Source organism: Leuresthes tenuis, unplaced genomic scaffold (assembly GCF_036924035.1).
Source record: "Leuresthes tenuis unplaced genomic scaffold, fLeuTen1.0.hap1 SCAF_12, whole genome shotgun sequence".
NCBI lineage: Eukaryota > Metazoa > Chordata > Actinopteri > Atheriniformes > Atherinopsidae > Leuresthes > Leuresthes tenuis.
In genome coordinates this window covers 20,687,945-20,759,519 of record NW_027325366.1, presented here as the reverse complement: position 1 = coordinate 20,759,519, position 71,575 = coordinate 20,687,945, and the positions used below count along the sequence as shown (strand labels likewise).

Below are 71,575 nucleotides of genomic sequence, written 5' to 3'. Positions count from 1 at the left end.
ATGTGTAAAATGATGTTGCACAACAATTTTCTCTGTTTGACTTTGAATGATGCTGTAAAATCAGATTCATTTTATGATCTGAAATATGATACTTATTGAACTAAATTTGTAAATTAGACTTTAATTACACAGAGAAAACAAAAGTATTTGTCTTTGTTCCAGTAGACATAAGAAAGGCTAACTTATCTAAAACTAATACTATCACTGATACTGCAGCTGATGGTGACTGTACATCAGTCATGTTTTTGTACCTCTGTCTTTTTGCTGCAAACAAGAACAAGTAACTATTTGTCCTTACAGGTGTTTAAGCTCACCCCTCCTGAAAAGAAAGTGGGCCCATCCCATCTCCTCCACCACTGTGACCCCGATCCTCTCTGGAGTTGCACTGCCTCATCGCACTCTGTGTTGCCATAGTTACTTCCTCCTGGCTTGTAAGGTCACCAGCTCTGGTGAGTTCTTCCCTTGGAGAACCGGCATAACTAATGTCCTGCAGGTTCAGGTTTGATGTAAATAGTCTCAGCTGACAGCCCACTGTACAAATACTCAATTACATCTCCTTAAAGGAAATGATTTGTTATAACAGTGAGCACTCAACTTGTGTAACATCAGCGTTGCCAGGGAAACGGCAGCTGATTGCACAGGCTGGAATTAGGTATTGATCAGAGGAGGGGGACCGGCGCCAGTGAGGGACTGGAAGGGATCCGCCACTACGATTTACAGGGGATGGGGGTGGGGCTAAACGTCCACACTTCGCCCCAGCTCAAAGAGCTGAAAACCCCTCAGGAACCAATTTACTCCCCGCTACAGTGCAATATCTGCAGCAGTCAATAATGGAAATCTGATGCCCCCTCTGCCATCAATGTGACCGCTCCTCTCCCTCTTGTTAGAGCACCTTGAAAGTTCTAGGCCAATCCATAGATGCAATAGATTTCCAATGGTGTAGGGATATTTTGACTTTGGTATTTTCTGTGTAATTAAATCTCTAAGTAAGCTTGCAGTCTTGCAAAGACCTCTCCTTTTATACTCCTCTTAGAATTTATCTGAATTTGACTTAATCTCATTAAATTCATCCTCCCCTCAAAGTTTTTCTGTGCACTCCTTTCATCAGCTTTCAACAAGCAGCCAATATGTATCTTTTGTTTTCTGTTGACATGTATGAGATCAAAAATGACTTACAAAACAGCACCTTCACTTATACCTACAACTTATAAACATGCATATTTCATGATTAACAGAGACAGTTAATATTTCATGCGTGGGTATCAGCTGGGAATTCATCTTTGAAAACTTGGATAAAATCATTTTCATATGAAAAAACTATTTATCATATGTAATGTTCATGTGGATTTTGTATGGCTATGATACAAGAAGAGATAAAGTGTAAAACTTTAAGCTGAGCATCTATTTCTCAATAGCTGTAAACCTCCTTAGCAGGAGGAGGTATTTGTGAGAGCAGAAATCAGTCACACACAGTACTTGACTGTGGCTTAACACAATCTTTCATCTGGCAAATCTATCTCCAGGACCAGATGTTGAAGCGTGAATGTTAAAGCCCGATACTGCTGCGGATGGTTTGTGCAAACGGTATCTGAATTTTTTTCATATGTGGACAGATGTAAAGTAAACAAAGGGTAAAACACCTCAGTCCTAATGGAACCAATCACAATCTTGACAAAGAAACACTCCATCTCCTGGCTGTGCTGTGTAGTGCAATCTGTAAGTGAAGCAACACACTGTGACATCTGAGTATGCTTAACCCTGCTTGACAGATTGTGGCCAAATTTCAATGGGGGACTTCCGTACAACAAAAAAAGATAGAGCTGTCTCCTGTACATTATCCAGACCTGGGAGATGTCATACACTTGTCTCATAACAGGAATAGATTATGGAATACAGTTGCTTTAATTTGATAGATGCATATTAAAGTAAAGCCTCAAAGGCAACAGAGGGAGACATTTTAATAGAATCCAGCTATCATAGAGAGTGAATTCCAAAACCAGGATGTCATGGAAAAAATTGCTTTTCAGATCCTCCCGAAGCTCTGGTGTGGAATCTGAAAGGCTGTTGGTCTGTTAACTGCATCTGCAGTCGCAGCGTGGTTATGGGTAGTCAGCCATGACATCCAGGGGAAGGGGGCACACTTTCTGATGTCACCAAATACACATATGGCAGCAAAATGATGGCAGAACCATCAGCGAAGCAATGACAGCTTCATAAACTTTGATTTAATCTAACAGAGAATTGATTAAATCTGACAGAGAAACCGAGCCGTTATATGACATAATCATCAAGTTCGTGATGATATATCTTGAATGTGATGTGAGACGGCACTGATTAGAATTCATACCTGTGCGTCCAGTCCGTGAGAATCCAATCTTTACTGCAGCTTACAATTTAAAGTCTTATGTGTATGCATGTGTTTGTGAGCATCTTCACCTGAATGCCAAGGCATCGATTAATTTTCTTCTGTTTGTATTGCAATATTACACATTTGTTGGCGCTGCCAGTAAAATATGTTGTACATCTTTTTTCTCTCATCCCTTATAGTGAATTCAATGTCATCTCTTTGTTGTCTCAAAATGCAATCAATGAAGGTCTTCCCACCCCATCCATTGAAAGTCAAACCGAACCTATCTGGGGCCACTCTGAGCTATTCTGTCAAATCTAAGAATCAAGCCCATATTTCTTGGAGTCATGTTGTGCAAGTCCTCTCTCCAGTTTGTGTGTGCCCTCGCACCTAATATACAAAGTATCTATTGAAATATGCATGAGGCCTATGATGCCTGCACTAAAAATACACTCAAATGGGGAATACATTGACAGCTCTGTTATTGAGCTCTCCTTGAGCTTCCACTGTCACAGCAGCCACAGATCGCTCTCAAGGCTCATGTATTATCAAAAGCACGCAACACCTCTGTCTCTCCCTCTCTCTGAAACACACACACACAATCTATCTCCTCCTTTCACTCTCAAAACTACACCATTTTATTTGCTATCAGTCTCTTTTTCTCATAAAAATCTGTTTGTTTGTTTTGTTTTTTTCTCTCCATTTTTTCAATACCCTTCTAAATAGAAGATATAAGCTGCCTAAACAGATTTAGCACCTTTATGAAGACTTACCATTTGGGTATTGGCACATTAATCGTGGCTGGCTAGTTCACCTCCCTATTGGGGCTTACAATAAACAGAAACATTTTCAAGAACAATGGTAAGGGGAGGGGGCACACTGTTGCTTCAATAGTTTAATCATCAATCAGTGCTCTCCTGTCTCCTCTGCTGTCATTTGAAGTCTCAGGCTTTCACTTTGACTCTCATCCTTACACTTCTCTCTCAGGAAAGTGCTGTCTTTACATCTTTGCAATCTCAAATGTGTGAGGACACATTCCACATCACTGATAAATTGACTTAATTACCTGTCTATCTCTGGTTGTCCCTGTCTGCCTGAGCACTGCTATGTTCCCTGTGTTCCTTTCTCGTATTTTCATTAGGACTTCACTTCTTTTTTATAAGGACTTTATCCAACTCAAAAGCCCAAATTTTACTGGGACTACTTCAAATGCTTTATAATAATTCCTGTGGGGGAAAAATGATCTTCACAATGATATTTTGGGAGGACTCACTATTTTTCTTTTTAGATAAGATAAGAGAAACATGTCCCTTTTGTCCTCTCAGTGATTTCAGTCTATGACAGACTAAAATAAGTCACAGATGGGTTTGTGACTTGTTGTTTTGAAGTCTGGAGTTTGGTATTTTGCTGTAGTCATCTTGTTGGCATTTTAGTGTTTTTGGAGCTAGCTAATATTAGCGCTAATGAGGTATTCAGATTAGCAAAGAGCATCTTTGATTTAGATCAACTGTGTTGTGTTTAAAGGAACCCAAAACCAGATTCCATTTACAGAACCTACTTTTGGAGTAAATTGTCCACATTCTACTTGCATGAAAGTGGAAATTAAACATTTCGGCTTCCAACTTCTTACACAAGGTCTCAAGAGTCATTTTTCATCATAGGTTAAAGGTGTCTTGTTATATAATTATTGATTATTAAAAACTTAAATAGTTATATCATATTTATGATACTGATATGAAATATCTTGAGTCATCTTCTTTCTTTTCACACTATATTTATTGTAGATGTTAAACTTTTTCTATCATTTGTTCTACATTTATTCTGGTTTCGCTTCGTATTCTTTTTGTACACCTTATGAAACAAAAACACCACCCTCCCACACTTGAATCCTACTCTGAAAGTTATTCACATAACAAAAAAGAGACAAAACACACAATAATCACAGAATAATTGTAGAGAGAAAATTATCATATATATTGTATATTCTTTCATTTTTTTATATTGTGTATTTTCTAAACTTTTTGTAACGCTATCTTTTTGTCAGATGTTTTTGCCCAACATGTCCATTAGTGAAAACCTGATGTCAAGACAACTCTGGTGAAAAGTTAACACTGTAAAATGGAAGAAAATTGTGGCGTCTTTTAAGCCAAAAACCCAAACCAAGTCATTTTGGTAAGTGAGAGCAAAATGGAAGCTAATAAAATAAAACTAAACTAAACAGAACTTTTCTGTTGATGAAATATTTATATTTCAGTTTGACTCTGAGAAGAAAACAGTCCTTTTCTGGCATTAGATTAACTAATATCTTTAAATACTGTTAAATATTACTTGAAAGAGACTTGAATTGCTCTTGTCTCAGGTGAAACTAAGATTAAAACAATAAAAACAATTGCATTTCACGGGTTTGCACTTTGGTTGCACCCACAGTCCACAGGTTTCGAGTGGTCAAAAGTCCCACCACCAGCACCCCATTTTGAGTTGACTCAAATACACTCTATTGCTTATTTATAAGCTAAACTCCACTTCATATTACACGTGTTCTCTCTGAGGTTCTGATAGTGTTATGGCTGCCTCACTTTCTGAATATCTCAGACACCCCTAACTGACTGAAATGAGGGTTGAATGACTTTCATGCATTCATACAATGTTTTGGGACATATGCACAAAGAACTTCTGTAGTTATGAGTGAATGTCAACATTATCAACCAATAAAAACGCTCTTTTGGATGTTGGCTTGGGTGGTGTCAAGGTCTAAAGTATGGACTTTTAATATTTCTTTACATTTTACACTACACATATGCGCCAAAGCCACTTGGTTAAGTTTAGAATATAAAAGACCTGGTTACAGTTTGGGAAAAATACACTGCTTGCTCTTAAATATCAGCCTTGTCTCAATAAGATAAGACTTGCAGATTCTGTGCATGCGTTTAAAAAACAAGTAGTGTAAATGTATCGAACGTACACATTGCTTCATTTTTGGTGCATGCATACTTTGGTTTCCAGAAAAGTTCAATGGCAATGTAGTAAGCTCTTCTGCATGTGCTTTACATTTTGATTTCAACAACTACGTACAGCTTATTGCTCTTGCTGGGCCAAACAAATTTTTTAAATATTTACACACACATTTGTGGCACGAGATTGACCATCTGAAAAAAACATTATCTCAGCTTTGACATGCTTATGTAGAAAAGAAAATTCTGAATGCATCTCACCCGACACCTGATTGAAATGTTGTTAAATGATGATGTAAAGTGTAAAACTATTTATCAAAAGACATCTATCATCATTCTAAACATCAAAATCATGTTGCCTACTATATTTCTTATTTGCGCTATATTTGTTCATGCAGCATAAATAAATAAAAGAATGAAAGGTTGCACATAGGCTATCCTTTCCGCTTGTAAAACTGCAGTTTTTGGAAATGATCTTACTGGTGTTTAACCTTCTTTTATTACACTGTCATGACATGTCTTGGGTTTTAATGGTGCATGCAGCACAATATAGCGGTCCCAAAAAGAACAAGGGAGGACTATACACTCACTTGATAACGGATACAGGAATAGCTAGTGTAACCCAAAGCCCACAAGCTTATCAACCCAAAGGCAAGATGTGTGTAAAAGTAAAGAGCAGTTTAACTAACCACCTTCAAAGTACTTTCAACAATTATTCCTGTAATGCAGTCAAGGCCTCCTTTTTACTGCTGTAGATGATCTAGAGGGCAGAGTTTTATGCCACATTAGCTGCTGTTCTACCATAAAGAACATTGAGGGGATAGACATTAGCCACCAACATGCATGAGCAGACACTTTATTTCACATAATATCACATAAAAGCAGGACTGATATTCCACAAACCCCTTGTGGTACTGGGCCCTGTTAAAGCGCCATTCAACATTATCACAGTTCTGCAAACTGCACTGCTGCCCTGTCCAGTTTGATAAAAGTTGCGGTGCTTTAGAGTTTGGACTAAGGGGCCAAATTGGTAGGCATCAGTACCACCTACACCTCTGTAATTGGGCAGAATTTAAAAAGGTGCTATGAAATACATCCCTGTAACTTTAATAAGATCCAGAGTCCAAGGCTCCAGGTTGCTGCTCCCAAGGTGCTGGTCTGAGTTAGCTTACATTTATCACATAAACATCTAACACCACTCCTGCTAAAGCAGACAAATGCCTTCCTCCTCTGGAATCCCTTCCATAGCCATCAGAATCAGGGCAACAAATACAGTTTTAACAGTTATCTATGGACTCTCTCGCATGCAATGAACACCCACATTTATTTCTCTGCTTTCTCCCGATGAGGGTAAGTGGATCAATTAGTGAAGACTACAAGTTCAGCATCTTTACACATAGTATCAATTGTTAAGTTGAGCAACAGCAGGTCCCAGGATTATCTGAGATCTGTACCTCCCCTTACTCCCATCCCATCCTCTCTCCCTCCTTCGGATTCAAAGCTAGCCTCATTACAAATGATCCTCTGATACACACAACCTTGGCACACACCTTAGCGCTAATGGCCCAGAGATTGATTTTTAATTAGTAACACTTTTGGATGGTGGCCAACTCAAATGGACTTTTATGAAAAACTAATCACCTTTTAGCTTTAAGTGCTGAAAGGTGGAAGTGAATGGTTTAACGCTTTAACAGAGTTCAGATATACACTATAAATGAAAACTACTCATTTTTCATAAGCTTACATTTATTTGAATGATTAAGATGGGAGTATTTCTTAAAGAAAAAAAACTGCATTTATCATCGCAGAGATGACCTTGGAGTTCTTGAAGTTCTGTGCTGAGAGGAGGGCTGTGCAAGAGATGAAAAGTGGGTCAGGTCAGATATCGTCTTAGGGTTGCTGAGCATATTGGGCCAACTAAATGTCACTCCACATTATACAAGCAGGTTAGATGAGCACAAAAGTGTGTACCCTGTGAGTTCAGCTGGCTTTAGTTCATTATTATAGTACCCAGCTTTTATAAACTGGGTCAGAATTTATGGAAGTAAAAAGAGACACCAATAGCATCTGCAACATTTTAGGCCCAGATGTGTACACTGGCAGTGCTGGGGGAGGCCAATGAATAGCGCTGCGGAGGAAAACTCATCCCTCAAAATTCTGACAGAATGTGCAAGATGTTTTTAATTATCCATTCATTTATGTAGTCTTGTCTATTTTGCCACATTATAAGAAATTGGAACATTATAAGACTAAATGATCATATTATTTACTGCATCATATTTCATATATTCAAAGAAGTTATTTTTTAAGAAGATTTTTCAAATACATCATTCTTGTTTCTTCTCTACATCTATTTATGTGTTTACCATAGTGGATGTTTGTGCTTTTGCGCTGCTCAAGGTTCCTCTATATTATTCTCCATTAAAGTTTCTCTGATGACTTTCCCTTCCTCCCATATGAGGATAAGGGGGATTTGGGGGCAGATGAATAAGAGTAATTAGACTTTGTGCACAGCATCTTAGACAATTTATCATCATATTTCCAATTTCAGGGATATACTGCGGAAAATGTTTTTTCTATTGAATGTTTGGTTTCAAAGTGTGATCTCTGCAAATGTAAAGCAAGCAAGCAAACAAAAAAAAAGACATTCGGGCATGAATGTTTTAACCTTCAGCAAGGGACACACATTTCACTCTGGAACACAGTGTAGAGGAAAGCCATGAAACTTATTCGAAAAAAAAAACGTACAACAAATTACATGGTGGGTTTAGGTTTAGTTTTCAGAGGTTTGTTTCTCTTAAAAGTGCATTATCAATTGTACAATGTATAACCTATGGGTGACACACCAGAGCTGTAAGCCCCAAATCAAAAACTGTAACCAAACTTTGAGCCATTCAGTTCCTTGAAGTGCTCTCGAGTTGGCAGGATGGATGAATTGGTGGGAAATCTGGAAGCTCGGAGACTCAGAACTCCACAAGAGGAGCCGACATAACCTGAACTGACATGAACAGAAAGGCTCAGAGTGCAACACACAAAAAAGGAGGTTTGACTGGTGGAGAAAAAGAAAAAGACAATGAGAATAACACTAAGCCGTGATGTGACACAGGTCTGCTGCACTGAAACTACAAATTGTCAATATAAATTTTACAAAAGGTGGTTTAGATACTTTTTCTACTGCAATCTTGTCGTATTGTTGTATAAGAAATATGGCATATATATACACCATATTAGAGATAATATAGACAATTACTTTATTATGAAAGTTTGTTCCAGGAAAAGGGAAGGAAAATCTTCCTTTAAAAATTCATTCAATATAGTGTTGTCACAGGCTGCTCACACTAATCCTACTGTCCTCATATTTATCCACATTCATCACAGTTAGTACGAGTATTGCTTTACAAGTCCTGGGTACAAGGAATTAAGGAACGGCATTATATAACTCCTTTATCTCAGTAAGAATGGTTTGGTGCCATACTAGATAATTAAGGAAGCATTGGAGCTCCTTTCCTCAGCATTAAGAGAATTCAAGCTTCTCTTGGCTGCTTCTTAGATACTTCTGGGTCATTTCACAGGATGGTTCCAAAGCAAAATAAACTATTCAACTGGGCCCTCTGGAAAATAATGGATTAATGTTCATGGAGGAACCAAGCTAACAGCTACTAAGAGCAGGGACAAAAGAAGAGCAACACTTTGCCATCTAAAGTAAGTGAAATGGAATAAATGTAACAGAGTTCAGCAAATGCTGCAATATAGGTTTTTATCATCATTATTGCATCCTACTGTTGTTTACTTTGTCACTATTTTCTCAATCAAATTACATCCATATTGCTCCAGTCACTAAGTGCACACTGCAGCTGCTTTGCATATCCTGCCACTGCTCTGCTGTAAATCATAGTATTGTTGGTCTAATCCCAAAACGACTGTGAGGGACCAGGGTGTCACTTTATTGGCACAACCTGGAAAAGTGCAAATGTAGACCATCATGCAAATCTTTGCCCAGGTACTGCCCAGGGAGAAAATATGCAATGTGTCTGACACAACTTCAGACGGACTCTGTTGATTAGTGCTACTCAGTGAGCATTAATATAACTCATTAGTACATTGCACAACCCACGTTAAAAATGACTGCATATACTGTATGTTCATGATAAAAACACTGATTATTTGGTTATAAAGTGGCTTGTTGTGTCCCTTGCTATGGCGGAAAAGAGATATCATCAGTGGCATACGTAAATAGGGTCCATTCACTTGTAAAGCAAATCTAAAGTGACCTTTGGAAAAGATGCATCTATAGAGAAATGTGTATCATTGACTGGTTTGAAGCAAATAAACTATGTTGTGTATGCGCAACCAGACGTTGGTGGTATAAGCAAAGTTTTTCCTAGAGGGGAAGAATAAAAAATGAGAACAAGTACTGTGACAGACATCCACAAAAGGAAAATGTAGTGAGTCCTTTTTCAGGTATTACTTTCATCTCTGTAAATATCTGGGATATTATAACATCAGAGAAGATGCCTGTCAATTACATGAGTTTGCTGTGTGTCAGAAAACAGATGGTGAGTCACGTCGGCTTAATCTTTTCCAGGTCAGACATGATTTATAAACTTGTCTCCATTCCCCCTAAAGCGCGTCAAGAAAGGCAGAAAGGCAGAAAACTGCTTCAAATGAGTGTATAAATTTGTTTGTGCAATAGTAGAAATTTCTTTCATTTTTACTGTTTCCAATCAACTTTTCTTATTCACTCCTTTTTCTTATCGTGCATTAAAAATGACAATGGACTCCTGGCTTTTGTTGTCCAATATTTTACCCTGTTTTTATTCCGTTGCTTACCCAGGAAGAACCTCTCTGATGTACGACATCCTTTGCTGAGAAGAGGGTTAGCTTTAGAGCTTGCATGTCTGTGTGTAATTGTCGTAATAGCCGTGCACATACGTAAACCATCATGTGGTCCATGCATTGGATACTCACCAACAGATCTTCTTCTTTTTTTCCAGTGAAAACAGTAAATCTCTCTAAACCAGTCACAGTATATGAATAAGGGGACTTTAAGAGTTCACTGTGTAAAGTTTAGTACAATATACACAGTATTTGTGCAGTATGTGCTTTGTTTGCACTACATTTGTCTATATATGTTTACCTTGCGGGGGGGTGGGGGGGGGGGGGTTCTTTGGTGGGTCAGGGCAATCACACATTTGCTGTGGCTCACACACGCACACTAACGCATCTGACCTAACAATCCACTCAACAGTAATTTATTGGTGTAATCCATCATTATCATGTTTTACTATGGCCACCATTGGAGATATAATTCACAAACAGACCCACACTGTAGAGATGACAGCGAGGGAGAGGGATGTCCTTTACCTTCGTCCTCTATCAACAGCCTTCAGGAGTCTCAGAGGCCCTGTATGCAAGAGACCCAACCCTAGAAAAAGCATGGAAGCTGGGGAGCAGGGGAGCAGGATCCTACCCTGTTAGCTAACTACATTGTGGGCCAGCAGGACTCCCATTAAGTGCCAAAGAGAAAAGAGACAGATAGAACACACCACAGCAGCAGCATAGCTGTGTCGGTGCCATGTCACATGACCACCTTTGTATTCGGTGGCCATAACTCACTGCTGGTACACAGGAATTGATCCCAGACTGGACACTCCCAGGAGGAACCCTGGCACTCAGCGGAGTTTGATCCCTCAGATTAATGCAATAGGGATTCCAGGCTTTTGTCTCGAGCCAAACACTTAACATCCTCTGAATTTGTATCCAGCAAAGGTTGAGTCCCATGTTTATTTGGGTAATGAATTGCTGTAATTAATGCACCTATTGATTCCTCTTCAGTGTCTCCTACAAAGGCCAGTCCAATTTCTAATTTAAAGGGAGTAGGAGTGTAGAAGATGAGAAAAGGGGAGGAGAACCTAGTATAGGCAAAACAATTGCACTATGTGCTTGCAGAATGAGAGTGTAATTGTTCAATGAATCACATTTGAATACATTCAATTAAATCCTTTAAGCTGTGGGTTTGGTCTTTGTGTCCACTGTTGTATCATCTCGGTTTCCCTCTCATGTTGTAATAAAAATGTAAATCCTTGGAGGGCATCTGAGAGCAGATGAGGACATTTGCCAAATGGCGTCTCAGAGCTCTGGTGTCACACTAATAACTACAATGCAATTTTCTCACACAAACAGTCATGAGTGCATTAGCATATAATCCCCTGGAATTATGACCATACTAATCTCCGTCATTGTGTCCTCTCTGAGGATTTCAAGGGGTGCTTGAACAAAAACTGTTACCACATGTAAAAGAATGTTCAGAGCCCTTCAAGGACAGGAAGTTGCCTTGTGTCAAAGATTAGATGTTCATTTCAGTCTGAATTACACGTGTAGCTGTACTGTATGCGTCTTTTCTTTGATCTTTTGATCTTTTGCATGGCTTCTTTAAATGCTGCTCATGTCCTTCCCCTTGCCGTGAGGCTGTGTGGCTGTGCCCTGTGTAAACACCTGGTCACCACTGCTGTGAAACGTCTGACCACAGAACAATGAACAGCCAGCTGGTCCATCTATTATTGTTTGTTGAGGTTCACCACAAGAGCTGCACTTCCCCCCAGTGAGTAATTACACGAAAATGAGCCTTTGACCTTTGATATACATTGGAAAAAACTTTAAAGGTAATATTGTCGATGTGTGTGTATTGATCACAACTGTAATTACGGCTAAATAACTTGACAATCGAGAGGTGGGTGGTTTTGCCATTTGAAAGATGTGGTCAGCAAAGTAATGAATTACAACACAGGAAGCAGATAACTTTAATCATGAAACGGTCCACTGGATTAATTCTGGCTTACCATTAAGTGCAATATTTAAATGTGTTTGATATTCAAAGGGACCATTGCAACAACATAACAGACTTGCTTATTCAACTCATTAATAATGCACTTAACTAAATCATAGCCAGCAGTTCAGTCTATTGCTTGGTTTTCACCATCCTAACAACAATGATGATGAATAATGATTCATTCTAACGTCTTAGATTTTCTAAGGGGCTATGGCATGCCTTATTAAAGACAAAATAGGTAGAAGACTAATTAAGCTGACCAAATAGGAATGACGGCATGCCCAACTGCCAGAGCCAAGTAAGGGCTTGAAAAATGGCTGCTCTGCAGTTTCAATTAATCAGTTGTATTTTGCTTAATTTTGTTTGACGTTGGCAGAGGAAACGTCCTCTGGGAGTATCTGTCCTTTGACCACTAATGCTTTAGTAATTCTTCCATCAGATCCTATGATTGAAGCAATCCAAGAGTGTGTGTTTGAGTGTGCACATTTATTTGTACGCAAGTCTTACATATTTTCGGCTGCATACAGTGACGACTATGAGAGTTGATTGCAAAGCCCACACAACTGAGAGTGGAACCTGATTAACCTTACTGTGACTCCAGAAGCATGTGGCCACGGATGCTTCCTCTCCTCTCCATCCCACAGCCCAGTATAGAGATGTTGAACCGAACCTCTGCAACAGTGATGAATTAACAATAGAAAAATACAATGCCCCAGTAATTACAAAACACTATGGACAAGGCAACATTTTTCAGCTCTGCCACACAGGTTTGTCGGTATTGGTGGCTTTCACCTGGAATGGGCTCTTTGCTCTGCCTAACTTTGTTTTCTCTGACGCAGATTAGATCTGCCACCCCATTACAGATTCATTTTCCTAATTTTTCATGTCTGCGCTGCGCCCCATCTGCACAGGGCTGATAATTGTAGGGACCAGCCCTGGTGATTAACATCAGCAGAATTAATTACGCCCGCCATTAAGGCTCCAGGTTGCACACAATGATCAAGAGAAATTAACTTTCTCCCAAGCCCCTAAATCATCTCACCTTCAAGTGGAGTGATGGCAAAGAGACAGGCCCAGAGTCCTGGACCCTGCTCAGTACCTTCTTAACCAAACACAAGGTGCACATCCTGCCTCCCACCGAGGAGATTATAGCTGCAGCTGATGGGTATCAATTACACCACCTTATGTGGTGGGATGAGCGAGAGGTGTCCAGGGTCTTGTGACTAATGGACCTGGGTTGGAGCCACCCTGCACTTGGAGACCAGCAAGCTGACTGTTTCTCTGGCCCTGGGGTACTCAGCAGATGCTGAGAGCCTCAGTTCAAACAAGTATGTCTCTGCACAAGACTTTTGACTAAACACTTAGTAGGGTGGCCATGTGGTCGTGAGTGCAGCCAGAACTTGACGATTTAAAGTAGTTTGTTAGTCAGTTTTTCCTGTGAAGAGTATAAAAGGCTAAAGTAGAAGACTGTATAATAAAAATAGTGTGGTATTTGTGTTATAGTATAATCATTATGAGCGTCTCAGAAAGGGAGTGGCCTGTTTGTAAGCTATGCTAATGGCGCAGACCCCATGCCCCCGCAGCAGGGAGAACAGTGGTAATGTCAGGAGGAGATAAGCAAATTGTGTTTGTATCATATTGACTTGTCAAGGTTAAGCAGTGCGAGCAGGGGGAGGAGTAAGAGGCAAAAACTCTCCATCCTTCTCATCCAGTCTTTCGTTGACAGCTGAGAAAGATGCATGAGAGGTAGGAGAAGAGGTTGAACGGGAAGTTAACAGAACAGGAAAAGACAGAGAGGTGGTTCTGTTTTCATCGAACCCTGGTTCTCCAGGCAGAGTCCTGTTGAGATAGCAATCACACTGAGCAGACAACAGACACGTTTGTTTAGGGAGGGTTTGGCTCTCCGCTCTCGTTTACGCTGATTTGATTTAGCTCCACAGGATCTAATTAAGCTCAGACCTAAAGCTCTTTGGAGTTTCAGCAGTCATATTGTGAATTTCAAGTGTTGAAAAATGGCCATGAGCAATCAAAGCTGCAAATGTGTGTTTTTAAGAATGAATATCAAAGTAATAGAATGATAGCTATCAATAGATGTGTGGCAATAAAAACTGACAACTGTCATGCATAAGGATCATATATATTTTTAAGACAATAAACTCAATGCTGGGTTATAAAAATAATGGTCAAAACACTAACAATAACAACTCTGCCAAGTAAACTTGCACAAAAAAGTGAAAAATGCTAAGAATAAAAGAACACTGCCTACACAGCCTGAGGTTCATCCCATGGTGATTGTCACAGTGCTTCCTTTTCCCTCTAATTAGCCGTGGCAGCTTTGCTTGAATTTGGTGTATAATCCCCAGGATGAAGTGCGGTCAGCATCTTTCTTTTTCCTAAAAGCACGAGAGGTGCAGTATCATCAACTCCATCTTCTCTCCAACACCGCCTCTGGATGATTTAATAAGGTTAAAAGACTAGTCAGCAATTACCCCCTGCTCAGTGGAGGAAAACTCTGAAACACAATTGCATTACAGCTGTAGATAAATGCCAGACACAACATTCATGAAAGAAAGTGGCTATCGCCTTTTTTACAATCCTGGTATTAAAGGGCTTTCTAGTTAGAAATGCTGTGATGTCTTGGACTTTTGTTAACAAGTTATCTGACTTTTAATCAGGTGTGTTTGTGTCCATCTCAGAACCCTTGTAATGCTCAAAGTGAGACAGTCCAGAGAGTGTCGTAGAGTGACATTTATTGCCTTTGCTGTGGGGAAACAGGTAAGCAGAGCACACCATCTACAAAGTAGTCCCCTTTGACACCAGCACTCTACAAATCAGAGCAGAAGGGCAGGCCAGAATGGGGGCACTGACACAGAGGTCCTTTAGAGTTCTAGTACGGCCCAGGAATGTGGCAGAGCGAAGGCAGCTGGAGCAAAGCAACCAGACATCTGGGATTTGTCTGGCACCATGTTCGATTTTATTAACCTCAACATAAGACAACTCAAAGAGAAAGAAGTGTCTGGTCACTGCCTGTCCTACTAAACCTACCCCACACTCACTTTCAAGTGATAAAAGTTCCTAACTGGGTTATTCTCTCCACCACAAGAAGCTTGAGAACTGCATGTGGGGGGTATCAGCTCCGGTGAAATTAGTCCTCCTTGTTGCACTTATTAGATAATACTTCCTGTATTAGTGGGGCAGCAATGATAGGAGGCAGATTTACAGCTCTCCGCGGTGGGCAGCTCACTTTAACATGGGCCGTGCTCATTAAACAGAGGATGTCATCACTCCACGCCACCGCTGCATGTTACATGTCACACACATCCTCCAAAGGCCAGCCTTTGTCCACCTCCGTCCACAACATCCTCTAAATCTGTCAGTGCCGCCTGGACAAGGGACATTTCAGCACTGCACCCTGCTGCAGCTTTATACAAGCATGTGAAGGGAGATACTCAGGTGTTTGCGTGTACAAGAGGTGCACAGCACAAAACACCAACCATCGTATGTGTGGACGGATGTGTGGGACAGCGGTCGTTCTATCCACATGGGGTGAGGTGTAGGCTAGTTACAGACCCAACTCTGTACACAGGCCAGATAAGCAGAACAGGACAAGATAAGGAAGCATGGCTTACTACAGCAAAGTGCGGCAGATATTCTGATGCCACGACCATGTGAAACAGCCTCTCCAAACATTTATTCATTTACTCACCCATAAGAGTAATATTTTAATAAACTGCTCGCTGTTTCATTTCAGTTATTGCCAGAGAGAGCGGCTGGAATTTTTCTGAATAAACATTCTTTGTTCCAGATATTTTTATTCCACTAATCATGCAACAAAGACACAAGCCATTTTTGAGCGGCCATCAATGTGCCACAAACATACATTTTTAACCTTTATATTAATATTTGAAATAATTCATTTTGTGAAATAAAGCGTTTTGTACATAATAAGAGGGAATGATCCATTATATCTTGTGTATTCATCCCAGAAGTATTTGCTTAAGGCAAGAAAAAAGAGCTGATAGCAATGGGCTTTTAGATTAGCTTCAACCCCATGCTTAAGGCTCCCTCCAAAGTTGTGTCTAAGCATTGCATGTGATTTATGTTTCACAGCACCATGTGTCTTAAGATGAATTAGCATAAACCGGGGAAGATTTTCAACAATTAAAGTGAGCAAGTATCCTTGAATTGTATCAACACCTCTTTAAACTTGCTTTTAATGAAGCAAAACTTTAAATTAGGTCAGTGATATGTAAAGATCACTTCAGCAAGTAGTCTTTATAATGTTATTTGCTTAAAATGAATATGAAACTATTTTAGTTGGGGCATATTTTGATATTTTTTGGCATCTATGAGCCTTGACTATTACAATGGGCATTATAAGGTATGATGAAAACTGGTTCCTGTGAAGTCTAAAATGCGTTGAAACACATTAACAGTAATCATATTCCAACTGGATAAAAAAAAAACAGGGAGGATTTGCCTGGGCTGACTTGCAAAATGACCCATGCCAGCACTGGCTATTATACTACATTAGTCATTTACTCCTGGGAACATGCAGACCTTATGGTTATTCTTCTTTAAATGGAGGATCATCTAATTCAAAACACTGAAGAGATGTGTGCATCTGCTTCTGTTATTTTCTGAGTGTGTATGTGAGTGAATAGGAATTATTTTGTGTTCCTGAATCCATACATTCGTTTTATGGATTTGTGTGCATGCCTGTGTGCGTTCAAGTCTGTAAACCATGTCTCACCGGGTGCAAAGGCCATCATTTAGCAGCCTCACAGTAATGCAGATGTATCTACGGTATCCAAGTGGTGTTGTTTGACATCATGTTTGCTGAAATTTGAACTGTTCCTTCTCATCCAATAGTCTGCATGTCTCATCAACAGTACAATCATTCTCAGCGATAGTAAAGCACAGGGGAGAGAAGAAGAGTCGGCACTCCAAGATGGATGTGTGTTATTGTTTGGGTGATGACAGTGTGTTTCAATCAGGTCCTCTGTGCTCAAATCCCAGGTAGAGCTCTTAAAGTGCTGAGTCAGTTACTGCCTCATCGATCCATCACAGTGGGTTAGTAGTGGGCAGGTGTACTCCGCAGGTCCCAAGAGACCAAGGAAACACCTGCCCTGCACTGCTCGGGACTTCATCATCCCGCCGTTCCTTTGTCTCTTTCTGCCTGGAGCTCAACGTCGGGCCACAGAAAAACTGTGAAAGCAGCACTTTTGTGGTCATTTGTTGCCCGTGCACAAGAATTAAGGGAAGGGAAAGATGGTTACCCTGCCTCCCTAACCTGCCCCCTCCTTTATATCTCACCCAGGAAGAAGGGACATGCTCTGAATGGACCGCACACAATTGCCTTAGAACTGCACAGATCACTGTAAGCTTACAGCATTTACACGGTGAACTGATACAGGATAACACAGAACAACACACTGTACACCACCCTAATTTTCATTTCATTATACAGTTCCTAAGTTATCAAAATGAATACTTGTTTCTATTAGCTGTTGAGGGCAATGAATTTAGAAGTATATTGAAAGAAAACATAGTGTTTATTATTACATCTGAGAGAAGTCTGCTAGAAAGGGTGAGAGTCTATGTTTCTCCTGCTGCAGGCAGTCAATTAGTGCCAGAGGGAAACTCAGCACTCCTCTGTTGCTCTCTGCTGAAGAGCTGTAAATAAAGGCTTTTATTACACCGCACTATCTGTGTCTCTTCTCTGGACATCAATAGACCAATGTACTGGACTGTTTCCTAGGATAATAACATCTTATATTTCCTTTTTTTTTCTTTCTCTCCGAAAGAAAAAAAATTAAAAACATTCTTGGATTCGTCTGTATTTTGTGTGCACGGTTTTCACAGAGATGCCAGTTCACCTGGAGATAGATTGAAAAGCAAACAATGTGGCACACTTTATTGCTCCCTCAGAGCATTTGGAGAAAGCCTGCAATTTAAAAAAGTCTTTGTCCAGGCCTCTCTGATGGTATCAATGCGAAGTACTTTGGTCATCGTGTATCAAGCTCAAGGAATCAGTCACAAAACAAGAAAATCCATTGACGGATTGAACAACTAATTAGTTCTGATAACCACAGCAAAAGCATTAATTGAAACAATGAGGACATATTCAATACAAAAACAGTGGAGCAATCCATGATTTTATAACACAAATTAGCTTACATCAGCCTCTTTTGTTTCAGTTTTTTTGTTTTCAAATCTACACAGTGTAAATAACATGAAATTTACACGATAAAAAATGTAAAATCTAGCTCAATTTACCAGACAGTTATATATTGTTTAAAAATAAAACCTATTAAATATACTAAATTGAATATGATACATACAATGATTTTAGAAAAAAAAAAGAAAGAAAGAAAGAAAGAAAAATGCTTGTTTGATTTACTTGATGTTTTAGTCCTGGAACTGTCATGTAAAATTTCTCCCACTTATCACTGCAAAAATCTGCATTACAAAATGTCCAGCCAGTCTTCGAGTCCTCCAAAAAATTATATCGATATAAATCATGATATACTGAGAAGCAGCAAACGTTTCAGTAATTGAGCTTGTCAGTTCGTGTTATTCTTTTATGAAATAACTTATGTGACACGATTATTGTTTTACATTGCTGACAAATACAAGTGTTTTCGTTCAATCTTAAATCCTCTGTTTATAACAATGCAGCGTACTTTACAATGTATTCACCTGATATATGAATGCATTCAAGAGTAAGAATTTCAGTCTAACTCTCACGATCGGGGGAAAGCATAGTTATTGGTTCAAAATTTTAATTCAAACGCAGTTCATGACTGATGGATTTAAGTGAGTGTAATCTTTTGAAAGCAAACATACACATTTCAAAGACAGAAAGAACCTAAATGTAAGGCCACAGTGACCAGCTTTGGCTTCTGTAAATTGAATGCTGATTCTATTTATATTTGGTGTGATTTACACTCAGTTTCCTGCATGCAAGTGAACAGGAAACAGATGCTAGGAATTGTTCTGTCCCTAAATTCCTCGGAGGGAGATTCTCATCAACACCAACATGTGAGACTGGCTTTGTACTTGCATGCGAAAAGGTAGTAGACAGTGACTAAATTGACTCCCTGGTTTCCCTGCTCTGAATCTCCATTTCCTCAGAGTTTCCACTTGCGTACGTCCGTCTGCCCAAACCCAGGTTATGGCCGGCAGGCTTCCCCAGAGGAGTCATGGAGCCAAGTCTACGTTTTCTCAGGACAAGGTCAGCCTTGATGCCCCAGGCCCAATGGACAGTGGGAGGTAGCATTTGTGAAGAACATTAAGTTCACAACAACATTTTAGTGATAAATCACAAGACAAGATGCACATGCACCGTATGATTTTCAGATATCGGGAGCAAAAACACATTTTTAATATCTTACTGTTATCCTTGGCAAATATTCCAAAAGTTATGAGGTAATGTCTTGAATTAATCAATCATTTTGCAACAGTCAAAGGTGATTTTTCCATTCAACAGCTAACTGGCCAATAATGAAAATGCATCCCCATCATGACATTAATTATGAAAACTAACGCAACAACCATAATCAAGATTTTGGATTATTGTAGATAATCAAGTATCCAGACATGTGACACAAGGGGAAACAATAATTTCATATATAAAAGATTTTGACATTTACAAAGTGATGTGTTTTGCAAATAATTGTCCAACCTTTTCATGGACCATGGCGCCATCTAGAGGATGATTAATGCAAAAAGCAAACCCTGGCAGAACAGGCCTTCGCTTGAAAGGTCATAGTCTTGGTGTAGCTGGTTCCTTTGTGAAGATTCAAAGTCTTGTGTCTGAAAATGATGGGTTCATAGTTCTTTTGTGAAAGTAATCTCATGTTGTTGTTTTTTTGTGTGTGTGATTCTGTCACATACACATCGTGTTGTAGAGCATTATAATGTGGTGCCACCTGCTGTTGGATCACTTTCCCTATAAACAAACACCAAACGCAATCAGAGCAGCCCTGCTGTCAGTGTACTCAGCGTAAAGTGATACAAAGGCCAACTACACACTGTAATGATAAATACAATACGCGACCATGTGTTTATATCAACATATTGTGTGTTTTCTCCTGCGCCATCTTATAAGAATGAAGGGGAAAGATTATATTCATGTCATACTTTCCCTTGCAAAAATGATTTGCATCCGCTGGCCCCTCCCTCACAAGATTTACCACACATGACATTTTTGCTGACACGGTTCTCTTCGGTCTCTTCTAAGATATATGGCACACTATAATTTGGAGGTGTAAAATGGATATAAAACCTGTGTTAATTATTTAATCGTGGTTCTACAGTAAGTGCTGCCTTTTAGCCCAGACGAAGATGTCATCCCCCTCTATTTCAGAGGGTCGTTATATCACTCATTTGTCACAGAAAAAAGTTACAATCAAGACCGAGATTGTACAGTTTTATGGTAAATCAGGGCAGACCAAGACTTTTTACGAGCATCATTAACTAATAATTTTATTCATTTTTACTTCAGCTGATATAAATGAACTGCTAATTGCACTTAAATCTTACTTTTCTTGCACTGGACAAAGTTAAAGGCCTGGCATGTCCAGTTCTGATGAATATCCTAAACTGCAGTGATATAACAACTAAACTATCTTAAAAATGTATATATATAATACTAAATGGGTTCTTTAAATGCTTGGTTTAAAAAAAAAAAAGCAGGTTCAACTAGCACACAGAATCAAAAAGTCCATGGATGGCAGCAGTGTGTGGGACCAGTGATATATCTTAGTGTCAGGAGGCAGTTAGGTACAACGACTGAGGGGTGTGATCAACAACCAAACAAACACGTTGTCCTGAGGTGAGGGCGAGGAGGTGTACACAGAGCATCCATCAAACTACATCTGTAAGAGGCTGATACTGCTCTGTTTGCTCTCACTGCACTCGCTTCTCTCAGCTCATCTACTCCTTGCAAGTCTTTCAGCTGTGAGATTCTGCCACGATAATTGCTGAGCATTACTTTATTGTGGTCACAAGTGTCTCTGGGATACAGTTACACTTAATGCATGACTACAGTTTCCTTAACCAGAAAGTTAAATGTTAACCAAGATAAATGTTTACAAGTTACAAGTTAAAGTTGTAAACTTCACAACTATATATTTTCCATTTATAACGGAAGTTACTGTTTCCGTTATAAATGCACTTATAACGGAAGTTTTTCTCCCCTTTTAACCATTCAACTTGTTCAAATTTTAAGGGGAATAATAACCAGTAATGAACATATTAGGATTTTTGTCCTGTTAAGATTGAACCATTATACATATAGATTCTCCCCTCAAATTAATTTGGCAGTGGTGGAAGAGGGCATTTAAAATAAATCATTTGAATCATTGAATGAAAGTACACCTGTGAAATGTGTGATACATAAAAATACTCCTCTGGAGGCAAAATTGCTCGTTTCAGTGTTATATCCATTATGTGTTATCACATTGCTGGATTATTATTACTAGGATATTGATTTGTTTGCCACATTTTAATCTGGCATCTGATCAGGTTGCAAATTCTATCCATATCATTTATTGCTGAGTGGTTTTACCTGCTCAAATGTCTCACATTTTACAAGCACCCCATAATGCATATAATGCATGCAACTAAAAACCATGGCAGTTCAGCTCTCAGATCAGACTTGTGGAGTGAAAGTTAGATTTTCCTCTCGATTGTAGCATGACCTAAAATGCATGTACACATTCCTCCAAAATGTTGCCTTGCACAATAACTTTGTCGCATAAACAAATTCTCCACTAAGTGAACAATTTAATCATCAAATATTGGTGAATTAGCTTAATTTTTTCTTTTATTTAGCTTTAATACTATTAAAATGCATAACTGAAATATGAATCATGTCAGCAACAAGACTTTAGTGTGGGTATCAGAGGGCTATTAGTTTCGAAACCATGCCAGCAAAAGCTCTGGTATGCATGACTGTATATTGTATTCCAATGTTTTTTGGATTTCCCTGCCAGTTCCAATAAAGACAAAGAAAAAAAAAGTGTAAAACAAGCAGGAAATTCAGTTTACATTCCAGACCATCTGCTCTAATTCAACAGCGGCTGGCGCAGGCTTTCAGATAAGTATCACATTGGCCTTGCTGCACACACATGCACTACAAATATGCAGAAAATATGTGACCTTTTCATTTTTACAATGTCATTACCATCCCGAAATGGTCAAGCAGGGTCCACTTTTAAAAGTGGAGAATCATCTTCAGACGTTTACGTAAAAGAGAAGCCTCAATATTGCATGATGTTACAGATAGCGTTGCAGTGTTGTAATTCACAACAATACCAAAAAGACGTGCCACTTTCTTTAAGCAAATACAGTAATTGCAGTAGAGTAAAAGGAACAAATCACTGGGCTGTTCTTGGATTTGAACTATGGACTGATCATAAATAATCATCATTAACAGTGTCAGAAAATATTACCCCTTTTATTGGGGCAGTATTTTCCTCACATACTACAATAAAGTTAATGACAGAGATTGTCTAAACCATAAAACTGTCATATATTTGAAGATGCTGGTCAGCTTCAACGAGGCAAAGTAGCATCTGGCTCACAGATCGTGCTCGCCTAATCATGGAGCTATACAAATACAAAAATATGAAAATGATTGGATGATAGATGAGAAATGATGTTTTCTGTCATGATCTGAGGATGTGTGATTTGAGAAATTCCTGCTGAACAGCACAACAGCATGCAATGGCAAATTGTGAAGTTAACAACAGAAGTGTCACTTAAAGAGCATTATAATATGTATTGCATATAATATAGAAAAAGCATAATGACCAAAATGCTTTGTTTTGGAGCTTATCCCAGTTGCTGTCGAGCTTGAGGCAGGGTACACGCTGGACAGCTTTTTAGCTCATCACCAGGTCATGCACACTCAAATTCACTCCCATGGTCAATTTAGAATAACCAGTTATCCTAGCAATAACAATAGCAATGGTGTGAGGAAGCTGGAATATCTGGAGAAAAAAAACTATGCTGGCACAGAGAAAACATACGAACCCCACACAGAAAGGTCACACAGAAAGGCTGAGATTCAAAGAGGACCCTTCTTGCTGTGAGGTGAGAGTGCTGACCACCCCACCACTGTGTAGGCCGTCATACAGAACGTGCAACAGAAACACTGACTAAAGTAACAAGAACACTGGCTGAGATTATGCTTAGGGTCACAAGAGAACTTCAGTAAGGGTATTGGCATACAGAAGGCTCCTCACACCTTTGAAGATTTACTACAGTTTAATTAAATTGTATAGGGTCCATATAACAAAAACTGACAACCAAAAGACACCCTAAATTACCTTTCCTCAAGAAACCCAAGACAATGATTAATTTATACCGTGTTTATGTGCTGCACTTTCTTAAAAGAATACAACTCACTACAAATAGTAGGTTACAACGATTCACAGCAAACTAAACATTTTATTCCCACACAAATGAAGGCTGCGCTGAACATAATGGTATCACAACGGTTTAACTGGACCATCCAGAACCAAGTGATCAAAAAAGCGCGATGATGTATATGTGTCACATGTCCTACTACAGTGTATTGCAGTTGCTTATTAAGACATGCATATGTCGATGACAGCGATGCTGAATCCACAGGAAACATCACCAGGCTTCTGTAGAAGTCGTTGGGTTTGTCATGTCTTCTTGGTAACTCTGAGTGTGACAACAAATCTTGATTTTTTTTATTTATTTTCAGTCATTGCAGTCTGAGTTCCAGCAGAGTGAAAATGATTAAAGAAGTATTACTCTTTAACCAGTAGATGGCGTAAATTTCGTTTTATATCGCGAGTCGTGAGGCAACAGTCATAGAATATCTACAAACCAACGTAACATTATGCTTTAGTTACAAACAAACAAACAAAAAAAGAACAGTCTTAATGTGCATAACGTAATGTATTACATAATGTATGCATGGAGTAAGGCGGCTTTCATAGGCTTGGTGTTTTGATGATGGAAATCAGCAGCATCAAGCAGAGTTTGTCACGTGACACCCTGACATCTCCTCCCATGGACGACTGCAAAATGGAGGTGAGATGCTGACAATTGTCGCAAATTAAAAACGCGAATGCATAAAAGCCACGGGTATTTTTTAACATATATTTTAAAGTGGTGAGAACGTGCATTTCATGGTCGTGTAATTGATTGCTTCTGAATTGCTCAGGACTCAGTGATGTTCTCATAAGCTAATGCTGCAGCTAAGCTAATAGCTGTCAAAATATATTGTCAGCTATACAGGTGGTCCGAACCGAGATACGCTGCCAGGCAGCGTGTTGTATCTTGGTCCTTATAGTAACGATAACGGTAGCTTTAGCTTAATTGAAACCACTGACCAAAACATGTGCGTTAAAATGTATGTCTTGGCCAGATGCTAAAGCTACGGCTGTCCTGAAATAAGCTATCGCTAGCTGTCAAAGGCTAACTCCCCTGAATTCAGAGCAGCCATTTTGACATGAAATAGTAAGAACGTGTATACGACTGACATTATTCACACAAATTAAGGTTCTGTTCATAAAAAGAGCAGAAGCGTAATAAATGGCAGTTATTGGCCCATGTGTGTGCCTACAACTTAATGTCAAGATAGCTCCTGAGTAACACGAATTGTGGGCCGTCGCTGTTTTCAAGGAATTGATTTGTTTAATTAAGCCGATATTTTTAGTTTGTGCGACGTATGTATCCGACTGCCTGGTTGTACATGATATGACAGTGTCTCAGTTGCATCAGAGGCAGAGTAACAAGCTGTTATCAGGATTCAGGACTGCCACTGGTAGGGGCGTTGCGTGACACCCGTAGGAAATGTTACTGTTGTCTTTGTGGATTTTCTTTTGTTCATTCAGAAATAGTTTTAACAGTATGAAATTGAGGTGACATTTGACATTAAGGTGCATCAACAAGTCCTAGCAATATAATGTTGTTTATTACTTTGATGTGTCAGAATGTCAGTTTTAAGTCTTGTTTTGAACGCCAAGTCAGCATTTTTTGATACATTCGACATGCACACCTTGTATTCCATGTATTTTAACATTGTAATTTGAGAAGAAATTGAACGTTTTTACTGCCTTAAAAGGTATCAACACTGGGCTACACAAGGTGTCATCATTTAATTGGTTGTACTACAGATATTTGAGTGTTGAAACTTTTTTTTTGCTTTTCTGCAGGAGAACATCGTGATGGGCTTTAAGTTTCTACAGCTGTAATATTGTCTCTGATTTTCTTTCTTTCTTCACAGAACCGTGACGCAAAAGAACCCGAACAGCTCCGAAAGCTGTTCATCGGAGGTCTGAGTTTTGAAACAACAGAGGAGAGTTTGCGGGCCCATTTTGAGCAATGGGGAACTCTTACAGATTGTGTGGTTTGTACTTTAATCATAATCTGTTGAAGGATGGCTCAAAGCAATAAATACCAAGCTAACTAAACAACTACTCAAACTGTCCTTGCTGTTATTGTGTCGCTACTAGGTGATGAGGGATCCCAACAGCAAGCGGTCAAGAGGGTTCGGCTTTGTAACGTACGCTTCTGTAATCGAAGTTGATGATGCAATGAAAGCACGGCCTCATAAAGTAGATGGCCGTGTTGTTGAACCAAAGAGGGCCGTGTCCAGAGAGGTGAAAATATGAATCTCTAACTAATCAGCAGACATTACTGCAGCATTGTTGGTGGGGGTTAGTGCTCACTGGTCCACTCTGTTTTAGGACTCCAACAAACCGGGCGCCCATCTTACAGTAAAGAAAATATTCGTAGGTGGTATCAAAGAGGATACCGAGGAGTACCACATTCGGGAGTACTTTGAGAAATACGGGAAGATTGAATGCATTGACATCATGGAGGAACGCTCGACAGGGAAGAAGAGGGGATTCTGCTTCGTCTCCTTTGATGACCACGACACGGTCGACAAAATTGTCGGTATGCAGTTGTTTCAAATCCTCAATTCGTTAATGTTAAACATAAAAGTAGTGCGTGATTTTGTATTTGTTTTTTTTTCCCCACATCTTCCTTGCAGCCCAGAAATACCACATAATTAACTTCCACAACTGTGAAGTCAGGAAAGCTCTGTCTAAACAGGAAATGAACGCTATGTCCAGTAACCGGGGTAAGCATTCCAAATAAAAGGCCAGGTTGTACCTGCTGTTATTGTGTGTAGCGTAGGCCGCTGTGAGTTCCGTGATGTAAAGCTTGTTTTCGTCATTTTCTGGGTTTCAGGCAGGAGCGGAGGATCGGGAAGTTTCATGGGGAGAGGTGGTAACTTTGGAGGTGGTGGCAACTTTGGTCGAGGTAGGTTGTATTACCACGTTAGAGTGACATCTCAATCCTTTACCATGCAAAAAACGCATGTCATATTAGTTTGTCATCTCTTATATGCCTTTCCATATAAATCAAGACTTTTGACTCAGATCCGGTGAAGCAAAAAATCAGTCCCAGCAAAACGTTTGGAGGGCAAAGTTGGCATTCAAACTGAATGTTGCAACATAACTGCGTCATAATAAAAAAAAAACTAAAAAGACGGGGCTGGCATGAAATGAAAGTAGACTTAAAGTCCGTTAAACTTTGTAATTATTAAAAAGCTCATTCATGGCACCACTTTATTTCCGTCAGAGTAGCTCTTATCCCATGCAGAGATTAGATTTATGTGTGTTCATCCAACACGGACAGGCTTGGGTGCAGCACCCTGAAAGGATCTGCGTTCTGTTATCAACTGTAAAAGTTTGCCTATAAGTAATAGGATTCTCCATAGAGTTTATTAATAAGCAACAGTTTATGAGCGGCAATCAGCTATCCTGATGTGGAAATTACGTTTGCAGAGAACTGGCGACAAATAGGATTTTATGACATGGCATTGCTTACATTTAATTTTGAAACTACACCATCGCCTCTTACTACTTTACCACGAGGCTCCAACCTTTTACTAAACTCTGTTTTTCGTAGGTGGCTACGGTGGAAGTCGTGGAGGTTACGGCAATGATTTTGACAATGGTAAGCTGCTCTGAAAAGCAACTTTCAGCAGTGCTCAGATTAAAAAGTGTCTCCCGGCACTGTGGCCATACTTTCAAACAGTTTGATGGTGTGAACAGCGTTACTAAGAACATTTTGATTTTCTTTCTTAGGCCCTGGAGGAAATTATGGCGGCGGACCAGGTTATGGAGGTGGCCGAGGGGGATATGGAGGTGGTGGTCCAGGATATGGCAACCAGGGTGGAGGATTTAGTAGCAACTGCGATGGAGGTTATGGAGGGAATAGTGGAGGTAAAGATTTTATGAACTGCAAAGGTTTGTTTTGTGAATAGAAACAAAGCTTTGCCCTAAAGTTGGCTTACATTTGTAGGATACGGAGGTGGTGGTAATTACAACGACTTTGGGAATTATGGCGGACAGCAGTCAAACTATGGGCCCATGAAGGGAAATAACTTTGGTGGCAGAAACTCAGGTGGACCCTATGGTGGTGAGTTTTACCCTCCAAATCTTTGTGCTGCAGTCAGATTTCCAAATGATGCGTCAAGTAAGAGCAGCGCCAGCGCCTGTGAATTAACAGAAGAACTTTGTGGCGGTCACTTTTTAACTGTAGGTGGCTATGGCTCCAGTGGCGGTGGCGGAGGCTATGGCTCACGGCGGTATTAATTATTTCATGTTCTGGTAAGTTGCATTCAGTCTCACACCACCCTCGTAGCACAGTACAGAGTGAGCCCATGAAAGTGCAGATTAACTATTTGTTCTATCCTGTATCCATTCAACAGGCTTCAGTTCTTAGCAGGAGAGGCGAGGAGATGAGCAAAAGGAATTGTCAGGAAAGCTGCAGGTTACTTTGAGGCAGTCATCTGAAAGCATTAGAGGGACACACATGTCAGACATTACTGCAGCTAAATCGGAGAAGTTAATGGAAGAAGGACTGTATGAACAAGACATGAGTGCAGATGATGCCCTTCCCTAATTGTGATAGATGTTCCCTCCTGAGAAAGTTTTCCTTTTTCTGCGTCTGAAGTGTGTATCGTGCCTGTGGTATCAGGGATAAAGAGTAATGTGTGTGTGTTTTCTTTTCTTTTTATCTTAAGTCAGAATTGAACCATTTCCTTTTTTTTATATTATGGATTAGTTTTCTGCAGGCCACTTAATCTTTGTCAGATAGTATAGTTAAATCAGGCCCTTGGGTAAGCTAGACTTCCACGTTTCTTCTTTCTGAAGTTATTATGTTTCAAGTGTATTTTGATTTTTGTATGTAAAGCACAGTGTGTAAATCCTTCGTAGTACCAGTGTCAACGGATATAAACAGCCTGGATTAGAAATAAGGGAATCCCCCACACCCCCTGTTCCCTTTCAAATCAAATTCTAGATTGTTGAAATATTTTGATTTAGTAGAAAAAGACCGAATAAAGTTGTGTAGTAAAGTAACTTGAGGTTCAGTGCATCATTGGGTAAGAAAAGGTTGAAATGAGTTCCTGATTTACTGTATATGTTGCCTGCTCATTGTGACGTTGGTGTAGCACATCAGCCTGTTCAGAGCTATCCCACCTGTGGCAGTATTATTAATATATCTGTGGGTGAATGTAGTGTGTATGTATATGTGCCGTATTGTGTGCTTTTACTTCTACCACGGTCAATGAAAAGGGAGTTTTGGGTAGTCCTAGGGAAGGGCCCATACACAGCTTAATGCCAGTGTTGAGGAAGTAGGATTTAAATGCCACAAGCACCTGCAGTTGGGCCTCAGCATCGCTAGTGTGGAAGATTGCAGATGACTGTCAGACAGGACGCCTTCAGCCCCAGCACAGTGGACCAGTCAGCAGTTTGAGAGAGAAGGGAGAAGGCAGCATCGAGCACAACGCCCATGGAGGAAGCTTGAAGTGTCGTGCCTGGTAGTGAGCATCTATCTCTTTTCCAAGGCTAGCTAAAGTCTCCAGCAGCTGCTGCTAGCGAAGAAAGACTAGGTCCTGGACACACTGGAGATCCTGTTGAGTGAGATACAGCAGTTTTACCAGCAAATTCTAGATGTCAGACATTAACAAGAAAAGGGAGCGAATATTTCACAAAAGCTGACTTGAGAAGATGGAGCAGGTAAGAGTAACCACTTTGCTTGATTTACAGATGTGGAAATGGGCATTCTCTTCTTGCTGAAAATCTGTAAGACCTGATAACATGGAAGGTTCTGGATGGGTAAGACTGTTTTTTTTTAAAAATATTTTTCCCAAGCTGCATATTGTGATTTTAACAGTCAACACTGAGATTACATAAGGTGCGAGACATGAGAGTTCTGACATTCAGATGGGAGGCTGACATCCAGCTTTCGAACAAAATTATTGAAACAAATCTGTTTTTCGTTCCGCTTCTTGGTACACCTACAAAAGCTCGTTGTCATGGTAACTTATTGCCAATAAGTTCGTCTAGAAACTCTAGGCAGAGCAAAAGTGTCATGAAATCCCAAATAAAATGAAGCTTTTCTGTTCGGTTTGTCAGATATTAGTAATGCTAATCACAGCTGGTGCAAATGTCCCGTCCAAACTCCCAAAATCAGAAGACATTCGAAACAAATGCATTGATGTTCTGATAACATCTACAGAAAAAATGCATTTTTTTTTTTTTTTGTTAAAAGTAATTGAAACACAATCGTCTACATAGCAGTATTAAAATGTAGAAATATGGAAATCCTCAACATTCTCTCATCACTTAGCCCTTTTAACTCCAGCTTTTGCTACAAAAGCTGTCTTCTAATGTACTTTTTTTGGCTACCGATGGGCTTCTAATAAGCTTTTTAAGTCGCGCTGGACTTTTTTCGTGCTAAACTAACAGAGCTTTGCTCAAATAAAAAGTGCGTCCTCCCGAAAACATTGTTAGTGAGTCGAAAAGATTCGTCTAACGTCAGAAAAACTACATCTACGGAGCAAAGAGGAAATTGCAAAAGGATGAAAGTGATCTTTTTCTTTTTTTTAGTCATTTGTGTGTTCAGTCGACATTCTGAAAGGGGGAAAAGAAATGCAGCTGTTCTAACTTTTAGAGAACATCTCTGTAAAAAGTCATTTGCAGTTTGTCATATTTTTCACTTAGGATTTATCTATGTACTTGTTTTATTTTTTTACTTTTTTAATTACCTTAGGTTGAGACCCTATTTTAAGGTTTTAGGGAGGTCGAGATTCGAGGTCGTTTTCATGAAATTGTGCCTTCAGTTCTCAGTTGCAAGGCCATTTGTGGACTGAAATGCTTTCGTGACAAAACACACCTCAGTTTGACAAACAGCTTCGATTTTCATGCCAAATATGTAAATGTGAAGTTTGACTTGTGGTTTTTAAATAAAAAATGTTTTCCGTACAGTGGGTGTTTTTTTTTTTTTTGTTGTTGTTTTTTTTTCTCCTGAACAGAGCTCCAAAACCCCCGCAGTGCTATCAAAGATGTGGAATTGCACAGTAAAACTGTTATCTGTTTTATTGTTTGATTTGCTTTTATAACAGCAGCCCTTGATTTTGTTACCCCTTTCACCTGATTATTGCGTGCAGATAATGGGGTTGGGTGATCAAAGGTAGCGTCTGTGTGTGTGTGTGAAAGTGTGTGCAGAGGCCATATTGATGACGTGGGCTTTAGCTTTGACTATGCTCACCCAACGCTCCTTTGTGAAGTTGTCATGCATGGTTTACAGTGAGCATACTTTACTCCAGCTTCACAATCGTACGCTTTGTTGTGCAACATAATAAATGTGGTGGGTGTGATTTCTTCTGCCAGCAGTTTCACAGAATTAAAAGATTTGGGTTACTGTGAAAACAAGCTTACTCCAATAAAAGACAAGCAGATTATGAAAGTGGTTGAAATTGGTGAGTATTGTGTTAACGTCAACGTTTCCATTTATTAGTTGTTTTGTAAGCTCTGGCAAAGCCTTCAAGTCTAGGACTGACTTGAGCACGTGGAAAGTTATGTAACAGCACCATAGACTATAGATCCATCTGGCATCAATCAGTTTATGGGCTGTGGCCAAAGTACACAACTCAACCTGGTGTTTTTAGATTAATAAAAAAAAAAAAAAGAAAAGGCCATATACTTAGTTATATGAATAGTTTATTGAAAAGCATAGAAGTCAGGATAAAAATAAAAATAGGCAGCAAATCAGGGTAAAGTTATAAAAGAAGTAATGATTGAAACAGTCATTAACATACAGAAATATGATATATACAATAGGCTTTTTATATATATTTATATATACACGTACAGTAACATTTTTATCAATCACAAAAGCAGGTGATGCTTATATTTACAGACTATTGGTTAAAGAATCTGTGAGGATATTGGAGTACAAAAGTAAAATATCAAAAATATTAACATTCAAGAGAAGTAAGCAAAAACTATACAATAGTTCTGCTAAGCTGCTGAAGCCAAAAGCTGAGTGACTACAAAGTTATTGCATAGGATCCTATGATGATGTAGTACCACGTTACAACGGAGATAAGTGGCTGTCTTCGCTCTTAAAAGTCTTTTTAATGCGAGGAACGAGAAAGATGCTGCCATCGGTCGACTGCTGAAGGGAATATTGTGACGGGGAATAAGAATTCCCCTTCTCGTCCTTCAACATGCCAAAGACCTCCAGGTACAAGCTGTTGAGCTGCCGTTTCATTTCTTTCAGGTCTGTCGTGTTCTTGCTCTTCTCGCTCACCAAACGCTCCTTCTCCTCCTTCAGCGAGTCCAGGTCAGTCTCCAGACCGACTATGTTCTCCATCTTGCGTTTGCGGCAGTTCTGCGCAGCAACCTTGTTCTTGCCGCGGCGGCGTATGTCGCGGACCAGGGCCAGCTGGGCCTCGTTCAGTTGGTGCTTCGACATCATCTCGTTGAAGTCGTCCACGGGCAGATTGATAATCATGTCAACGGTAAAAGGGATTTTGAGGGTCTTTGCCCTCTGCTCGTCTCTGGAGAGACGCATGTCGGAGCGTTTTTTCGATTTGTCTTTGGTGAAAGGAGCGCCGTCGTGACCAGCCTCTTCAGCGGGGTCCACCTTGTGCTGTTTGGGTTTTTTTTCCAGATGCTGGGACTGATCAGTTGGCGCAGACACTGGTATTACAGGCACAAAATCATCAGGTTGGAAATCTAATGAAAACATCTCAGAGTAGTCAGATTCTGCACTCCCGGGGTTGTGGTCCATCTCTTCCATGTCTGAATCGCTGTAACCACAGGACCCGCTTCCATACACAGATTTGCTAGGTGAACTAGCATTTGGGCTCGCGTTAGTTGAGATTCCTGAATCTGAGTCTGGAAGTTCTACTGTCAGATTCTGTTTGCTTCTGTCAAGTGCATCTCCGGGCGAGAGGCTGTGGAGTTCCGTGGGCATATAAGTGGCCTTGTTTGGGGTGTCGGACATACTTTCACTTCCTTCCACGCTGTGCTGACCGCTGCTCTCTTCAAGCACAGTGCTGGGATAAAACATGTCGCAGAAACTTTCTGGACTGAAGTTTGCGTTTAACTGAGGCGCGTCCACTGTCATCTGGCTCAGATCATCAGATGGAGACATACTGGAAACGGAGCCATCAAATGTATTCATGAACTCTGCAGGGCCAACGTTTAAACTGTTTGTTTTCACATCTGTGAGACTAGTCGTGGGGTAAAAAGTTGGAGTATGGATGAGTTGATGGTTTGGGTAGTTTGGATTCTGTACTTCAGGACCATTTGGAAAAGGATAAGTTGTGGTTTCCAATGTGTCCTCCATTTGCATGTTCAGACATTGCTGGAAGATAAAGAACATTAATAATAATTAGATTAAAAAAAATAAAGGCAGAAATTACAATTTAAGTATCAAACTGAGTAAAAGGAATGTCAAGATTTATTTTATCCGCTGCTGTGGATCCATATGCAATAGTGAGCAATTACTCATTGAAAATGGGGAAATAAACGCTAATCAATTCCTACAGCCTACATAAAATGTAGCCTACTTGGCACATTTTTAAAGTGGTATTAAGATAGCCATTATCCCCAGACAACACCGGAACCTGGAAAAAAAAAACGTTTTAAATAAATTCCTGAAAGTGGAAAAATTGTGTATCTGTTAAAATCACTAAACAGGTTTTTTTGGTTGGCGAGGCCTGGTCCAGTGGAGCATGGGACTATTACAGTTTGAGGTGTGTCAAATACTGGACGAGCTGGTTGCAGCACATGGTATCTTATGAAGATATCTAAGACTAGCTGTCCATCTGGTTGTTCAAAAGTCCCAAATTCATGTTGTAATAAAGTTAACCAACTACTGTATATCCACAAAGCAGCTTTTCAGAATCCAAACTCATTTCCGAACGACTCTCCTTTCTCCCGTGCGAGTCTTATCAATAACTTGCCAGATAAATTAATGTTATCATTGGGAGTGTAGTTTAGTGGAGCCAGTGGCAGGTCAGTGCAACAAATGTCATGCCGCTCCACCCATAAGCAAATGCAAATATGAGGTGCAGCTACTGAAAAAGAACTCACACAAATCTTCACCTTTCAGCCAGTAAGCAAAGGTATAAAGACCGCCCCACCCTTTCTAAACAAGATGTCTTCTGGTTTTGCAACGTGAAGGTCTCTCTAATGCTTTAAATTGTCTCAACAATGAACCCTAATCACAGCGGACTGAGCTGTGCGCACCTGTGTCACATGTATGTGAACCCCATTCTCGCAGGGCAAACAAAAAAAGCGTTTGTCCACTAATTCCAGGCTCCTGCTATTCATGCATTCTTTGGGCATTTGTTCCACAACGCAGAGCGCCCTGCCACTGCGGCAGTAGAAGCCATGTATTATACCTGTAGCTCAGGGAGGGACAAAATCTCCATCCAGGCCTGTTCCAAGTCTGGAGACATCCTCTGTGGCGGCGTCAGCTGACCTGAGGAGAGGGCGGCTGGCGACAGAGCCGGCTGCTCGGGGGACATCATGATGGTGCCGCTGCTGGGCACTGAAACGGCGGGTGTGTCCAGGCAAACTGGAGTATTCTGCAAGACAAAACACACATTTGACAACTAGAAGTTGTGTTACGGGCTGTTAGCTTGTGGTAATAGTGGAGTTGATATGCTTACCTCCGTTTCCTCTACATGGAACGTCTCTGCCAGGAGCTGTAAACATTCATCAAATGACATGCCATCGCCGGTCTCCTCTGTGAAAGCGACATTCTGCAATAGAAGTTCAAGTTGTAGCTGTAACGTGCGTCACTCAGCATCCTTTGTCGCACCGCTTCTTTTAAAAAGAGAACATGGCCTCTCTGTACAGAAGCTAATGGTGCACACTTGGCAAATGCAAAACTACGGACCCACCTGTGTCTCCGTAATTATATTAGATGAGGTGGTTACCTAGCTACAGCACAACGAGAGCCTATCAAATGAAGAGGGAGTGGTTCACCTCTGACATGAGTAATGATGGCATGTGCTTGTACCTGAGTAACCTCGAGGGGTGTGACGGCCGACTGCAGCGGGGCGCTGGGTGGCGGGCAAGGTATGTACTCTCCCGTCTCCTCATCTAGCTGTAGCTGTGCCAGCAGGGCCTTCTCCTGCTCCCGCAGCAAGTGCAGCCTCTTCTCCTCCTCCAGCTCCCGCTGCCTCTGCAGCTCATGCTCCTTCTGACGGTGGTTGTAGTCGAACACCTCGCGCCTGGCACCCAGATCGATGTCCTGCTTCCACAGTATGTCAATCAGGTCCATGTCCTGGAAAGACAACCGCAGATTGCCTTAGACAGTTGTGAGCAGCCGTGCAGTCCTGCAGTGAGAATAAGATCAGTGCTGGAGCAAGAATGAGCGTCCCTGCTGTGAAGTGTGGCTGTTGCACCTGCCACACCCTGTCCCTCCGTATCTGGTCGCTGACAACAACACAGGCGCTAATGTCAAGTGGGAGAAGCAGAATGAATAATAAATGGGCTTCTCCGTTTCCCTTGTTACCATCACACACCAGCAGAAGGCTTAATCTGATACTTTTACCCATCTCATTTCGCTGAGGTGTGAATTCTTTTCTCCCATTCAAACTCCAACAGTCAGGTAATGTCACTGTGTTTGGTTTTAAATTAGAATCTAACCTCAAGTTGGTTTAGAAAGCCCTAAAAATCTTAGAACGCACTTGTAAAATCTGGATTGTAATGTTGTGTGCAAAGGTGATTTTAGAATAGCGTATTGTGGAGATTGGAGGATATGAGATACAATAGTTATTCATCATACATTAGAAAGTTAAAATGTATGTAGATAAAATGAGGTATGTAAGGCTGTAGAACTGAAAATGTTATTGAATTATTACCTGTTATCCCTGAAAGGAAATAACTATAACCACTGATAACTGATCTCATCCTACATTCTCATACACAGCAAGCTGAGTCCTGCTTTCAATACGGAACATTAAACCCAGCACGGGAACAACTATTAGGATATTTTTGTACTGTTTATCGTAGATTTCCCCTCACAGGCTGCCTGTTATTTGCCTTTTTAAACAACACCGAGAAAGATAAACTATACTGCGCTCCCTCTTGGCGTTTTTTTTCACCATCATTTATTTGCAGAAGGAAACAGTTTCACAAGGCCTGAGGATGTTGCATAAACCAAACATACGGACCAACTGAGCATGTGACTTATTTGTTCCTCAGATTTGCTTATAAACATAACTTATGAGCCAGGCCTCATGATATTCAGTTCTGAAGCCAGACCAGACTAGAAGAATACAAATGGGAACCGAGGGAAATAAAGCAGGCCGCAGAACAATGTACAATAAAGAGGATGTGAAACTTTTTTTTAACATAATGTCTGATATTTTCTTATCTGATTCGTTTCTTAATTTAAATTGTGTGGGCATACACCTTCACAAACTAATATTAATAGCAAACAACCTGTCACGGGCACATATTTTTGGACATTGTTGTCACAGTCGGTAACTGTGTCACTGCAAAATAAGAACCCACTAACTCCTTTGCCTCAGTATTGCATCAGCGGCATGACCACTGAAGGATTACACATTACTAAGGTTGCCAACAATAAATCACACTCCTCTACTGCAAGGTGAGCACACAACCAGAAATTATGGGTTCTACAGGAATGAGGAAGTCCCCTAAAATGTCTCTGTGGGATGTGTGAACCGCTGTTCTCCACGCTTAAGGGGAAAAAAAACTCCTTTTGTTCTGTTGTTCGTAACTTTTAGGCCCATCGGACAAGTCTTACAAGTTCAGGTTCAAGGAAGCACTTTCACTGTCACTGAACATGTGCTTTGGTTGCTTTACATGTCACAGTCAGAGGATGTTCCACATTAAAAAATTGATTTTAAAAAACGTCTCGCAAATGTGTAACACTGTGGTTTGTTTTGGGTTTTTTCTTCTTTTATTTGAGAGCGCCAGCTGTGGTAACAGATGTCACAAGACCGAGATTGGCACCACAACAAGGAAACGAGCACGGAAACTACTTAAATTTCCCAGATATGTCTCCTGACAATATGCAGCTATACCAGTCAAACGACCATGTCCTCATTTTGAAAAGTAGACCAAATGTCCAGTTCACACATCAGTTAACAGAAAACAGGGGGACCAAGAAGACAGACTCACAACAAGCCCATCTAATAATGAATGGCTTTTCTGCCCACCAAATATGTTTGCTTATAGCGTGGGTTGTTCATTTACATTTCAGGGGCCAACACAAGGGTCTCAAAGAGGATCTGACTCTGGCGGTTTGTTACACATTCTTTCATCACAATTCAGCGGTCGTCCACCCTTGACCAAGAACGGCGAAAACGCAGCAGCAAATGTTCCATAAGTCAACTCTGTACTTCCAGTAAACCCTTTTTTTTTAAATGACAGCTTTAACCAAACATTACAGATTTGGGGTCGGGTCAAAAAAAACGAAAAAAAAAACACCAAAACATTTCATTCTGTTTATATATGAGTATTTCTAAAGAAATAATAAAATAAAAAAAAATAACAAGACAAGTCAGGGGGTTTTGTGGGTCTTGTACGTGACAAAACGCTTTGAATGACGAACGGCAACAACAGAGAAAACAGTATAAGCTTGAAGTAAACCCTTCACAGCGGTTAGAAGAAGCTTCTCCGTATCAGATGCGGGGATCACATGCTTGGAGGAGGAATGGGGGGGAGGAGGAGGAGGGACACAGTTATGAGAAAACGTTTGAGAGTTCAGCTTTTCTATTGACCAAACTTCACCTCACTCAGGACGACAGAAACAACATAATTTCATCTGGAAAACCGACAACAACACGGACATGTCAGCGAGGTCTAAATAAAAAAACGGGCTTTATTTCCTGCCGGGGAATAACGTCACAAGTGGATGACTTGCAGAAACCTTAATGTTTTATAAGTAAACACTGCAGCGACTCCCGGCAGCGCCACAGCTGATATTTACATTATAAAGTCTTAACTCTGTAATAAGTGGACTGTCACAAAGGCGTGAGTTGCCTTATTTGAAGTAAGAAACATAAGAAGCGCACCTGAAGTCCGTCTGCCTCACTGATTGTATAAGAAGGGAAGTGGGCAGACAGTATGTATCTCTTCCAGCGATAATAAATATTATTTACCTGTTGACTGGAGTGGGTCGCCTCTATTTCCATCATCATGGAGAGGTGTCCTGCCGTGGGACAATTAAAAAAAATTGCCTTATAACTGATAAATGAGTGTTAGTCCCCGAATGGTAGATTAAAATGGCGAGCGGTCCGATGCCAATATAGTCCGTCACAGCAGCAGCAGCTGAGTTTCGAGAAATATTACTTCCACCAGACCTTGTGAGCCTGTGTGGCCCTGCCCACCGAGCGGCGGCGCCGGGATCGTCCCACTCAAGGCGGCCTATGAGGCTGGAGATAAGGGCTCTGTGAGCATGCGCGTGGAACCAGTTAAGGCATTTTACACCAACTCTACCAAGCGGCGAAATTACACAACATGCTTATGTGCGTTTTAACATGGTAATAACCGTTGGCTGTGCAAACTGTAGCCGACATCTGTCATGTCTACCGCTCATTTCAAGCTGCCTGAAGGCGACTACATCAAATGAAGAAGCAAGCAAATAAACTGATGGATAGATGAATAACAGAAATACATAATCTGTCATCGATTATTAAACGTCGTCACCCAAAGTGTTGTTTGGTGCATAGCGCCCTCTGCTGGTGGTCGTGGCAGCATGGAGCCGGAGCCCCTGGGGCCCAGATGTCCCCTGGAAGTCATTTACTGGCACCGGGAGAACCTCACAAAAAAGTTGTGAAAAGACCTACATTGTAAACTTTCCATATCACGTAGTAGTCATTATACCCACTCATTATATGTTATTACACGCTGAATCAATATTTATACAGACTATTGAATTCTAAAAGGAAAGTATAGTAGCTGGGACAGGCTCCAGCTCTTCTGAGACCCTGAAATGAATAAAGTAAGTATAAGAATTGGATGGATAGTACTGATGTATGCTATGGTAGTTCAAAAATAGTTTTTTGCTGAGGCTGTTATAAGCATCTAATAACTTTTAGGTGTCAGAGTCTGTCACAATCCTTTCTTTCTTTTCAAATATGAAGAATCTTTATCGGTGGAGAGAGTCAGCTATTCACTGGGAAAGGCCAGTGAGTTTGCTGGCATCACAACCACCTACAGCCCCAGAATCAGAAAAAAAAAAGTGTGTGAGTTACAGAGACGGGTCAGAACTGCATGCAGGCAAGTCCAGTATTCTCTTTTTTACTCAACCAAGTGCTGCCATCACATAAGCTTGAAGGAGCTTTACCTAGAACACGGATACACGGCCTTACTCTTACAGGGCCTGACTTTGCTGAAATCAGTTTATTTGGTCCTTTTTGTCTCAGAAGAGCAACGCAGCATCCGTTTCTTCCAAAAAAAATAGATCCTGCATACTGAGTCGTCTGACCACAGTACATAATTCCACTGTCTGACGATCCAGATGCCTCGAGGGGCGGAAAGTTGGCGCCGCCTCCAGTCAGAGTTAACAGAAGACTGATTTTTTGCATGGTAAAGTTTTAAGTTGTATTTGTGAATGTAGCTCCATGTGTTTGTCCATGTGGTTATGTCACCTACTGATGAATCAAAGATCTCGATGATGTCTGAGGGATCGGGGATCACTGGTGTCAATTTAGGCTTGCACACCAGCTTCCTCCTGATTGCTTGAGTAGTTTGCTAATGCTGTGCACTACAGAGGTAGAAATATGCAAATCCCTCCCAAACATTTCAATGATTTTCTCACAAGTTTGTTGACAAAGTGAGGATCCTCAGCACATTGTTGGTCTTCAAAGACTCAAAAGCCTTTTCTTGATTCCACTTTTGTGTCACAACATCCTGGTTCTAATCACATGTAGACCGTCAAAGAAAATAAAAAATAAAAAATATATATTTTACCCCAGAACTAGCACTACTTCCTTTGCACTTCTTTTTATAGTTTGAGAGTAAGAAAACATGCACATACTTAGATAAACATCTAAATAGAAAAGTAATTCGAATTGCTTTCCTCCACTGGCATAAGGACAGAATGTACCCATCTATTCATAATGGAGCATACGCTTAATTGAATTTGGTTATACATATATGTTCAGTAGTATGTTACTCAGGTATATAGATGAAGCACACAGTTTAGAATGTGATTCAGTGCTGTGCTGCATTTGACTACAAAGAGTAATTTTGAGTACTGTGTCTTGTACTCAAGTAATTCTGATTCCTGCAACTTTCTTTTTCTTCCTTCTTTAATACAGAGGGAAACCCATTGCATGTCACTGGCATCTGTAGATGCAGGTTGGGTTTACCTTAACACACGATTAAAAGTATGTGAAATATATCTAACTTTCAATGGCTAGATTATATAATAACAAAAATATCACAGCAAAGGGATCCATTTGGGTCAAGAATTTTTTCTTAAGAACATTTTTGCTACTAAAGCACCCTTTATAGTTTTGAGTGTTGTCATTACAGCATTAAATAACTGTTGGTATTACCAGCTAAGTATGCTGTCTGCATACTTTCAACATCCCTGGCGCTGTAGTTATCTAGATTAAGGTCATCTAGAACAACTCTATTGTAAATTGTGGCTCAACATTGAGGAACTACAACGATAAGATAACACCTTAACATCAACAATGATAACATAGCAGATGTTCTGAAAGAAGACCCAGAAAAACTGTTTGAATGTTTTCTTTTTCTCTTTTTTTTTTACCATGGTGTTTTTATACTGAAATCTGGCAGAAAAACTATTTTCTTTCTTTTCTTTTTTTTTTCCAAATGAAAGGACGCTACATTCAACGCTGGTGGACAGGAGAGACTTCCAAGAAGGCTTTGCCTTTATGGTAGACTTTAAATAGTGTAGCAATAGCCGCTTCTGCACCATTTAAGATGGATGTTAACGGCAACATATAGTGACGATCGTTGCAGTAAATTACATTTGAATCCCTTTGACTCATCTGCGTAAAGAGTCTTATCGAGACTTATTGAGTAGCTTTAGAAATATGTCAGGGTAGTAGGACAGACTTAGTCCTGGCTCGAACACCCATGTGTGAAGAAGTTCGCACTAAAGTGCAGCTCACTGTGCCACTGCGTGAAATTACTCTAAAAAGCCTATTTTTTTTCCTTTTTTTTCTTCTCTCCCTCGTGCGCGCTCATGACATGAACACGCGTTCACGTTTGGCAGCTCCACGTCGACATTCTTCCAGCTGCATATAGTGAACTGCACAGCTCTGAGGAAGAAAAGGTAAAAGCGGCCGTAGTCACCTTACGATTAGAGCGCTGCAAGTCCGCAGACGGACATCAACCGCAATTAAACAGCCGTTTGCACTGTCTATCTACAGCCATGGCCTGCAATGTCCTTAGCTCGCTTTCTGCTTTTTGCTTTTTTGTGCTCTAGACTGTTTTCCCCTCGTGTTGGATTGCAGCTGTTCTTTTGCGTCTACCTATATCAGGTATAGTATGACTAGCAGAACTTACCGTGTCTCTATTGTATCATCTCTTTGAAAAATCATTGTCAAGATTGTGGTTTTGACCTTACACCATTTATTTTTTTGTATATTATTTTGCATGGCTGAAGTTGCTGTCAGTTGATTGCTGATAAAATGCCAAGTTTCCCCAACTATCATAAAACTGATATAACTCGTGGAAGGCAGATGGCCTTCTTTGCTGTCCTTGTGGCTGTCATATTTATCTACATTGTTTAGTAAATAGCTCCATCTCCTTGGCCTGTTTAGTTCAGAAAGTTTTTCGAAGCTCAACAGGTTGAATTGATGACACCTTGGCATAGGAGTTAAGGAATCCTTATAAAGATACCACCGAAACTGTAAACTTCAAACATGTTCGTCAAGTCAGAGATTGGTTGATATGTTAACTTTGCAAGCAACCAGATGGTCAAGCTTGAGGAGGTAAGTAAATATCTTTAAGGATCTTTTTTGGGGGAGGGTTTACTTCTGGATCAAATTCTGCACTTAACCAAATGATATTAAGCCAATTAATTATTTCCTTAGAGCTGTGTGAGAATCCACCTGGCCGGCTTTGCCTGTGTGACTCTGGAGAAGTCTCACCTAACAGCAATGGGCCCAGTTCATAAAGCACCCAGCTGCATCTTGTTCTATAGCGTCCAAATGAAGCACGCTGTTTTCTTTGTTGGTTATACATTAGGTGCTGTAGTTAACACAGTTAACATGTCTGCCCCCCACCCCCTTGCTTTTTTTTCTTCTTCTTTAAGTGTGCAGGTTGAAAGAGCGTTATGCCATGAGGAGGATAAGGTTCCACACAAGGACAAACCTGTGAGGTGGCACTGTGGCTTTCCAAATAAAGTTCTGTGATACACTTAGACTCTAACTGCCTGCAGTCAGTGCATTACAGAACTTTGTTTTGGGAGTTAATACTTGAACCTGTGGGAAATGAAGCTGCAAACATCTGGACACTTCAATCCCCAGCATGATGCAATAATTCTTTTTATAGATGGTTGTTTTATTGAATAAAGTTTCTCTCTGTTTAAGACATTTCTAACAGTCAATTTTCTGCCCTTCTTTAAAAAATGGTACTATGGTTTGATATGTGTTCCACAGCACTGTAACACATCAATTTTGAATTCTTATCATGTGTAAAAATATCACCTAAAGAGCTAGGCTGTGTGCCATATGGAAGCACTAGTCACGCTGGTCAGGTGACTGAGTGGAGGTGAGGCAGAAGGGTAAACACTGTTTCAAGTTACTGTTTCTAGAAGCATTTCACTTTCATATCTTTATTCTGTAGTAATGCTGTAATAATAAACTTATTGCAGGTTTGATAAGCTGTATGTTTCTGTTATCCTGCAATGCTCCCAGCTGAGACAGTTTCCACTGACTGAACTTTCCCTGCAAAACATTAATTTCATTAACTCGATAAAATATTGGAATAATACATACAGTAAACAAGTGAGCTTTAATAAATCTTTTAAGTCAACTGTAAGCTGAGTGTAATTGCAATTCCAGTCTACAATAAGTGGCGCATATGCAACCGGTCCTACGTTGCAAGGCATGCTGGGAAACGTATTAAATGGTGCATTCAGTGCGTGTCGTTAATTCGCAATAAAGAAACGTGTCACTTGTGTAACTGCAATATTTTCATTTGAAAAGAGAGAGAAAAACAGAGCATTCACTTTTAAAACTTTAATTATGTACTCTGCAATAATTATAGGCAGAAGTGCCTAAAACTATATACATAAACCAATCCCATAACTGGCAGACAGACTATGAGGCAGACTTAGCACCTTCTCCTCTAAGTTCCTTTTACATTGGTATTTTGTGTATCTTTGAGGCAATTGTGTGTATTACTTTGGCTGTGTTTATTCCTTAGAAAGTCATTGTCTTTCTATGTGCAATGTTTTGTATCTGCTTGAGTTTAGCTCAGAGCAGGTGCTTCCAGATCTCTTGGGCCTTTGGATAGTAAGTCTTACCAGAAATTCAATGATAAAGGGCTGTAGTTTTTTATATTCTCATTACCGATTGATTATCAACTTTGTCTTTTTAATAAGACATAGTATAGTACCATGTAAAACAAACAAACAAAAAACTTATTTCCTCAAAGGCAAGACTAGGTTTGACATTTCCTTTGTAAGATGATTAGACGCCTCGGTTGACTGACCTACAATTTCAGTTCTAATCTGGTCTAACGCTTTATAAATACCTAACCCTCGCAACCTCGGCGTCACTATTGGTTATTCATTTTAAATCATGATAAAAATCCCCCCACCGTTCTCTGTCTCTAAACCTGACAGCTGAAAATATTTGCACTCATTAACTTTGCCACCTCAGTGTAATTCCTATGGCTTGGATGCGATATTTCCTACAGTCGGTGAAGGCAGCGCACTTTCCCTGTGTTGACCTCTGACAGCCGCTCATGGATCCGCTCCCTCCCTTCACAAACACGGAAGCAGCATGGCGTCCAACAGCAACGGCGGCAGCTCCGACAGTCACCGGATTGCACAGCACAGACTGAGTGTAATTGCCGGACATTTACAGAGACCGGTGGAGGGTAACACAGCTTTCCTAGCTGCGGAGTGCAAAGCCCAAGGGAGCAAACCTGATGTCTCCAGCGAGGGGAAGACGGTGCCTAGAAGGAGGTACAAGGCTGCGATGGAGCGGTGGACTACAGTTAATTTTCAGTGGCTTTTACTAGTTATTCAGTCAGACAGGCGGGTATTACAGTTCGAAGGAAGCCAGGCGGGTTATGGTGACAAGCGGGCTGTCACTTGTCCTCTAGACATTAAAAACGCTGCTAAATGTTGTTAAACCGGATAGTAGTTAGCTTGCTAGCTAACGTCACTCGGCTACAAAGTAGCCATTCATTTGCTACGGAGTGGGTGCGGCTAAGAGTTTGGTTTGGTCCACTTTCCCAAAGTTAGCTCGTCATGCAACTTATGACACATCGCTTAATTAGTCTCATGAGACACTGTCACTGTCAATGAGTTTGTAAACGCTTTACACAAGTGTTAACATGTTTGCTGTTCTGGCATTTTGTGGTGCCCCACATAACAAAGTAGACAGTCGAATTGGCTGCATTTTACGTAAACTACATTTAGTCGAACGGTGGGGACACCGCTATGTATGATTCATCCTTTTCATCACCCAGTCGGTATCTGTAGCTACCGAGCTGTGTGACATATTTGTTGTAGTAACATACTCAATTGATGATTAGATACGCTTTACGGATGAATCGCTTGGATCAGATCCTTTTTGCACAGGCACACTTTGAGGATAAAACATCGCGTATATACAGCAACAAGAGTTGCTGCAGCGCAACAATGAAACTTCTGTCTCCTCTGCTGCTCTGATTGGTCAAGACAGCTGGTGGCCTGACTTTCAACCTATTGCCTGCTCAGTTCCTTCTGAGGAAACGCCACCATAATTGCTGACATCTAGTGTCAGTCTGAGATAATAGCAGCTACTCCTGTAGGAAGCGCCCCACACGTATAAACATCTGGTTATAGTGGATTCATTACAAGAACGGTATTGGAAAATATGATGTCATCTGGACTCATCTGTTTTATCCCGATGTCAATTCGACAGTTCAGAAGAAGACTGATCAGACAAAACAGGAAAAGACTAAACAGAACTGTGAGCAGTTAAACAAAGGGCAGCATCGGTTATCAGTCATTAAAGCAGCGTAGTTACAGAATTTCACAAGGTATTGTTACTTGACCACCTTATGGACTCTCTTAAAGCTATTTTACTTAGTAGTATCAGTATGTGTAAATGCTCACAGGTGTCAGGAAGCTCTTTGCCTCTCTTTTGTTTCATTGTGCTTACCCACAGCCCTAATGAAATGATCATTTATCTCTGTTTATTACATGATTCACCACACACACTTACTCAGCTGATCCTCACTGCGGTTTTGCCGACATTCCCAAGTGTTTCCTGTCAGACATAATTCCTGATTGGCAGGTTGTGTGAGATCTTCAGTTGTGGTACGTTTTGTAGTCGAAGCGTGCCTCAGACACCACCGCCGATGCGGTGTTAATAGGATGTTTCCTCTGCCAAGGCAAAGGCTGAGGTGAAGGTATGTGTCCTAACAGCAAGAATGTGCGAGAACTACTCAGCCACATTTCATTGACTTAAGTGGCGAGACGGAGCACGGGCAAAGGCAGCGAGCGTTACATTTTGCTGCAGATCAGGGTAAAACTGTGAAATAGGGCATTGGACTTATCAGAGGAAGCACCTGCCAAGTTCCCATTCTAATCGCCTAATTCATCATTTGGATGAAAAGCAACCGATAATGTATACTATACATTTACCAACCAGCTTATTAAGTGCACTCGCTAAAACCCAGTGGTTTAATACAACAAACCAATGGTAATTGATTAAGAAATCCAGTTTTGTGCTGTTGTTTTGTATGGCAATAAACGCCAACAGTTTAGACGTTTGTGCAGTCACTGATGCCATATCTTATATATATATATATATAGATATATATACATATGTGTGTCTTTGTGAAATGTCTGAGCTCCATTTGTTCACATTCCTTTATGCTATATCTAGTTAGCTCATGCCAAGTTGATTTATATGTCTGAGAATGATTAATCACTCATTTGCTTCACTATCTGCACAACACCTGGCATCCTTTATTCTCAGATAAAATATTGCATATGACAAAACTTTCCAAATTAAAACTTCTTAAAGGGAGAGAAAAAAAAAAGAGGATTAATTTAAAGAGAAACACCAGATGACAGACCTTGCTTCCAGATGGACAAACATGCAACAGATGTTTTTTTTTTTTTTTGTGTGAGTGTGTTTGGGTGTAAATTCAAGGGCTAGAGAGATATCTAAAGAAATGCAACAAGACTTCTTACTGCCGTGCCTGTTGTCTGAACTGGTTTGTTGGTAACTGTGATGGGAGTTTTGGTTTATTCTCACTGCCGGGCCAAATACATTCTTCTGTATTATGTTCAGCAGCTATTACAACGTATCATTGGTGTTGAGGCTTCATTAGTATTGATTTAAGTGTGACTCTATAAGTATGAGTGTGTTGCTCTCTGCAGGCATTCAAACATGACAGCTGTGATCTTATAATCTTTACTCTATAGTATGTGCATCCCAAGTGACCCGTGAGTTACTGTGGATCTCTAAGTGGCTGCAGAGCTGTCTTTTGTCAGCATGTCTGTGAGCAGCACAGTCGACTCTGTGCAGGAATAATGAAGCGAAGATAATGAAGCATTAACTTTAATAGTGGATATATTGATATGGTCCTTAGCCGTAGCAAGAACTGCATTTGTTTGAGAAAATAACACATCCTATGTTCACAGCAAAGCCCAGCCATGTTGTGGGAACAAAATCAGTTATCTTCCTCTCACTGTGGTTCCTCTTTGTACAGCGAAGAACAGAGCTCTACTTAAACTAGGCGCGGATAAGAATTACCGACATTTGCAATACATGTAAAGTAGGTGAACACAGTAGATGGGAATGGCTCACCGCTCCGACAACTTCCTCTGTTGATGGATATGCTATTTGGCTGCGTCGCCTCGGCGTGGTTTTTGCGAGCCTGTGTGCAAAGTGTTTTGGTTTGACGGGCAACGAGGGAATATTGTAGGTGTGCATGCCTGCAGCCTCCCACACTGCAGCTCAGAGTGAGGTCGTCCGTTGATGAATAAAAATATGGAGACTTTGGCACATTTTCTCTCAGTGATTTCCGGAGATTCAAATATCAATATGAAGATTGAGCTTGTCAGGAAGAGCTTTCCCTTAAGAACTCAGAGGGACTGTAGGGGCAACATTAGAGTCTATCACTCAGAAAGAACCTTCGTGTGTTTTTGTAACCCCCTCTGATATTTCATGTCTAAACTTAAGAGTACAAGTTGCTGTCCTAATCTGTGCCAATATTTGCTTTTCCACAGGCAGGAGATTATGAAATGGAATGGCTGGGGATACAGCGATTCAAAATTCCTTTTCAATAAGAAAGGCCAAGCAGAATTTACTGGCAAAAGGTAACAGTATCACTCATTGCTCTAAGGCACTGCTCACTGGTATCAGATGGTGATTTAAAGATATCAATTACATTCACTCCCTTTAATCTTGTTTTAGGGGCTGCATTAAGCTTCAGGATTCATTATGTTGGTGTGACTTGAGGCAGGAATTGTGCATTGATCTCTTTCACAGCCACTACTTTGAACCCTGCTTTTGAAATCATTTGCTGTCTCCTTCCTACGCTCACAACAATGTGGTGCTTCTGCCACCTAGTGGTTGGCATTTGAACTGTTGCTTGTTATCTGAGAAGATCGCCGGTTGTGATTTTTTTTTTTCAGCCTTTCTGCTGAATGCTGTTAATGCTCATTTAGCAGGAGCAACAATCCTCTCTGCTCAGAATTGAATCATTTTAGGGTGGGTAAAAATAATGTATTTACAGATTACAGGAGGAATAAAGATGTCATTTGACTGCCTGCAGGTGTTCAGAAACAAAACCTGTTATCTTCAGTCTTCTCCAGTTTCAGACTGAAAGAATAGCCTCTCCCACATCTTGATTTTGCCTTGCATGGTCTGTGCAGAGTCGTAGGTGGTTAATGTTTTTGTAGGACATTGGGAACGGGCGCGGTATGCATGAGGATGCACTTTGAGTAATTAGCTAAACAGGATGTTGCATAGCAAATTGTTTCCTCCTGTTCAAGCACTTGCTACAAACTGCTCCATGCCCTCCCAAGTAAAAGCATACCTGCATTTTACCCAGCAGCCATTGCTGGGGTGAATAGATGGTGTTCTGTTTCTTAGTGCTCGTTGTCACAAAGGGTTTTTCATTATTCTGTGTGTTTTCGCTGTGCCTTGGACAAAAGCACACCGCATCTTTACCAGCAGCTCAATTATGCAAGGGACAGTGAGGGCGATCACAGGAGCAGCCCTGTCGCTGCTGCTCTGGCTCAGAGCCTCACTGGACTTCCTACTCTACTCTAGATATTTTCAGTTCAAATTTTTCATTTCTGCTGTGGCTGGAGACTTTAAAAAAAAAAAAAGTAGCTAACTTCTCCTTCACCCAATCCAGGTATAGGCTGAGTGGTATGATCATTCCAGGACTCAAAGATTGGTTCGAAAGCACGTTTGGTGCCAATCTGCAGCATAAAACTCCCGCAGTAGTGAGTGAAATTCATGTTTTTGTCATTGGGGTTTTCAGTAAATGGGAGTATACGGCACTTGAAACCACAATGTTTCTGCTTTTGTTTTGTTTTCATTCAGCCCATTCTGAGCAGCAGTGCTGTGCAGCCTCCCACTCTAAATGAGGCTTTCGTGGAAGAGCTGAAATCCACAGGTATTCCCTTCTCTCACGATGTAGAAGATCGGGTGTTTCGTGCTCACGGTAAGGCAAAAAGGAATTGCACGTACAGCGTCATTTTTAAAAAATGTTGCAGCCTGCATCAGCCTATGTTCAGCAATAAGGAGTTCATGTCTAATTAGCATTTGTGTTTTCTTGCAGGCCACTGCTTGCATGAGATCTTTGCTCTGAGAGAGGGGAAAATTGGTCGCATCCCAGATATGGTGGTTTGGCCGAGTGAGTTCAGAAGCTGTGTTGTTGCTGTGATTTCCCCCCCCACCCTTCCTAAACCGATCTGTTTTTCTCCTCCCACGTAGCATCACTGATCCTCCCACCGGCTTAGATGATTTAAAGGGTTAATCTCTGCAGAGGCAGGGATATTAATATGTATGAGTGGAAGCTTAATAAGAAGCGTCAGGGGGAGGATGGGTGACACCCTATACTCCACAGTCTGGCCCTGCACAGTACACCCATGAATTATGATTCTGAGATTGGTTTTCTCTTGTTATGGCTGGCACTATTTTATCATGCAAATGAGTGTTGACTGATGGTTGAAACTTGATTAGCAATCTCCCAAATGGGCAGCAAATCACCAAGCAACTGTAGGCATATTCTCATCCACGCTGGCACCGAATTTGAACTTTCCCAACCCGGCGAATGCACTCATTTACTGTGTATAATAAACATTTTCGATCCATAATTTGCATTCCTCAGTTGTCCCTCAAAGTCGAACTGTGTATTTTAAGTGGATGCTAGGGTTGTTGGGTTGTAATCTGTTGGCAAAAGCTGTATATTTAATTGGATGAAAGGAAAAGGGAAAAAAAAAAGGTGCTAGAATGTAAGCATTTCTCACTGCCTCGTAAAGCACTTGAGGCCAGTCAAGCACATGCATGTGGGTGGGTATTGCTGCTCTTCCCACTCACTCACCTCTCCAGCGTGAATGGATGTGGGCCCAGTGATTGGTTGAAACACATCTGTATTGATCCAGCACATCCCACCCAAGAGAGCAGAGCTTCACGCAGTCTGACTCTGCCTGAGGAAGGCCCCAGGCAAAATCAAAAGCTACGCCAGCCTCTCTGCTTGTGCCTGTGCTCTAATGGCTACAGCGAGCTACAGTAAATTCATATGTTGCCTATCGCACACACACAAGCCATCTCTCTTTCTCTGTTTAACTTGTGTATGTGTGTGCTTTGTGGCGTTTACTAAATGTTTTTTTCTGTTTTACGTTTGCCAGGTTTATTAAAACGGTTGTTTCCGTGTTTTTCAGACTGTCACAGTGATGTAGCGAAAATTGTGGAGCTGGCGTGCAAACACAATGTTTGTTTGATGCCATACGGAGGTAAGTCCTAGGATCAAAAGCTTTGATCATCCCAATTAGCTTTCACACAGTACATGTTCTGGACACTTGTGTTTTTACATTTCATGATCTTGGGTTTATGGTTCATCCCCATCCTGTGCTTGGGATTGAATTGTAATTAATAAATCAGAAATAAGGTTATGCTCACTGTGCAAAGGATGCCACGTAGAATTCCCTGCACTGCTGTGTTTGTTATGCTGCTTGGAAATGAAAATGATATCAATCACCTCAATCTACTGGGCTACCGTCCCAAACTTATCAAATATTTGCAGCTCATATGTTATCCCTTTTCTTTTTTTTTCACCCTGGCAATGCCACTGTCTCTTGTTTTCTATCAAATATTCCATGATGGTTAAAGGAAGAAAGTTATCTTATCTGTTTGTGGAGAGTTGTGTAAATAAATCATCATTGATAAGTCACTCATTTCTGCAGTTCAATCCTGATGCATCGGGTCTTGCAGAAGAACTCGATAAATTACACCCACAGAATGAGTTACATACATCCTGCATCCTCATTTTACATCTTTACTTTGGACCTTTTAGGTTTGATGAACATGAGCATATTCGTTTTAACGAGAGAGGCCAAACTATGCAAACATAGCAGAGTTTTATGTTGTCTTTTAAGCAAGTTCTAGATAAACGGTTTAAAATCCAAGTTCAAAATTGGCAGAGTTGTGAGTGAAGTTCTGAAATCTTCGGGCGCTTCAGTTTTCAGTCCTCATCGTAGCCACATCGCAGCATCCGTGTGGCCTTTAAACTCAGGAGGGTGTTTGTGTCGAACACAGGAAACCGTCCAGTGTGGTCACATGACCTGTGGGAAAGCTTTTCCACAGTAACTCCTGTCGTGACATCTTGATTGTGGGTCACCGTCATGGCTTTCAGGGGCTCTTAATGAAACTGAGCCATTATTAGTTCCACCTGAGCTTCCCTCACTGTGACGAGTTAAACTGTGTGCTGAGGAAATGAAAAAAAAAAAAAAAAGGTCTCTTCTAACTGTTGTTTTTCTCTCTTAGGTGGGACTAGTGTCTCTAGTGCTCTAGAGTGCCCCCCAGAGGAAACTCGATCCATTGTCTCTTTGGATACCTCACAGATGGTATGTAAACATCTTCGTTGTACATGAGGATAGATGACAATGGAGTTTAACACACGATATGACACTGACTTACCACTTTTTTGGATAAAGCAAGCTTTGAGCTCTCCGTTTGCGTCAGCTGGAGCTGTAATGTCACAGTAGCTGTCTGTGCTCATTGCTGTGAGTGTCTCCGTTTATTGACCTATTTAATGGGACTCAGTTGATCGATTTTCTCTTTATAAGCGGAGAACAGAAAACTGGTATTGGCAAAACTCAGTTCAAAGCACATGGTATTTTTGTCACCAAAATCTTTGTACTTAACATTCAAAATACCGTTGCAGCCGATGGATGTGCCAACCCACAGAGATTTATTATCATCATTTAAATCATTTTTATTTATCCTGCAAAACAGTTAGTTGTTTCTACGTTATAACATTGCATATAGTGTCATTGTGATTGGAACTTGAGTAACACAGAGATGTTTAAATTGCTGCCAAAGTAAGAATTGCTGTATCTGCTTGTGTGTATTGAGACACAACCTAAGTATAGCATCATCCATTAATTTTAATAGATGGTCGTTCTTCGTAATTATGATAAGGTTTCATTGGCTGGAATATAAAATGCTCAACAGTACACTACAGCCCTTTGATCCAGGCCCACATGTAGGTGATATACAAGCTGTCCGGATGCTGCTAGCCTTACCGGTCATTGAGTTTGATGCCATGGACATAAGTGACCAGTTTTCTATGTCGGAGGTCAGAGGTGAAGTGGCTCCAATGGAAACACATGAAAGGAGCAATGTGATGGGAACATAAAGTTTATTACCTCTGGAGAATAATTGATGGCAGGTATGACATGACTTCCTGCAGGTAGGGGAAAGCCACGTGCTCTGTGGACTAAACAAGAGGAATGTATTTGGAATTGGATGTTAACCTCATGTAAGATGACTGTAATCTCCCTCCTGTAGCTCCCAAAGAAATTCTTTGTGTTCTAAGATTACTGTGAAGAGACTGAGTCCTTAAACAGACGCACACAGACTTAGAGTTTAGATTAATTGCACGATGATAGACGGCTTTCACAGTGAGATCTTATAACTTACGTCAAACCTGTGGTACTGCTCAACTCAAACAAACAGCATTTGGGCAGCATCTTTAGTTTCTTTAGCCGTAAAGCATTAAATTACAGTGTTTATGACTTCCTCTGTCATGTGTTTGTGTTTTTTTTTGTTTTTTTTTACAGAACCGCATTCTGTGGATCGACGAGAAGAATTTAACCGCACACGTGGAGGCTGGCATTGTCGGTCAGGATCTAGAGAGATTGGTAAGCATCGCTTGTCCATTTTCAGTGATTCACACTGACTGCCGGCAATCAGACAGTATGACTATTCTTATGCTGGCTCTGCATGCTAAGTCACCTTGCTACTCTTTGCTCAGTCGCTCTAACAGGGTTTGGGTAGGAGTTTGAGATAGGAGAACAGTGCTGACGGGGTGGGGGGGGGATTAGAGAGTGAGATGGTGGTCATGAGCAGATGGCACCATCAAGCTAATTCAGAAAAATGGAGAGGGAGCGGGCGTTTGATGTGGAGGAATGCGTGAGCTGCATCTAAAGCAGACTCCACCTCTGCATTTAGACAGGGCCGAGTTGATAGAGCAGATGGGTCTGAATTATAAACTGCCTTCCAGAGGAGTGCGTGGTTAAAGGAAACCTGCCTTACCCTTGTGCTTCTGGGGGGCATTGTTCTCATACTTTAAAGTCTTTAGTATCATTATTGTTAAATGTTTTGCCAAAAGATGCGATCTCTAAAAAATAACGCTGCCTTGAGTAGAATTAATGTGCTTCTGATGACCCGTACACCCTTCTCAAAGCCTAAGGGACAGTGCATCTGAACGGTTTTTCTTCTCAAAAGGTCTTTTTGCATCAGATCATCGAAGAGGTACAATGTAATGGACATGTTGGCCGTAACAACGTTCTTTGTGGTATTTTGTGCAGTGGACGGGGTTGTGCAGCATCAAGTTTTCATGAGCACGGAAAGGATTCTGTTATTGTTGTTAACTGATGTTCTTAAAGCCAACGTTTGTCAGTTGGAGGTGACAACTAGAGTTCACTGCCATTATTTTCCATACGACAGTAATACACTCTGACTGATATTTGACACCCCACTTCTGCTCCACTTCCAGATGTTTTGTCCTCCTTCCACTTGGTTTATTTTAAGCTGTTGTAAAAATCTGCAGCGCTATAAAACCGTTTTTTTACATTGCAGTATAACTAAAGCAATGAAATGCAGCAGCAGAGCTGCAATTATTTTTTTTTCTCCCCCCCCCCCCCCGTTCTTCTTGCTATTTCTCTTTTGCTTGTTATTAAAACATTCTTGCGGGTTTACAACATCAGAGTTTTTTCCGAACATTTTTGGTTCATTTTTTTAAACACCACAACAAACACACGCTGTCTGTCCTTTTTATTTTTATTTTTATTTTTTTTTATCTCAGCTTAATGAGAGCGGCTACTGTACAGGACATGAGCCAGACTCCATGGAGTTCAGCTCCCTGGGGGGCTGGGTAGCAACTAGAGCATCAGGCATGAAGAAGAACATCTATGGCAACATTGAGGACCTGGTGAGTCACATCCCCTCCCTTTAACTTCCCTGCTTGTTTGATCCATACACCCAATGTGAGGGCTCACAAGTTACTGCACAGCAATTAGAGAGTAAGTTATTAGCTAAAGTTTTGTGGACTTTACTAACACCTCTGGTATCGGTTATGAAATGTACACATTTGACAAGCTCAGTCATATCCAATTGATGATTTTTGCAGAGAAGGAAATGATGCCATTGTTTGTTATTTTGCTGTGTTGTCCCTCGATAGGTTGTCCACATAAAGATGGTAACTCCACGAGGGGTGATTGAAAAGAGCTGTCAGGGGCCACGCATGTCCACGGGGCCAGACATTCACCACTTCATCATGGGCTCAGAAGGTTTGCTCACTCTTGTCCGATTTCAGCTCACCGCACCATGCAAGCACAGTCGTGCACACTTAGCGTGGGTTTTCTAGCATGTGGGCCTTTCTGATAAAACAGTTACATCAGGGCAGCTCTCAAGCTCTGCGCCGCTTACATATTAACTAGCAGTGGTTTAAAGCAGATATGGAGGGGGTGTTGGTGAGGAACCAAGCAAGTGTCCGCTGCACCCCATCTGCAGTGCCCTGTCCTTGTGAAAGCCCACAGAGAATACTGCCATATGCCAGGTTCCCCCTACATAATGAGGGGGTTCAGCGACTCTTGGCACCGCTACATTAAACAGCTGTGGATACAAACTTTATATTGGCCCAACAAAGCTCAGCAATCTGCTCCCTGGCTGGGCTGGCTGGGATTGCAGCAGAACTCTCAATGTGTGCTCATTGGATGTGATTTCACAACCAGATCAGTAAATAAGATCAAAATGAAGCATTTTTAAAAAATGAATTTGGTCATTTGGTTCTTTTTTTTTTAATGCAAGTCTTGAAAGGTGCTGACTTGAGGTTTACTGTGATCTACACCATATTAAGCCACTTTGAAGTTGCCAGCTTAGAAAACGTGAGCTCAGGCTTCGTGTGTTGGTTAACAGTTGCCATAATTCAGAGATAATGTTAGCGTCGTGGGTTCTGTCCTGACAGTATGACTTTGAGAGCGAATGGCTAATGATCCAGCGAACGAAATGTTGTCATTCCTGAGTGATTTTTAAGTCTTTGGAGTTGGGAGTTCACATAGTTTCAGTTACGTGACTGAAATGTGAATCGGTAGAGAAGGGATGATAGCGATACTGCCATCTTAAGCTTCTCATTTGTGGACAATTTAGAGAGCAATGGGCTTGAACAATGACAATAATTTTCTCATAGACTGACCAGTTATGTCTCAGCTGCTATTATAGTGTGCGTCCATAGTTCTAGAGCGTTAAAGATGGATCTGCTGTACTGTAAAGTGAAGTCCCCTGAAAATCAGAAGGGGTTTCTTCACAAAAAACGAGGCTGTTTTGTTTAATTTTGTTCATATGGTTGCTTTGTTTGATCGGATCTGCTGCTCACCTGAAAACATTGTGAAGCAAACGCAGAAACCTTCCACAAGAGCTTTTAAAAAAAGTATAGTCTGATATCAGAATACTCAAGCGCGTACTTTTTGCAAAGCACTTTTTGCAAGCTGCGCCACATCTCAAAAGCTGGTCTTTAAGAAGAAACCAGTCAGGATTAATACGATCAAAGAAGAGCTTGCTGCTGGGTTTTGGTAGACAAAGGAGAGATAGGACAGGACCACACATCTCTGGGAGTTCATGCTCACCTGGGAGGACGAACAGTGGAACAAGTAGGTCACCCTACCACATGGTCTCATTAAAATTATCTACCTCCTCAACCTAAGAACCCCATCCTGCAGCCTGACAGTAGGCCACACCAACAACAGCAAAGCGCCACATTAAAAACCCTCAACTATGCTCTGCATGTTAAGTTGAACACATCAGTTTTCTTAGAAATTGCGGTGGAACCTCAAGCTTCTCATTCTCTGCACAACAACAGGGTCGTATCTATCTCTCTGACCTTGAAGTAGCCTGAATGCAAAGCAGTCCTTTCTTCTTGATTCAACCAGCGTAAGGAATGATTGGAGGGATCAGTGATAATCCCTCTGCCTTTTCAACTCCTTTCAGCAGCAGATAATTTAATGTGCAGCCAACTAATGCTTATCTGGAAATGATTGATTCTGTTCGGTTTCACTGTGGTAAATGCTTCGACTCAGTTTTTTTTTTTTTTTTTTGGGGGGGGGTTGTTTGTTTTGCTTAGTTTTTTTTCAAAATGCATAAATCTTTGTTACTTAATGTTGTGAATAGTTTCCCCGACACAAATGCTAATCCTCAGGATGAAATTTGTCAATAGATGAGGCAAAGAGCCCTCTGTGGCACCGAGTTTCTCTGATGTTGCTGTTCTTATTAGCTTTTTTCCCCTCCTTCACTACTTTAATGTCTAGCTCCTCTATCTCCCTTTCTCCAAATTCCAGTTGCTCTCTTGTTCACTGGCTCCTCCTTCATGCCGTTGAGGAGGAGGAGTCTTTTCTCGGGTGAGACTGTGTTTTCCAGGAGGCCACGATAGAGCAGCATGTGGCATGTAGAGTCGAGAGGAGCTCAGTAAAAACCATAACTGGCTGATGAAGACTCCTAATGGACAATAGTTATGTTCGCAAGGGATTGGTATATAAAGCAGTTGGTCTGTTTTAGGAGCAAAGCAAAAGGTTTGCTTTGCAGAGGCTGATTGAGTACTTCCTTGGGCTGTTAAATGTCTAGAAATGATGAAAAATGTTTATTAAATCTGTCAAAAAAAAAATATCTAAAGATTTTCAGTTTACAATGACATAAAACAGCAAAAAGCAACAAATCCTCTCATCTGAGAGAGAAATAGTGCTAGAATTATCAGCAAAGATTAAGTTTCTGTCCACACAGCCATAAACTGCACACATTTCATCCTACAGAGAGTCATGGAGGTTTGCGGCGGGGTTTATTCTGGACAGAAACAAACATGCTTATTTACACTCACACTTTAGGCCAATTTACAATCACCTCTTCATGCATAAGGGTTAAACCGTCCCGACGAAAGCTCACGCAAAGAAAGGGAAAGAGTTGAAGGCATTGTGCTGCTTCTGACTTTCTCTGTGGGAGACCGTTGTACATGTCCACGGACTTTAGTCTTTAGTTGAATTGTGATTTTTGTCAGATGACGCTGCGGTTATGATTAGGATTTTATTAGAGCAGAGTAACAGCTTTAAGAGGCTAAGCGGGCTGCTTTTGAGTTTTTGGCACTTCAAGGCATCAGACAAAATGAAAAGTAAGCCACGTGAATAAAAAAACAGCTTTGTTGGGATTGTGGCTGTATAAATTTACACTTAAACTTTACTGCTTTTACCAAAAGACGGAGCTTTGGAGGATGTGCTGTCTAGTTCCATTGACATCTATTCGAGTGTATAGAAGCAAAGCGATTCTACCCCCCATGACATTGGTGTTAGTTTGGTTTTGATAGTTTTGATTTCAGACCTATATGCATTTTAAAAGTCCAGTTTTGGAAGAACTGACACAATGATTATTTTTTTTGAAGTTTCGTATAAATGTGCTCTAGGCGTCACTGATAAACGATCCACGTTTTCCTTTCTGCCAGGGCTGGAAATGAAACCAATTCCCCGAATGAAGTACACAACCCACACAGCAATTCATCTGGTAGTGATACACAGTCCAAAAGTGTGAAATAGATTGTAACAGTTGGCAGGAGTTGTTTAGGATATTTTTCATGAGCCACACGAGTCATTCACTGTCAGCTGGTCATAATGGCTTGCTTGGTTATTAGTACTTTATCATAGAAAAACAAGTGTAGCGTCTCAAAATTTAAACCGAAGGTTGGGAGGGTAAGTTTTATCAGGAATCTGATAAAGCTATCTGACAACATTCCCTACCGCTAACTTTCAGAGATACAAGCTCTCTTTCTTTAATAAGCATGAAGCAGCTTCAAAACAAGCAACCTGAGTCCTTCAGCAGCAGCAGCCACTAATGGTTGACAGTTTTGAGGGGGTCGTAATGTCAGCCAGAGGTTTCCTTGTACCTGTGTAAGTGTTGCTGCTGTTGGCCTTGGTGCCTTTGATAGTGCCCTGCTTTATTTCCTCTTGCTCCTACATGGATAAATCTTAGTCCCCCCTCCCCACCCAGTGTGGGGTTGAAAGCCAGATGAAACGTGAGACAGAGGTCACCCACTTGACCCTTAGGATGTGTACCAGAGCCCTTTTTAAAAGCTCTTTAAGCTCAACTCTGAGAGACGTGGCTCATGTAAATTGCAAGAAATGATAGACTTCTTTTTTGTTCTTCTCAAAATCTCGGTGGTTTTCCCCAGGAACCCTGGGTGTGGTTACCGAGGTAACAATGAAGATCCGTCCCATGCCAGAGTATCAGAAATACGGCTCGGTGGTGTTCCCCAGCTTTGAGCAGGGAGTCGCCTGTCTTCGAGAGGTTGCCAAACAGGTATCGAGTTCATCTGTGCTTAACACACCCTTGAAAATGAGACTTTTGAGATGTTTTTTCGTTTTTTTTAGCTCTTCACCCATTTAAAGCTCAGATCTATGTGCCGGGTGTACAGACACAGCAGAAAGTGTTTATAGTCACAACATCCTTAAAGGTCAAAGTCATCTGATGTTTTCTTCTCTCATTTAAGCCCTTTATTGATAGTAATTTGTGTCTGTTAGTGGTATATAGTAGCTTCAATATATACTACTATTAATTCACAGCTTAAACACACCAAGCCATCAACCATCAACTTTAGTTTAGTTGGAGGCTTTTGAGGACCAGGGTGGACTTATTTTTTATGCATATCCATTAGTAAGTTCACACAATGAGAGCAGTTTAATTTCTACTTTCCTTTTTTTCTTTTCTATTTTGTGACAACCTAAACAGAGAACCTTATGTAATGGGGTCTTTAGTCTCACTAATAATATGGGTTTGCTTTATTTTGGCTCAGTTAATTGTTGTTATTCTGACTTTTTTTGCAGGAACTTTGTTTCAAACTAACTGACAAACCTTTTTTCTTTTTCTTTTTTTCTTCATCCCCCAGAGGTGTGCTCCAGCATCTATACGTCTCATGGATAATGAACAATTTAAATTTGGTAAGTTTCGTGTGATCATTCACAATATAACCCAGACCTGGAAGCATTTCTTTGGGTGAACATTGCTCTCGTTTTAAGTGACACATGTCTTATGGTGACTCCTCACTGTACAAAGAGGACTTTATTTGACCTGGTTTTCATTTCCAGGGAGTGTTTTTTTCTTCTTCCCTTTTTTACTCCCTCAGTCCTTTTGTAACCTTCAGCTTTAATTAGAGCTTTGAAACATGAGGCACATGGTAGGGTTTTAACCAGCAGCCAAATGATTACACTCTTTCTCAAACTGCATTTTGTTTGTCAATCTTACGGTTGATGTTTCAGTTTATGAATATTTGAGGTGTTGCATTCAATGAAATCAACCTCTGCAGCATCAGATTGTTAAATTGATTATTATTTCTGCAGAAGAAACACACACACCACACACACACGTGCGTACAGGGAGACCGAGACTTGAGGCACTATGAAAAATAACCCTGGCAAAAATTAAGTAGTTGTTGCGTTGAAGTTTTATGATGTTGTTACTTGAGGTTTGCTGGAATGCATCTGGCATTGCCAGAGATCTCTGTAAAGTTCCCCAGTCCCCGAGGATCTCATTATCTCTCCCATATTTCCACTTTTCACAGTGTAGGCACTTCTTAGCGTTAAGTAGGAAAGATAAAGTGACCGGTATTATTATTTATTTATTTTCTAACAATGCCTAAAACTCGAGGCACCTTTTTTTTTCCCTCCTTATTTTTTATCATACTGGCTGTTCAGTAAATTGATATTTTCAAAGGTTGTTTAGGGTTTGGGACTACAGGTCCAGTTTTGATACTTACGAACAACAGCAAATCTGTGTAAAAACGGCTGCAATCAAATCGCAGGCAGTAGAGTAAGGTGTAACTTTGTCTCTCTGGATTTTAAGTATTAATTAACTGCTATGATGGCTGTGAGAGACCTTAGGACCTGCAATCACATTTTGGAGTAGAAACAATTAGGACACTAAGTGATGAAGAGACTTGAGCATGGGGGGAAATAAATGAACTGTTAAGTCTCTGTGACATCACCCATGAGTTCCCTGCTGTGATTGATAACCATCCCATTGGCCCCAGCCCCTCATTTTCGCTTGTCCGCAGGCGCTTTTGTGCGTCCGATCAGGAATAAATCAAAAAGTGAGGGTGAGGAAGACGGATATCACCGTGTCAACCCCACTTCCCTTCGGAAAATCTCTGATTTATAGTCGCTGTCGATGGCAGCCACTGGCCAGTTATAAAGTTATTCAAATGTTGCCATTTATATTTCCTTCTTTAGTTTGAAACCCCAAATAAATCTGACTCGCTTGGCCTCTCATAATTCTGGAGGATGGAAGCAGATGGCGTCATGCTTTGTCTGATGTGGGGGAAAGATGGCTTCAGTTTGTGAGGTCCACCCCTTAAAAAATGAACTTCTCTGATATTTTCACAGGTCATGCCCTCAAGCCTCAAGTATCTTCGCTTTTTACTTCCTTTCTGGATGGGCTGAAGAAATTTTACATCACAAAGGTTAATAATCGGCAATTAAATCAAATAAATGAGGAACGATAATTACAAGTGAGCACTGGTGGGTTTTTTTTTACGTGAAAACTGACGCTAGCGTTTTCATTTCCAGTTCAAAGGGTTTGACCAGGACCGCTTGTGTGTGGCCACCCTGCTGTTTGAGGGAAACCGCGAGAAGGTTTTGCAGCACGAGAAGCAAGTTTATGACATCGCTGCAAAATTTGGGTGAGTATTTGCTCTTTTTGCTGTTTTTGAAACGAGAAGAGAACAGATCCTGGGCAGCTTAAGCACAGAAAAGTGTCGTTACGTGTGACTTTAAGCAGGGTGTGAAGCTTTCTTAATCTCTGACAGTAAGCGGAAGCACAGATTTCTGTTTTTTTTTTTTTTAAGACTGAGGTCTTCTACTCAGTAGTTACCCTCATTGTGGATTGATGGATCACCTGTGGATGTCCTCCTGTCAGATCACCTGTAATTTCAAATAAAGTGTGGTTTGGGCAGTGATAGTGGGGCAGAGTCCCCTGAGGACAGGGTAGGGCAAGAGGACACAGCTGGGTAGTGCTCTGCTGATGTGATTGATCATGAAACAGATCAGTGAAGACTTCCAGCTTGAGAGGGAACCAGTATCTTTAACCTGATTTAAAGCTTAGAGAACAGCACAGTAGTCTCTCAGATGGGTTCACGGTATCTTTTGCCACACAGAAAATAACCAAGCCTTATTTTGATAAGAAAAGGTGGTTAAAAAAACAAAAGTTTGCAAAACCTTTAAACACCTTTAAACACCTGTTTTCTGGTTTCCTGTCATTGAATTAAAGGACATAGTTAGCAACTCGTATGCTGTTATTTTTTTCTTTTTAAGTGTATCATTATTCAGTTATTTTCTGTTTGCTTGAGCATGTCTTAATCTTAATCCAATTAACTCATAAAGTGCCTTATTTAAAGAAAAAAAAACAAAATAAAGCTTTCTAGTGTTCTAAAACATCCTCGGAAGTTTTCAGTAATAAATAAGAAAATGAAAAATGGACAGAATTGTCAGCTTTCACTTTAAGTCTTTGTTTCCCAGCCTGAGAAAAAAAAACATGAACCAATAAGCATTTGATGGCAAAACTCTTTGGTTTTCATTATATTGTTTATCCAAATGTTTAGAACATGTCTTTTATGACGATGAGTGAAACATGCTAACACACTGTGCTTGATGCAAATGTTGAATCTGGTCGGAATGGATGAAGTTCAGCAGCTAACGGGAGCATGAAAATCTTATTTATTTGAATGTGTTTCTTTGTTTGTTTTTTTTATTGCATCTTTCTGTAAGTGAAATATGTATTCAATTCAAGAGCCCATTTCCATCAATTTGTAATCCATTTCAGCCATCACCCTGCTGAATATAAGAAACCAGTCTCTCTCAATAAGTCAGTGTAACTGATTTCCTCCCGGATCAGGCCTATTCATTATCTATTACTGTTAGTGTTACTGTGTGGCCCTATGCCCAGATTTTCAGGTAGCTGGACTGCTTCCCTGGGTGGTAGGACGCCATTAAAGCTGAAGGAGCTTGTCACTTTCATGCAGCATCCTCTGCATAATTGCATTATTTGAAAGAAATCGTGATCACCCATCAGATAAAGTGTCAGTGATGGATTAGTTAGCATGGGTTTTGGCGAGGAATGTTTTCCTCTGGTGTTGGGAAACAGGAAGAAGGGTGAAAAATCAATGTAGTGATTTTCTAATGAGCTTGGCCTGATTAGTTTGGATGTTAGATGAAAATGTGATTACCCACTGCAGGTGATAGATGTGTGGCTGACCTGTGGCGACGCACGGAGCACAGCGGCATTGATCTGTACATTGTTGGATTGACAGGCTTTAAGACAGCTGTTGTGAGGGGGAGCGGTCTGAGCAACAAAGCTGAAAGAAAAGAGCTGTTAAATATTAACCCCGTTGTGTCTTTCCAGGGGCCTGGCAGCTGGAGAGGACAATGGGCAGAGGGGCTACATGTTGACCTTTGTCATCGCTTACCTCCGGGTGGGTCACTTCTCTGGCTTTTCCTCCGACTGAGCTAACGGGCAGGTGGGGCGGGCGGGGTGATTGCAGTTTGACAGCAGATAGGATAGTGAGCAACGATGAAAGGCTGCAGAATATGACCTCAGGAGGTCTTGGATTTGATCTGGTCACAGTTGTTGTCAGTGTGTCCAACACTGAGGCAGGAGAGCACAGTGGCTACTGACAGAATGACAATAGCGAGTTGACTCGGGTCAGTCCTGTTAGAGGCCTTTCTGATGATCACAAAAACATCACCAAGCAGGGCTTTTACATATACTTCAGTAACCGTGTTACTGACAGCTTTCTGTTGGGATTTAACTTTTTTTCTGTGCATTTCTTCTTGAGAAAGAAGAAGTCTTTGCTATAGTCTCACTTCACCGCGTGCAGGACAACCATCATGGAGCTGCGACAGCACTACTTCATAACATAGCATTACATCTGCATTTTCAAAACAATTGAATCCACTGTCCTTCTAGAACTGAGCGTAACACACAGCACATTTGTCAGAACAGATTTATCTGCTTTGAACGTTCTGTAGATATGTTGTACAGCATTACTCCTTTGATCTACAGACTAGCAGCGAAAGAGGCTTCTGAAGACCTAAAGAGGTGTTTTATCTCTAATCTGTACGAAAGTTTGAACTGGAATGCTACAGTTTCCCAATAAGGTCAGAGCCTACATTCTGGTTGGAAGAGGTTACAGGGTGGCGCATGAAGCCTTTGTTAACTGTGTATCCTGATTTGATGCATCTAGTCACGTTCATCTCCCTGCCACACTTGCGGGTAATTGTGACGAACATAAAAGCTATAGAGAAATGCGCCACATTTTGATGTTGTTTTCTGGTGCACTGCTTCTTTCTCTTTGGTGCACGCAGCATTAGTTTTTGTTTTTTTTTCCCCCACATTCTGATGCAGAATAGGAGCGGGACTTTGGGGAATACAGCTAACCACGAACTGTGCATTCGTGGAAGAAGGTGTTTTTGCAGAGTCAAGAGGGTCTGACAAGGAGGATTGAGCTAATTAAATCTATGAAACATCCATAATTGTTTTCTTTGATTTATCTGATGTGTTTCACAGCAAATGCATTCTGCAGAGTTTTGAGATCCAGACCTGTTTCCAGGCTTGCCCTGAGTTACTATTGATCAATATAAGAGAATAGTTTTGCTCAAGATTGTGCTCTTTTTCACCTTTGTATGCAACATAATGCTTCGTATTAAACAGACTTACTGAAACAAAAACTAAAAAAGTCACTACATTGAAATTGTAGTTGTCTGGTGGACTTTTTGTCACCTATTAATCCAATGAGTCAAAAAATATTTTTCATCTTTTGCATGTAAATGTGCTGAATGCATTAACTTATCCGCCTCCTAATGTTGGTTTTGTCCTCCAACCAGGACTTGGGGATGGACTACTATGTGATCGGGGAGTCCTTTGAAACCTCTGTGCCTTGGGACAGGTAAATCCAGTCCATTTTTCTCCCCCTGCTCCTGTTTTTCCTGTTTTTTCTTTTATTTCTCTTTTCCTCTTGTCATTTGCATTCATCCTCGACTCTGCTTTAAACGACTGTGCTAGTAATGGTGGAGCTGTAGGCTGAAGACTACAGCTCCACCATTACTGACGCATTCATCTGACAGAGGACACAGACCTTTGACTATTTGTTCTATATGGGGACGTTGTAATATGCAAGTCACCTCACGATCTGCATTTTTTGGACATGTTGTCATCATCTGGCTTTTCTCGCGCAACAAACAGCAGCACGTGCAGCTCCCTGTTGTGTAACATGCCTGACGGGAAAGACCAAGAGATCAGGCACCGAGGCGAGCATATGTGCCTGGCTCATTACCCATCCTCCTCCCCATCCTCCACAGTGCACACACGGCTGCACATGCTTAGGACTGGCGGCCATTTCCACACCAGTGGGAATCTGTCGCACAGTGGTCGTCGCGTTAGTCAGTCTGTCGTCCTCCTCCTGCTTGGCCTCCTCGGCACTTTCTGGATTTTGATCATTTTGCCACCACTATTTGATTTAATTTGCAGTCTGTTCCCCATGCACAACACTGTTATGTTTTAAATGCGCAAAATGCTTCAGGAGCTACATGTTATGGCACTGCAATGTCGTCTTGTTTAGTCATGAATTATTAAATCTTTCATTACGTTTACTTCCAGGGTGTTGGACATTTGCAGGAATGTAAAGGCGCGCATCGTTCGAGAGTGTAAAGATAAAGGAGTTCAGTTTCCACCATTATCCACTTGCAGGTAACAATTAATAAGAACAGTTTTGATAAAGAATTCAAAAGCAATACTGACTGTCTATTGCAAGCTGTAACACTGGGGCAGAAAAAATGCCTGCATATCATGTTTTTAATTGTGAAATTAATGAATCATTTAATCAAAATGAAAAGATCACTCCCATTTTCCCTCCGATTTCTATGCCGTGTCTGAGATATTCACTCTCAAGTCTGTTTGTTCTTCGCTGATATGAGTCTAAGAAGAGCACCTCATCAAACCAGCGACGTGTTATTGTAGTTTTGTGGGATGCTACATTTACCCTTTGAACAAAATAATGTTGTTGTGCTTGCTGTAAGACTTTAAATTGTTCTTTAAGTCGTAAGGTTTTGCATGTCATAATAAAAATAAATGATCTGGTCATTACCAAGTGTTGAAATGAGGTAAAAACTACCACAGATGAACATATCACACACTGGCATCATTTATTTAACAAAAACTACGCCAAAATGCAGATTCGGTTGTTTTTGAAACCTCATTTTGCAGTAATGATTTGAAATAATGGTTTTCTGTATGAGGTTATCAGTCTCTCACATCCTTGTGGGGGAATTTTGGCACAGCCTTCTTTACAGTATTGCGTCAGTAGGTTGAAGTTTGTTGGTCTCTTCACAGGGCCGTTGCAACACATTGATTCTTTTATTTTTCAGCTGTTCTGTTATGTATTTGAGTTTGCATTTGGGATCATTGTCCTGTTGCATGACCTATTTTCAGCCAAGTCACTCAGTTCATGGTAAACCGAAAGACTGCAAAAGTGTCCCAAGTTCTGCGGCGGCAAAAGCAAGCCCAAATCATCAGCCCTCCGCCACAATGCTTGACAGCTGGTATGAAGTGTTTGTGCTTATGTGCTGGGTGTGGTTTTCACCAAACATTGTTCTGTAGTTTATGACCAAGCATCTCCACTTTAGTCTTGTTTGTCTCATGGCCATTGTTCCAGAAGTCGTGTGGTTTGTTTCCATGCAGCTTGGCACACACAGGCCAGAGGGAGAAGAAGCTTTCTCCTAGTAACCCTTCCAAACAAGCCATGTTTGTTGTGTCACGAACCTTAATATGTCACGTGTTTTTGTACTCTGTGCTTTGTTTTTAGATATGTAAAAGCTGCGAGAATAACATATCCGTCACTAAATTCCTCCATGTTTTCATCGTCTCAACACGAGCAGAAAGGAAGACTTTCCTCAAGTTAGAATGTGTTTGTCATATGTTTAAACCAAACCAAAAACACCAACAGTTAAGCGTATACAATTCTTAATTTTGGCATTTGTTTGACAATTGTTTTGATATTTTATTCTTTCTAAACACAAAGTGCTCAGGCATTAAGCCAGTCCTTGTTGAGTGAGCCAGAATTACGTAGACAGACAGACGGATGGACAATGTGACAGACAGACGGCGAGCTGGTTGAGGAGCACCAGGCTGCCGCTCGCAGATTGCGGACAGATTAGGCCTCAGCCTGATTATGCCACAGCCATTCATTTCCCGGCTGCAGTCTGTCACATGATTGATTTGTCCATTTAACCTCTAGAACAGTCAGAGTGCCAGGTGATGGGCCATGTCAAATGAACAAGGGCTCTGCACCCTGCTCCTCTGCAGGGAGGGAGGCCAAAGATCCAGCATTCAAACTGAAGGAGCATTTTTTTCATTTTAACTCTGAGGCTATTACACCTGAACTCAAGCTGCATTTTGATTAGAAGCACCTTTTTTTTTTGTTTATTTTAATACAGCTCAGATGATTCTGTTATACGATTCAGATTACTATATAATGTATGACAGCGTTGTTATTAAAGGTGCCTGTGCTTAAGTTTTCTCTTTGCTTTCTGGTAAACATAAAGACAAGCCCTTTATTTTCGATTACATCTTCAGAGGATGTCATTATATAGTTTTTCCCCCGCTCCTTTAAATGCTTTTTTTGTTCGTGCAGGGTGACGCAGACGTATGACGCCGGTGCCTGTGTCTACTTTTACTTTGCCTTCAACTACAGGGGACTCAGTGATCCAGTGCATGTGTATGAACAAGTGGAGGTGGGTTCAGTTTTATTTCCATAAACATTATGACATCATCTGTCCTCCTCAAAGATCCCGCAGCCCGCAGAGGGAATGCTGAAATATGGCATCATAAAATGACATTTTTTTCAAATTTATTTTTGTTTTTTCGTGTTTCGCAGCATGCAGCCAGAGAAGAGATCCTTGCCAATGGAGGGAGCTTGTCACATCACCACGGAGGTACCAAATGCTAATTTCATACCTTCTTTCTCACACTGCACAGAGCAGGTTTAGATTGTTCATAAAAAGCACACTGAATTGAACAATGGGATACCTGCTTCATAAAAACCAGTTGTACGGAGATGCAGCGACAGCATGGCGAGCTTTCCCAGCACGCTCTTCTGTGCTGGCGAGCGAGCAAGTCGTGCTGTAAATGTGCATTTGGTCTGAGAGCTTTCACTGTTTCCTTCACATGTCCAGAAACTTTTTTTTTCCCCACTGCTCACATGAATGATTCTGCTATTTGTTCATTTCAGCAGTGACCAAATGAAACGTGAGCTGGGAAGGGCTGCGAAACAACTCTCCGGGCCCCATCAGGGCTAACCGAAATGGCTGCCTTATCTATATTGCCATCCGCCTCGCTGTTTTCATACATCACTTCAGGCTATTCATCACACCTGTCAAAAACAGTATGCAGTGAATCAGCTGCGATATTAAATCACAATTTCTCCTGAAGGCGGGGACGGGTTCAAAATTAAAAGATTGCTAATAATAAGGAGGCAGCGGGTTGGGGTAAATGATGCTGCCGTTATCGCTGGCTGTATACTGACCTCCAAACGGTGGCCCGGCCACCCTGAGCAGCTCCAGGAGGGGGTGGGGGGGATATTGATGCAGCTCCCGTGTGTGCGAGGCCCACTCTGTAATTGTGATTAATAACAGTGGGGCTCACTATCTGGGCGCAGACAGGCCGGTTTGTCTGCCCACAATCAGTGCTTGACAAATGGAGCTTGTTTCGCTGGGTTTTGTGCATCAAACAAAACAGATGTAGTCAAGGATGGTGAGGTGGGAGGGCACTGGAGGAAATATACATTTTTGTGGCCCTGTATTTACAGCAGGTCACTGTTGTGCTTGCGTGGGCAAAGGAAAAGGAATCTGGGCGTGTAGAGCGCTCTGACCCTTTCCCTGCAGGACGCTCCGCTAAAACCACCGCGTGTCCACTGCTTTTTGACAAAAAAACGACAATTTCTGAAGTTCAGAGATAAACATTTTAAATTTGATTAAAGGTTGGCTCTTACAGCCAGAACAACGGGAGAAGTGTCCTCTTTAACTAGGTCGCAGTGGTGAAGAGTCGTCCAACATCAGTCACGGGGAGCGTCATCCATCTATCAGCCCTGCACCACAGCCTCTCAGCCAATACTCCGCCCTGGCCATATCTCAGGAACGCAGGGCTGCCTCCTCTCCCTGCCTGTCAAGCACTGACCCCCATTTGTCAGAGAGAGTCGAAGCTCCTCTGAGCCTCTGCTGCCCTCGCTGTATGAGGGCACCCGGCATCATCACCTCACTTTGTGGCCTTTCACAGCTTCAATCTCACAAACTCTGCCCGCTGCACCTCCACACAGGTCGCCGCGCTCAGGAGACAAAAAAGAATAACCTGATTTAGAGACGTTCCCCTCACGCCCTGAACTTCCCCAGGCTTTTCTACACAGGAGAAATATCACTCTGGTTTTTTTTTTTTTAAAAAAAAGGGAAAAAAAGTAATTTCTGAAATAGCTACCTGCTCTGCTTTGCATGTCTCAGCTGCATAGACCAAGCCCGGTGAGATTGATTGCAATAGCAAGCAAGAAAGAGAGAAAATGACAAGATAGATGTGTAAATTATCACAGTGATGGAGGCAATGATGCAGTCGCAGCACCTTCTGTTTTCTCTCCTTTTCCTTAGAGGAGGGAGGGATGGAGGTGGTAAAAGGGGGAAGAAGTAAAGAGGAGGAGGAGGGGGAGGTGGTAGAGAGCTGGGTGCTGTCTTAGTTACTGAGCAGCAGCTGATTGGTCCCTCCGTCACCATCTGGATGTTTGTGTGGTATCAGAGTCCCTGGTGACCCTGCTGTCTGGCCTGTTTTGTCAGGAGACGGGGCCTCAGTGGCCTCATGGCTGATCCCCATCTGGATTTCCTGGCTGGACTTTGATAACATGGCGCTGTAATGCGTCAGGGTGGCCCCTTCCCTCATCATGCCCTGTCAACATTGGGGCTCCCTGCTGCTGATGCAGAGAAAAGCATGTGATCAGAAAACAGGAAAAGGAAGTTGTGTGAACCCTCCCATCAAGGATTCTACCGTTTCACGCTCTTCTATCTAATCTCCAGTTATTGCACTGCTGCTTTCAACTGTTTTCTGAGCGAACAGCACCTGTCCCAAGCTGCTCTGTTCTCACTTTATCTTTGTGAGTTTTGGAATGGAGATATCGAGCGTTTGTGCAGCACTGGCATGACCTCCAAAAGTTAACATTTACCCAACTCTGTTGCACAAAAAAAAAAGAGGGAGGCAATTAAAGGTAAAACGGCAGTTTGTCTATTAACACATTCAAAGTTTCAAAGTTTCAAAAAATGCTTTTTGAGCAACAAGTACCACCAAATTCTTCTTCAGTTTGGCAATTAATTAGGATTAATTGTGGCGAATAAATGACTTATTAATTTAACTCCATTTACCCTGGAAGGATAATGTACATTATGTTAACATGTGACCACAGATCTATATACACTGACACTCCTGTGTCCGTCCTGCTTCATATTCTATGTCATTAATTCCTCTTCCCTCCATAATGTGCCTTCAGTCGAATTTCAAAAAATACACCAAAGGAGGGGGCGGGGGGGTCGGTTGCTTGCTGAGCTTGGTAACAGCTTTATTCCTCGACAAGCCACCTTTGTCTGTTTTTGGTCTATTTTTGACTCGGCTATTGGCAAAACATCTTTTGACATTTTAAAGCTCACGCATTGATATTTACCAAAAAAATCTAATAAAAACAGTTGAATATTCCAAAAAAATATTCAGCTTTATTGGCACTGTTGAGATAGAAGTTTCAGGGTTTTTTTGTTGTTTTTTTTTTACGACTTGAACAAGCAGAAGGTTTCCAGCCCCGTCTCTGGCTCCAGACTCTCCTGTCGGGCACAGACGCTGTGGAGTGTGTCAGAGAGGACAGCTGGGGAAGTTATGGGTACCCTCACCAGGCTTCATGCCGAAGCCACTCTCGCTCCTCCGGTTCGGGGTTTGGATGGGATGACGAGGTGCGGCAGACGGCCAAAGTCGTGCTGACAAAGGACCATTGTGTGGTGCTCTGTGATCGGCTTTGGCAGCCTCGTGGCGATCAGGCCAATGTCAGGGCACAGAGCGGCGCCCAGGAAAGCAAAGCCCAACACCCCTCGTGGGTCAGCTGGAGCGGTGCTTGTGTGCACAATGAGACAGAAACACACAGGGAAAAAACGGTCTCGGTGACTCGGGAGGGAGGGAATTGGAGAGGAGTGGTGGCTCCACGGAGTGAGGGAGCCGGGGACGGACCGCTACAGTCGCCAGCCGTCCCCTCCTTTGGGAACACACAGAGCCTAATGAGTTTGATAGTCTGCTGAGCTCCATAAATCATGCCATGCAAAACATTTCTCCTCTCTGAATAAAAGCATTTATCACCCTCTGTTTATTCACTCACTCTCACAAGATTGATTGGCTCCCAGCAGCCTGCTGAGCAATCAGCCATGCCGATTCCTCCATTTCTCCCCCATGGTCGTCTTCCTTGGTTTGTTTATTTATTTAATTTTTTTATTTATTTTTTTATTCTCTCCTCTGTCATTCAGTGGGAAAACTTCGGAAGGAGTGGATGAGAGAGACCGTCTCCAATGTCGGCATTGGAATGCTCAAGTCTGTCAAGGACTACGTGGACCCTAACAACATCTTCGGCAACAGGAACCTCCTCTAAGTTTCTGCTCCCGTCAGTCTTTATCTCACCTTTTTTTTTTTTTCTTTCCGAAAAGCATCTTGTCCATTTTCGGATTAACATATACTAAATGTGAATGTAGAACGGACAGAGATCGTCTTCTACATCAAATGTGTGATTCGGTGCCATTAAATGATTCACCCAAACCTTTTCTTTTACTGTATAACGCACTTATCTGCTGTAACAATCACGGTCCTTGTCGTTGAAGGTCATTTATGCTGTTTTTTTGCGGCCTCAGCTTCTTACGCGACGACCACGACGCAATTTGATGCATATGTTTGTCATACTTGCTTTTGTTTAACCAACTCTTTAAACATTCTTGCCAACAGCAAAATGCACTTGTTCTCATGTTCCTACTGTGTGTTTGTGTGTGTGTGTGTGAGGGGGGGCACCTCTTTAGTAGTCATTTCTAGGTGAATGCGCTTTCTAAAGCTCTGTGCCTTTCTAAAGCTTTTGTCTGCCTTCCCTTCTCCTTCTGCACACTTGTGTTCAGTGAGTCCCTTTGTGAAGAGAAGTAGTCTTGACGGTCCTCAGTGTCTTCCATTTGTCTTTTCTTGCCCTCCTGCCTTCTGTTGTACCGACCTGTTGCCATAAGAGACTTGTATCTGGACTGAGTGTGTTCGTGTGTGCCTCTTCTGACAAACCCAGCTAAACCCTTGTTTAGTGCTCAATTTTGACAGCAGTCCTACGATGTCCAGTGTGATTGCAGAGAGAGATGTACTTAGTGTGTGTTTAGTTTTTGTACTGAAAGCGTTTACCCCGCACGGTTTGTTACTGAAAAAGTGAAGTGGAAAAGGACAAGAAAAGAGAAGCCATTTCAAACATGCTTGTTTCAGTTGGACCATGTTTTCAGTTTAAGGCCTCTGGATCGCGGTGCTCACGTCATACCAAAGACTCAATCCATCAGATCGCGTTAAACGTGTTTGATATCATAACCGCCACGTTCAGAGTCATTTAGTAACCTCATACACCACTTGATTACTCTGTTGTTTGTTATATGCAAAGATATAACCATCTTCTGAGCTCTTACATTCGACTGTTACACACGCTGAAACCTTCAGTTTAAGTGATTTAAAACATGCTCATACTGATTAATTTTTCTGATCCATAATTGTTTAATTGCCCCCCCCCCCCCCCCCCAGCCCCCCTTCTTTAAGGAAAAGAAAAAAATCTGCAGCACCTCCAACAGTAGAGTATGTAGTGTTTCTAAATTGTGTAAAAGGCTTTTGGAACGGTGGTGTGTTGTGCTACATTTTGATACTGGACTTTTACCATGTAACCACACACTTTGAAGAAATTTTCATCTTTTTATCTTTCTGATCTGTGCTTCGCATTTTCCAGGACCTCCGTGTCCTTTTATTCCTCCAAATAAGACTTACAAATGGGACCCAGCACTTAA

The 71,575-nt window shown here is 41.1% G+C and overlaps 3 protein-coding genes across 4 annotated transcripts; 2 read left to right on the top strand and 1 right to left on the bottom strand.

Moving 5' to 3' along the window:
- Positions 1-24,109: 24,109 nt before the first annotated feature.
- hnrnpa3 (heterogeneous nuclear ribonucleoprotein A3) lies at positions 24,110-30,458 on the top strand. Of its 2 annotated transcripts, none has more exons than XM_072397021.1 (11): positions 24,110-24,202; positions 25,401-25,523; positions 25,630-25,776; positions 25,864-26,074; positions 26,172-26,261; positions 26,372-26,443; positions 27,095-27,142; positions 27,274-27,411; positions 27,491-27,607; positions 27,731-27,798; positions 29,242-30,458. In XM_072397021.1, exons 1-10 carry the CDS (start codon positions 24,122-24,124, stop codon positions 27,781-27,783), a joined length of 1,080 nt encoding a protein of 359 aa, XP_072253122.1. In that variant the 5' UTR covers positions 24,110-24,121; the 3' UTR covers positions 27,784-27,798; positions 29,242-30,458. The 2 variants fall into 2 exon arrangements, with proteins under 2 accessions (XP_072253122.1, XP_072253121.1); XM_072397020.1 differs by lacking the exon at positions 29,242-30,458 and adding an exon at positions 27,900-28,551.
- A 721-nt stretch (positions 30,459-31,179) lies between these two features.
- Positions 31,180-37,832, bottom strand: nfe2l2a (nfe2 like bZIP transcription factor 2a). Its single transcript, XM_072397019.1, has 5 exons — positions 37,635-37,832; positions 34,517-34,783; positions 34,164-34,256; positions 33,894-34,079; positions 31,180-32,851 (listed from the first exon to the last, which is right to left on the bottom strand). The coding sequence occupies exons 1-5, from the start codon at positions 37,671-37,673 to the stop codon at positions 31,571-31,573; spliced, it is 1,866 nt and encodes a 621-aa protein (XP_072253120.1). The 5' UTR covers positions 37,674-37,832; the 3' UTR covers positions 31,180-31,570.
- Positions 37,833-43,432: 5,600 nt separating this feature from the next.
- Positions 43,433-70,987, top strand: agps (alkylglycerone phosphate synthase). The gene is made up of 20 exons (XM_072397018.1): positions 43,433-43,651; positions 46,919-47,008; positions 48,055-48,145; positions 48,246-48,366; positions 48,484-48,558; positions 49,589-49,660; positions 50,691-50,770; positions 51,989-52,069; positions 53,236-53,361; positions 53,611-53,719; positions 57,634-57,761; positions 58,348-58,399; positions 59,840-59,916; positions 60,023-60,135; positions 61,854-61,923; positions 63,335-63,396; positions 64,107-64,196; positions 66,139-66,238; positions 66,382-66,439; positions 70,037-70,987. Exons 1-20 carry the CDS (start codon positions 43,467-43,469, stop codon positions 70,156-70,158), a joined length of 1,902 nt encoding a protein of 633 aa, XP_072253119.1. The 5' UTR covers positions 43,433-43,466; the 3' UTR covers positions 70,159-70,987.
- The last annotated feature ends 588 nt before the right edge of the window (positions 70,988-71,575 follow it).

Bases quoted from the DNA above. Each gene is read 5' to 3' on its own strand.
- hnrnpa3 (XM_072397021.1), top strand. From the start codon at position 24,122: ATGATGGAAATCAGCAGCATCAAGCAGAGTTTGTCACGTGACACCCTG. The intron at 24,203-25,400 runs GTGAGATGCTGA...CTTTCTTCACAG, and splicing joins TGGACGACTGCAAAATGGAG to AACCGTGACGCAAAAGAACC. The intron at 27,143-27,273 runs GTAAGCTGCTCT...TTTCTTTCTTAG, and splicing joins CGGCAATGATTTTGACAATG to GCCCTGGAGGAAATTATGGC.
- nfe2l2a (XM_072397019.1), bottom strand. From the start codon at position 37,673: ATGATGATGGAAATAGAGGCGACCCACTCCAGTCAACAG. The intron at 34,784-37,634 runs GTAAATAATATT...TTGTCTTTCCAG, and splicing joins CGACCCACTCCAGTCAACAG to GACATGGACCTGATTGACAT. The intron at 34,080-34,163 runs GTAAGCATATCA...TTTGTCTTGCAG, and splicing joins TCCATGTAGAGGAAACGGAG to AATACTCCAGTTTGCCTGGA.
- agps (XM_072397018.1), top strand. From the start codon at position 43,467: ATGGCGTCCAACAGCAACGGCGGCAGCTCCGACAGTCACCGGATTGCA. The intron at 43,652-46,918 runs GTACAAGGCTGC...GCTTTTCCACAG, and splicing joins AAGACGGTGCCTAGAAGGAG to GCAGGAGATTATGAAATGGA. The intron at 50,771-51,988 runs GTATGTAAACAT...TTTTTTTTACAG, and splicing joins CTTTGGATACCTCACAGATG to AACCGCATTCTGTGGATCGA.